The 72089-nt window shown below is 33.5% G+C and overlaps 1 protein-coding gene, 1 long non-coding RNA gene, 1 other non-coding gene and 1 pseudogene across 3 annotated transcripts; 2 read left to right on the top strand and 2 right to left on the bottom strand.

Annotated features, from left to right (window-relative positions):
* Nucleotides 1-28442: 28442 nt before the first annotated feature.
* On the top strand, nt 28443-28514 carry TRNAP-AGG. The gene has a single exon. It is a non-coding gene; the product is annotated as a tRNA-Pro (tRNA).
* Nucleotides 28515-29240: 726 nt separating this feature from the next.
* On the top strand, nt 29241-31186 carry LOC120202216. Its single transcript, XR_005523717.1, has 3 exons — nt 29241-29349; nt 29604-29680; nt 31086-31186. It is a non-coding gene; the product is annotated as an uncharacterized LOC120202216 (long non-coding RNA).
* Nucleotides 31187-34594: 3408 nt separating this feature from the next.
* LOC120202215 lies at nt 34595-36529 on the bottom strand. Its single transcript, XM_039202673.1, has 5 exons — nt 36454-36529; nt 36261-36340; nt 35534-35565; nt 34999-35052; nt 34595-34866 (listed from the first exon to the last, which is right to left on the bottom strand). Exons 2-5 carry the CDS (start codon nt 36281-36283, stop codon nt 34595-34597), a joined length of 381 nt encoding a protein of 126 aa, XP_039058604.1. The 5' UTR covers nt 36284-36340; nt 36454-36529.
* A 3151-nt stretch (nt 36530-39680) lies between these two features.
* LOC120202213 lies at nt 39681-61082 on the bottom strand (annotated as a pseudogene).
* Between the last annotated feature and the right edge of the window lie 11007 nt (nt 61083-72089).

The raw sequence follows: 72089 nt of genomic DNA, 5'->3' as shown, positions 1-72089 counted from the left end.
CTCTAATCCTCATACATATACTTTGGGCTATAAATCACATAATTTTTTTCTCATAGAGTTTGTTCACATTCACTGATTCCAAGTTCACATTTCCAAAACATATAATCTTGAAACATAGTTTGTATAATGTGAATTGAATAAAACATTGAAAAATAACATAAAATAAATATAAAGTTTTCGATCGAAAACACAGAGGTTAGCTTATCGCAAGACTTCCTCAATTCTATTACAAGAAAGAGAAGATGCACTCACCTTTGCCTCACAGAAGTTCTAATCCAATTCTTTAACACTTTTTGATTTGATACTTAATATGTCGAGTCGTCGGAAATTGAATACAATCAATCACTATACAAAACAATCGAATATCAATATCATTCTTTGAATCGATTATATCAAATCACAATAACTTAGAATGTAAGAAACCCTACATTTCCATTTCATGCTTGGAAGTATCGGTACTACCCTAATGGTACCGATACTACCCTTCAAGGGTATTGATACCTCCTCATGGTACCGATACCGAAATAACATTCGATGTTTCAAGGGTATCGATACCTCCTCAAGGTACTGATACCAATCTGGCATTCGATGTTTTAAGGGTATCGATATCATCCTTCAGGTATCGATACTACCCTTACAGTATCGATACCACTATCAACAGGTATCGATATAACCCTTACAAAATACTCATATTTAACTCAGGAAGTATTAGTACTATTCATAAGGGTACTGATACTCGAAACTCAGAATGTCCATTTTCCCTTCAAAAATCAACCCAAAAGCTTCCCAAATATCCTATATTCATCACCCTCAAGCTTTAAAAACTCACATTTATACTTGTACACCAATTTGTATTCATTTACCACTCTTAATTATCCAGATTCCCGGTTGAACACTTGAATCTTAAAATCATACCAAGATTTCAATCATGTTATTAACCAATTCTAACACTCCTAACTCTTAATTTAGAACATTGACAAGTCAAAAGTCTCATTCACACTTTAAAAACTAATCCATAACAAAATTTCATTTCAAAACCCATTTTACAAAATCCTTTCAATTTTACTTGTCTTGTTGTTTAATCCCATATAAGCTTAACTTAAGCTTATATAACACATCTACTTCCACTACCAAACCAAGAATTAAAGGAAACCATAAAAATTCATATTCTTACCTTGTGGTTGAAGCTCACGAAGAATAAGAAGAAATAAGAAAATAGCTTCCAGATTTCTCTTTATTTTCTTCCTATCCCACGTGCACATCTCCCTTAAAACGAAAGATAGAATCCCTCTAAGCAAAGACCATATTGCCCTCTTCATTAAACCAAAATTTCTATTAAGCCACACATAAATTCCACCATAAATCCTTAAATTTTTAAATTATTATTCAACCACTGAATTTACAATTCTTACATTTTGGTCACTGACCCGCTACTTGGGATGTTACAAATCTTCCCCTAAAGAAAATTCATCCTTGAATTTTCATTGCAGAAAAAAGTGGGGATATTTCTTCCTCATATCTTCCACAGGCTCCCACGTAGCTTCTTCTACTTTATGGTTTCTCCAAAGAACCTTCACTAGTGGAATCATTTTATTCCGCAACTGCTTGTTTTCAAAAGCTAGAATCTAAACCGATTCTTCCTAATATGTCAAATTAGATTGAACTTCTATTTCATCTGGATTTATGATGTGCGCAGGATCAAATCATATCGTCGAAGTATAGACACATGGAAGACATTGTGAATCTTTTCCATCTCTGGCGAAAACGCTAACTGATAGGCTACTGGTCCAACTATTTTCAGAATTTCATGAGGTCCAATGAACCTAGGACTTAGCTTTCCCTTACTCCCTAAGCGAAACACTTTCTTCCAAGGTGATACTTTCAAAAATACTTTATCACCTTCTTAGAATTCAATTTCTTTTCATTTCAAATTGGAGTATGACTTTTTTCTGTCTAAAGCCACTTTAAAATTGTGCTAAATCACCCGAACATTTTCTTCCATATCTTTAATCAAATCCGGACCATGAACTTCTCGATCCCTTAATTCATACCAATTGAGTGCCGTTCTGCAATTCCTTCCATATAATGCTTCATACGGTGCCATTTTTATACTGGATTGGTAGCTATTATTGTAATCAAATTCAACAAATGGTAAATACCTTTCCCATGATCTAGCAAAATCAATCACACACGCTCTCAACATATCTTCTAGAATTTGAATTATTCGCTCTGATTGACCATCAGTCTGAGGATGAAATAAGTGCTAAAATTCAATCGAGTACCCAAAGCTCCTTGCAAAGATTTCAAAATCTTGAAGTGAATCTGGGATCTCTATAAGAAACTATTGAGATTGGAATGCCATGAAGTCGCACTATCTCCTTAATATACAATTCTGCATGTTTCTCCATAGACAAATCCGTTCGCACAGGGATGAAATGTGCAAACATTATAAGGTGATCTACAATTACCCAAATCGAATACTTTTTCCCCGGGGATATAGGCAACCCTGATACAAAATCCATCGTAATGTTTTCCCATTTCCATTGAGGAATTGAGATGGGTTGCAATAATCCTGAAGGCACTTGATGCTCAGTTTTCACTTGTTGGTAATTTAAGAACTTTGCTACAAATTTTGTAATATCTTTCTTCATACCTAGCCACCAAAACCGCTCTTTCAAATCTTGATACATCTTGTTTCCTTCTGGGTGTATCGTTAAGGGACTACAATGTGCTTCATACAAAATATCTCATTTTAGCTCGAAATAATTAAGAACACACACTCAATTTTTAAAGTATAAACATCCATTTGACTTAACCTCAAAGTCCTTGAGTCCACATTTCTCTACTTGCTCGAACCAATTTAAACACTTACCATTTTTCCCTTGCAACCCTTAATCCGTTCTAACAATAATGGTTTCAACATTAACTAAGCCCTCAATGCACCATCTTCCTTTAGCACAATTCTAGCGTTCAAACTACGCAAAGCGGTAAAAGTCTTTCGACTAAGAACATCCGCTACAACGTTGGCTTTCCCGGGATAGTAATCAATGATCGCGTCATAATCTTTTAGCAACTCCATCCATCTTCTTTGCCTCAAATTTAATTCCTTTTGCATCAACAAATACTTCAAACTCTTGTGATCAGTAAAGATGTAGCAACTTTCGCCATACAAATAATGCCTCCAAATTTTCAAAGCAAAAACCACAGCTGCTAACTCCAGATCATGCGTCAGATAATTCTTTTCATGAGGCTTCATCTGTCTAGAAGAATAAGCAATTACCTTTCCATCTTGCATTAAGACACATCCCAAACCATTATGGGAAACATCGCTGAAATTTATGAAATCCTTGTTTGATTCCGGTTGCACCAGTACCGAAGCTTCTGTTAAAACCTTCTGTAATGCTTCAAATATCTTCTGGAAATCAGGAGTCCATTCAAAATGTACATCATTTCTTAATAATTTGGTTAAGGAAAAAGATATCATCGAAAAGTTTTTGACAAACCTTCAATAATATCCTACAAGACCCAAAAATCTTCTAACTTCCGATACACTCTTTGGAATTCCCTTAACAGAAACCATATGTCCCAGAAATGCCACTTCAGACAACCAAAACTCACATTTGGAGAACTTTCGTAAAGATTCTTATCTCGTAAGGTTTAGTTAACCGAACTCGCTTAAGTCGACAATCCAAGTTGGCATAATAATGATAAACCAATCCATCCCAAGAATAACCTCAAATTCATTAAAGGGTAATTCCATTATATTAGTAGGGAATTCAATTCCCTAAATCCTTATGGGACACCCTTTACAGATTTGTCTCACCCGAGCACTATTTCCTAATGGATTTGTCACAATCATCTCATTACAAATAGACTCTAACAGAAGACTCAAATCTTTAACCAGTTTACTACTGGCATAGGAATAATTCGATCCTGAATCAACCAAAACTAAAATAGATTTATCAGCTATCTGAAAAGTACTTGTAATGATTTTAGGATCATCACAATTTTCACTGGTCTTCAGGTTGTACACCTGAGCGGTAGAGTGTACTTCAGGTTGAGCAGTCGACTCAGATTGATTCTTTCCTCTTCCCCGACCTCTACCTCTCATAGGTGCAGCCGTAGATCTCTTTATTTGGGCAGGCTCTCCAGTCATCAATGGACAGTCTCGAATAAAATGCCCTGCCTCTCCATATTAAAACAAGCTCCGGAGACCCGTCTGCACACTCCACTATGGTTCTTCCCACAGTGCTGACATTATTTCAGCTTATCCACTCCGGATTCCACTGAATAAGCTTGTCTTGCTCTTCTCGGATTAGATCCTCTACCAGAGGATGCTACAGACTCTACTATGGTCTGAGGTCTAGAACTTGAACCTCTAATGTTCTTTGATTACGAAGAACCAGACGACGCACCATATATTTTATTTTATTGCATCCTTTGCTCTTCAAATCTTTCATTCTGAGCTCGTTCCAAAGCTTTAGCTCGGTTTACTACCTCTTGGAAGGAAGAGAGGTTAAGTGCCAACAATAACTCTTTCAATCGGGGTCGCAAACCCTCCACAAACCAATCACTGAGTCCTTCTCTGTAGGAACTAACTCTGAAGAAAATATACTCAACTTGTTGAATTCGCACTCGAACTCATACAAAGTATGATTCCCTTGCTTTAAATTCATAAATTCATACTTCATTTGCCGGATGAACTGATCCCCTATATATTTTTTTTCTTAAACTCCTCCAGGAAAAAGGGCCAAGTCACCTGATCTCTTGAAGCTCGCATCGTAACATTAGACCACCAAATTCTGGATTGACCTCTTGATAACGAAATGACACTATCCAATTTCTCCATTTTAGAACAACGGAGATTCTTAAGCATAACCTCTAAGTCATTAAGCTACATATCGGTAGCAACTGGACCTTATTTAGCTTCTCCTCTAAATTCAGACAATCCTAAACTTCTCAATTTTTAAGGACTTTCATTTTAGGGACTGAGGAGATAGACGGTTGGAAATGCGTCAGAATCGCGTCCAATGTCTCATATAAAGTCCCCTGATCTTGAACAGGCACTCTAGGTTATGCCTGCTCCTCACCCTATCTACTCAGGGCAGGTGAGTTACTACTATCCTCCATTCTATTTCCCGCATCACTTCGAGAGCCTTCAAAGTTCGACATATATTTAGATCAAATTACTAAGGGTATTAACAAGGATAACATATTAATCCCTTATCAGATCAGTACGACTTTATTAAAAGTTGGCATGTACTCTTTTTTAAAACCTAAACAACTTTATTTCGAACTTAAAACCACTTAAATCATGGCTTTGATACCATTAAATGTAACACCCCTGACCCGTACTCAACTCGGATACGAATCCGAGATGTCACATTTGAGTTTTCAAAACATGTTTAATTAGCAATCAAGAACAAAATTTAAAATTTTGTTTACATCAAAATAGAAATTAAATATAAACTTCTTAAATAAAATAACAATAACTTCACATATATACTTTCGTAAAATCTTGATAATTTTCAAAATACATGAGTTCACAAAATCGATCAGAGTATTTCCAAATTAAATGAGTAATACATGCCAACAGTTATAATATTATAAAACACCTACATTTAATTTGTTCTGATTTGATCTTCGAAGGTATAAGCTATCCACGCTAAGCTTCACTCTTCTGCTTCTTCAAACCCACATGTGAGGAAAACACACGCTAAATTGATGACTTAGTAAGGCAATAGGAATAGTGCTAAATTAGTAAACAAAAATCTTATTTGTTTTACTCAACATGATTTAGAAAGAACTCTTTTTATCTCTCATATTAAAAAGTATACTTATGAGTATTTTCACTTTATAGGTCTTTGTTCCAATGGCCCAAGTATACTACTGAGAACTCTAGGTATTTGAGTACATTGAGGTTCTACACTAATATTGTCACCACAGCTCGTAATTTGCACCGAAGTGCCACATATTTGTCCCGAATGACCACATATTTATCCCGAAGGACCACATAAGACCCTCGAATCTTGGCATGCCAACTATACCTCTAATCCTCATACATATACTTAGGGCTATAAATCACATAATTTCTTTCTCATAGAGTTTGTTCACATTTACTGATTCCAAGTTCATATTTCCAAAACATATAATCTTGAAACATTGTTTGTATAATGTAAATTGAATAAAACATTGAAATATAACATAAAATAAATATAAAGTTTTCGATCGAAAACACAGAGGTTGGCTTATCGCAAGCCTTCCTCAATTCTATTACAAGAAAGAGAAGATGCACTCACCTTTGCCTCACAGAAGCTCTAATCCAATTCTTTAACACTTTTTGATTTGATACTTAATATGTCAAGTCATCGGAAATTGAATACGAGCAATCACTATACAAAACAACCGAATATCAACATCATTCTTCGAATTGATTATATCAAAACATAATAACTTAGAATGGAAGAAACCCTACATTTCCATTTCATGCTTGGAAGTATCGGTAATACCATAATGGTATCGATACAACCCTTCAAGGGTATCGGTACCTCCTCATGGTACCGATACCGAAATAACATTCATGTTTCAAGGGTATTGATACCTCCTCAAGGTATTGATACCAATATGGTATTCGATGTTTTAAGGGTATTGGTACTACCCTTACAGTATCGATACCACTATCAACATGTATCAATAAACCCTTACAAAATACTCATATTTAACTAGGAAGTATCAGTACTATTAATAAGGGTATCAATACTCGAAACCCAAAATGTCCATTTTCCCTTCAAAAATCAACCCAAAAGCTTCCCAAAACTCCTATATTCATCACCCTCAACCTTTAAAAACTCACATTTACACTTCTACACCAATTTGCATTCATTTACACCAATTTGCATTCATTCGCACTAATTTGCATTCATTTACCACTCTTAATTATCCAAATTCCAGGTTGAACACTTGAATCTTAAAATCATACCAAGATTTTAAACATGTTATTAACCAATTCTAACACTCCTAAATCTTAATTTAGAACATTGACAAGTCAAAAATCTCTTTCACACTTTTCATTTCAAAACCCATTTTACAAAATCCTTTCAATTTCACTTGTCTTGTTGTTTTACTCCCATATAAGCTTACCTTAAGCTTATATAACACCTCTACTTCCACTACCAAACCAATAATAATGGAAACCACAAAAATTCATATTCTTACCTTGTGGTTGAAGCTCACGAAGAAGAAGAAGAAATAAGAAAATAGCTTCGAGATTTCTCTTTATTTTCTTTCTAGCCCACGTGCACATCTCCCTTAAAAAGAAAGATAGAATCCCTCTAAGCAAAGGCCATATTTCTCTCTTCATTAAACCAAAATTTCTAGTAAGCTCTACACATAAATTCCACCATAAATCCTTAAAATTTTAAATTATTCTAATTCAACCACTGAATTTACAATTCTTACATTTTGGTCACTGGCCCGCTACTTGGAATGTTACACTGTAGGTTCCCCAAATTTATCTTATATCTTCCCCTTCATCATTTCTTTTCCTCTTCTAGAAATCTCTCAAATATCATAACTTTGTGGTGCTATATGTTTAGTTTTATTTTTTCAAGTTTTAATTTATGCCCCCAACCTCAAGTTTTGATCATAAAAACCAGAAATGGAGTTTAGTGGAGTTTAAGAAACTAAGTGATTTCCAACCCATTTTTAGTGGATTTAAGTTCTAGGAAGTGTCCTTAACTTCAATCCAAGCTACTAGATAAGTTAGAAACTCATTTTCTTGCCCTTGATTAGTAAAAGAAGTGAGAGAGAGCTCCAAGGCTAGAGGGAGGAAAAATTGACCTTTGGTTAATTTGAGGGTATTCTTAATAGCTAAGAGACTAAGGTAACACATTCATAACTCTTTTATACCATTTTTGATTCTTTAGAATGCATTCTAGCTAGAGAGTTGAGTTATAAAGCATAATTGAGTATCCATGGTAGATTACATGTTTTGCCATTTTTGGCATGTTCTAAATCCCTTTTTATGACCCTTGTATAACACATAAGACTTTCATAATGTTTAAGGACCTTAGTAGGGCATCTTGGGTAACTTTGGGAGTCAAATTCGTGCTCAAACAAGGTATTTTTAGGTTTGGGTATTCGGTACTAGAAAAATAGTACTGATATTGTTCCTGCGAGGAAAAAAATAAGGGAAATTTAGTATAGGAGTATCGATACTCATTCATTGAGTATCGATTTCGTTGGTAGAGTATCGATACTGGGATTTTTTCAAAACATAAAAGCAAAATTTTGGTATTGGTACCTTAGAGAGTATCAATATTGGTCCAGCAATATCGATACTACTCACTATTTCTCAACTTGTTTTAACCCTATAGTATCAATACCTAGGGTGAGTATGGATACCATCAGACATTTTTAGGCAAGAATTCCAAGTGAATTAAAAGAAAGATTGAGGGATCACAGAACCTTAAGACACCATCAAACAAGATTAAAAGTGAAAACAACAATTGATATGCAAATACATATAGAAACAATATCAATTATGATGATATAAAACTAGTCTTGGTTGATGCTCAGGAAAACAGTCAAGATACTCATGTTACTTTAGCAGTTGAAAATAGCTTCAGAGTATAGATTGTCTGGATATCCTTAGGTAGTGCGTGAGACACTTTAAAATGACTAACTAGGGCGCGAGGCCCGAACACTCTCAAGTGTTGGGTTACCCGGGTGTTGTGTCCAATGTAGAGATTACGACCTCACCCTAGGTAAACTAGAGAGGTGTGTGTCCTGAGATGTGTAACCCTCCGACCACACCATAATGTCTACCCTAGAGCAGAGTGTGGTATTCGAGTATACTCACTATCCTTATTACACTCGATAGCATAAGTATTTAATGAACACTTTTAGTATGATTTAGTTGTTAGTGTGGCACTGAGCTAGTGAACACAGCTTTCAAAATTTGCATTCAAGGAGCATATCGCACAGTCGACATTCCAGACAGTCCAATCAGCAGACTACGTCTTGATATCATTTCTTTAGAGGATATGTATAATTCATAGACCTTCTTGTACTTGAGTCATAACTTTATTTTGAATATTGGGTTGTATTATTTTGATATACTTATTCTTAGGAGCTCCCAATGTAAACCTTATTTTAATTATGTTGATTTATTTATTCTTGAAATGGTATTACTTTTAATGTTACAATGGCTTTAAAGAAAAAAAATTGGGTTAGCCACTCAGGTGGTCCTGTGTGGCATTCTAATTGGGTGACTTTGTGTCGTATCAGATTTGGTTGTTACAAGAATAAAGAAGAAGAAGAGTCAAATGTGTTGAATCAGTTGGTTTAATGCACCACGTTAGCATTCTGTTACTGTCTTAACAGTTGTTAACGACGAGTGGCCAATTTGTTATAAATAGATAATGTTAGTTACTAATTTGTTACTTTTGAAACTTCAATGAGAAAACGAAAACATACTCAAACATTAATGACCATTTTTGTAGTTTATCCAAATTAAAAAATATAGAATGAAAAAATAAAAGAAAAATAAAAGAAAAATGAATTTGAAAATTATTTTATAAGATAAATTACAAGTGAATGATTTTATCTTTTGTTAATTTGTAAGTTATTCATAAATCATTTTCTATGAAATAAACACCTTAAATTTTAAGTTTCTAATTTATATCCAATCAAATGAAAGTCGAAATTAAATCTTGGATAGGATCTTCATTTATAATATCTTCTAGCTTTATTAATGCAATGTGTCTTACTAAGGGGGAAAGGAGTAAAAGAGCCTGCTAAAGCATCAAATGTTGTATTAAAATCTTCACCTTACCATATCATGTACATATATGATATATAACTATAGCTATAAATAATTTGCATTCATTTTTTTAGGTTTATCCAATGAATGTACACTTCTTTTATTGCTAGACATAAGTATTATAGTGTATACTTGAATTTGGATATTATTGTAACTTAACTTTAAATAAGGTTTTCTTTTAAATAAACATGTTGATGATGAGTTTGGTACAATATATATTATTATATTTAATCAATAATAAATACCCAAATAAACCTACTTAGATAAGGTCAACAGAGCTCATTCGTAAGGGTAAATTATAAGTTTAGTACCTAAATTATCAGTTTTGATCCGATTTAATATCTAAACTTTTAATTTTTTCAAATTTATACCCAAATTTTAGTTTTAATTTCATTTTAATACACATTCAAAATTGAATGTTAAGTTTTGGAAAAAAAATTGAAAGTTTAGGTACTAAAACGGGTCAAAACTGATAGTTGAGGTATTAAACGCATTAAATTTTTAATGACGAGTATTGAATGAAACAAAAACTAAACATTATGTATGATTTTAAAAAAATGAAAGTTTAGGTACTAAAATGGACATTTATTGTAAGTATCAATTTAGATTAAATAACTAAATTCAAGTACCGATCTGAAAATAAAAAAATTTAAATTTAGATACCAAGTTGGATAAAAAACATAAGTACCAAATTGAACCTTCAAACCAGTTTAAGTACCGAAATACATCTTTACCCTTGAAAGTTATTTTTATTTCAAATTAAAAAAAAAACTGTTTTTTAGTCAATTTGTATGGTTTTCAATTCTTTGTACCATTTATGATCTGTTTTCTAATATATTTATTCACTTTTAAAATTGAATTGCCAATCAGCTGATTTGGGTTGAATTGATTATACCGATTTATCCAATTGAATTTCAACAATGTTTTTTTTTTTTGAACTTGCAAATGGATTGACCCAAGAGACAATTACGAAACACATCGCATGTACCATCAAGAGTTACATCCTTATTTGAAGTGTACTTACAAAGTTGGGTCCTAAAAGGATTAGACATCTCCTTTTGGGATTAACTCACCATTACAAGTAGATTATCCAAATTCTCTTACATTTAAGCAATTCTAATATTAAAAACAAATATAAAAGGATGATGAATTTTGTTGGAAGGACATTGATACTTTTAATAATTAAATTAAAGTTAAATTTGAGTTGTGTCTGTCCTTTCTTGGATGGATTGAGTTTATTGAATTCATTTTTTTTTATTAATTTAGGATGATTATAAGTGGTAGTATTTGTTATAATGAATTTCAATAATTTGTTATTGAACACTCAAATATCTAGTAATTATTTATGCTCGAACTCAAGACATCTATAGATAATTTTGAATTTATTAAGTTAAATTTGAATGATTGAATTAAGGGACTTTTTATTATTAATAATTTTTAACTTATTAAGTAGCATCGGTGATTAAATAGAATGTTATTTTTTTAGAGATTTTAAGTTCGAAAAGTTATGCTTATTTACTGGGTGTATGGATCGTCAATGATCAAGAAAGATCTTGAACAAATAATATCTTATAATCACTTCATATTATTAAAAAAATATTAATAATTTTATACTCAAATCGAGTTAGATTGATTAAATCAAAATTTTAAATATAAATCAAAATTAACGAATCCAATTTCTAAAAAAGTTATCGTCACACTCAACACAACTTTAATGGGATAAAATTCAACCTGAAACGAGGCGATTTGATCAAACTGACACCCTTTAACCGAATATCTCCCTTTTTAGCACCGTTTGATCTATATTTCCGAAGTAGCACCCTTTCGGCTGAGGTGGCGAAAGATGCATCCCCGGGGACGCGCTTTACCTGGTTTTACGCCGAGTTGGATGCCATGTGTGAAAGAAGCATCCCCGGGGGCACACTTTCACAGGGTTTTGCTGATTCAGTTGCCACGTGGTATTTTTTTTAATAATAAAAATTTTATTTTTATTGTTATTATAAATTAGTAATATATTATGTAAATTGTTTCAGTTATAATTTAATAATTATCGAATGTATTTTTTTAATGTGTGTTAAAGGTGGAGTGTATTATCCACATTAATCGGATAGAACAACAGATGAAAACTAGTTTTTATTTTATTGTAGTTATATGAAAAATATATAAAATTATTATATTATTATTTTTTATTTTGATTATCGATCTATTAATTTTATCACTTAATTATTTAAATATTTTCAATCTAGTCATCTGTTATTATTATTTAACCAAAATATTGATGCATAAGTTAATAAAATTAGTATAATTACACATTTAATCTGTTATTATTATTATACATTGAGAAATTATAGAAAATGCAATTACATTTAAATATTAGAAACAAAAAAATTCATTTAAATAGAATATTAGGTTACATAAGTGGAGGGCTGGGCATGTACCATTGTGGCATCGGTGGATAAGGATGTTGTGGTGGGACTGATGCAGAACCGGTAGCACCTTCTCTCTGTCCATGCGTCGGGGGATGATGATATTGAGACGGTTGACGTCTTTCTCGGCGCCTAGGAATGCTAACCCCTAGTGTTTCCACCGAAAGTAGAAACGGCTTCCCATTTTCATTAAACCAGTCCATATAGTTATCCATAACCATATGACCAGTTTCAGCGTAATATTGTCGAGGGGCCAACTGTGCATACCGGTTCTCCCAAAGCGCAATCCAATCTCTGTGTCTCACCACCCAGTTAACATCTTTCTTTCCTTGTCTATCTATGTTATGCTCGTCGTCTAAATTCCTAGGTGCTCTAGGAATATATTGCGTATAACCATACTGACAGAGCACGCGATCAATTGGATGACACTCAATAATAGCATAAAATATAAGAGGTATAACCGATATCCAAACCTCTAATGACCCACCAAGGTGAGGTGGATGCAAGCCTTCACTTCAATGCTCGCATAAGGTATCCATTGAAACTGAAATATAAATATACAATTCAAATAAATAAAATATTCTAATTATATCTAGCATTTTAAATTAAAATATTAATATTTAAACAGGTGTAAAAACATACCTCATACCCAGCTTTTGTATCAATAAGTAGACGAATTTCCTCTAACCAGTATGTATACTTCTATGGTTCTTTCTTTTCATTGATCACCTATGAAATATAATATAAACTAAATATCACCCTATTTAATTAAAAATATTTAAATCAAAATTTAGTTCGATAATTACCTCATCAATAAGGGGAATACGTATGGTTCATTCACGATTGGGCATAAGAAAGGCATGCAGAACCACGCCCATGATTGCAGAAGCAGAAGACATCCACCGATAGCAGTTTTCTTATAATTTGTCGCCCGACACATTTCTCTAAAGAGAAATGCCAAAACTGCAGCACCCCAACTATATCTTCCAGCTTCATCAAAATCGATTAGATGCCGCAACCACATACAATGCACCTAGTTGCGAGATTTGTCGGGCATCAATATTCCTCCAATTATTCATAGAATATATGCCCAAGCACAAGCCCTTTTTTGATCCTCTGAAGCATTTTCATTTAAAACCTCAAAATTAGCTTTCAACCAAGATAAAGCTACTCTACCTCTATTAAACTCTGGCGGAACAGCTCCTAGATAATCAATGTACATTGACTGCCAATCACCACCGCCATACCACACATCATATTTCGTCGACGGAAGCCCCAGATACATAAAGACATCCTCCAATGTAATTGTAGCCTCTCCACATGGAAGGTGAAAAGTGTGTGTCTCGGACCTCCACCTCTCAATCAATGCAGAAATTAGGACAGGTTCGAGTTTGCAACCGCCAATAATTGTTGCAATATATCCGAACCAGGCAGAAGCCAAATATCGCAAAATACGTTCTGGTGTCGGTATACGTGGATTTTTAATAAATGTCTCTAAAATACGATCAGTATTCTAAATAATATGCATTATAAAAAATTAAAATTAATATAAATTCATAATAAATTTAAATTAAACATAACAATAAATATTAACATTAATTATAAAAAATATTACCATATCGCTAAAATGTCTGGAGATATGGTCAGCATCCAATCGCAGCACCATTTCACTTTCTATTATAACTGTAGAAAAAAAATAATTAGCACAAAAAATAATTAATTAATAAATTTAAATAAATAATAATTATATAAATATTATTTTAATAAAAATATAATATTTATATAATTATATTAATATAAAATATAATAACTATTTAAAAAAATAATAACTGAAAAATAAATTTCTTACCACTAATAAGAAATTTAAAACTCAAAGATTTGGAGAATTTGAGTTATATAAGAGAGGAGGAGATGATTTTGGTGTGAATAATGAGGGGGTTTATATAGGGAATGAGGAGGGGTAATTGGGAAAAATCGGATGGGCATTTAAGACATTTAATGAAAGGTGCGTCCCTGGGGATGCGTCTTTCACACGTGACATCCAACTCAGCGTAAAACCAGGTACAGCGCATCCCTGGGGATGCGCCTTTCGCCACCTCAGCCGAAAGGGTGCCACTTCGGAAAATATAGATCAAACGGTGCTAAAAAGGGAGATATTCGGTTAAAGGGTGTCAGTTTAATCAAATCACCCTGAAACGACGAGTGGGGTTCAACCCTAACCCAAAAAAGACAGACAAATGGGGTACTGAGTTTTGACTAAAGGAAAATAATACTTTTTATGACTAGATTACTTCATAACTTCCAAATGAAACCATTTATAGACTTGAGCTTCTATTATTCGTATTAAACGTATATGTGTATTGTAATTGTTTTATATTTATGTTCAAAAAAATGCTTTATACTGATATAAATGTTTGACATATATTCATTTATTTTAGATTTTTATATGATTATTATAAAATAAACTTAATTAATTTTGTTCAATACCCTATGTATTTACTCCATTGTTTTGGTACATCTATGCATTTACTCCTTTAATTATATTTAAGATTTATGATTTAAAATTATTTTATAAAAAATAAATTATTAAAAATAAATATAACATCATTAAATTTGACTTAAAATATTTCATTTTCATTGTCGTAAAAATAACAACCCTAAAATGTAACTATAATAATTTAAATAAACAAAAATATAAAATTTTATCTCATAGAAATATAAATCAATAAATCATCTAAAGGATGAGAAACTTTTTTTTCTTTTTCTTTTTTTAACATGGTAAATAACATTTTACTATGATTTAGTTTTTCTAAGTACTCATCATTCGTCACTCTGTTATTCCTTACCTCCAACGTCAAATGAATTGAAGTTTGAAGAAACACTCACGGCTTCCTTTATTTTATACTCTTTACTTTGCGTCGTTTTCCTCTATTTTGTTTTTATTACTTTGAGGAAGTGCCGCCGTGTAACTCCCTTAGACTAATAAGGGTGATCTAGTCCGATCTAAAGTGTTACATTAAGATCATCGGAGCGATCTACTTTGAAAATTAAATAAAACTTTAACCAATAAAAATTTAAATTCATGTAACAATTCCAACATATAAATAAATTCAAACATCGTTCAAACATTAAAACAAAATTCGATAATACACATTATAAAAACAAGTTTCAGACTTTAATATAAAAACAAATTGTAACCTACATGCCGCTAATTTCATGCATCATACTCCACAAGCAACGCTGGTGAAACTTTCATGGATGTAGGAAAAAGCTCAAGATTAATTCTTTTAACATGAAATAGTAAGTGATAGAGTAATTTTGAGAAAGCTCAATAATACATAACTACCAAATGATACTAAAGGTTAAGCAAATATATGGTAATACATAAAATTCCTTTGTAATGTAGGTATCTACTAGCTCCAGAGAATATGTGAAATTTTATTAATTGATCCTCATAGTAATAGTCGGGAAGTATATAGATCGAAAGAGTCGTATAAAGATAGATCGAAAGAGTCGTATAAAGATAGATCTCGGAGATTGAGTTGAAAAGTTTACCCTAAACTCGATTGGGTCTAAAGTGTCACATTGGACTGCTGAGGCAACCACTAAAATTTGAAACCTTTTCATTTCCCCTTAAAACACGATATATTTACTAAAATAGACATTTATAATAATTATAAAAATAATTTACAAACAGAAAGCTCCACGACACATAATTTCAATCAAATAATACAATTCGAGTCTACAAATTTAATTACATAAGGGTCCTATGAAAAACATGCCCACTACAAGAACCATATAGTACTCTGTAAGGAAAGTTGGAAATCCTGCTGTGATAGTGCTCCTCGAACGAATCGATATACAAACATGCAAACGAAAACATTCGAACATTGAGATTATGAAGCCTAATAGTATAATCGATAATCTATAGTAGTATATAAATATCATAAACATAAGCATGCTAAGAAACATGGTAATAAGAAGTATGTATATCCATGATCATAATCAAGTGATACCTACTTAAGGTTCAATAGTTCTACCTCTTTAGTGTAAGTCTCACGCTTCCCCTAGTCTCTGCTAAGGGCCTCGCCACGAGTAAACATATACTAGGTCTCTAACCTCAATATCATACTACAATACATCATCATGTCTTAGGCTAAGTTTGGGTTACACAACATCAATACCTTGCCTGGCTAGTTTATTCCTCTTAAGTATACGAGACGTGTCTGGGTAACAGCATAGAACGACATCCAACTAGCTTAAAGTGCTCTTGTAATAACTTAGATATATCTGAATATTTCTCAAACAATTGGATGATTGTCACATACACATACAAGTAATGCGAGTTTTCTCATCGTTTCCCAAGCGTCAAATAAATGCATAAGTCTTATGGAATCTTACCTCACAAGGTTCTTATGATTATCACGTATAATATTATTATCACATTTTTAACTTGTCTTTATTACCAGACTCTTCTATAAAGCAAACGTCTCAACATAAAGTCAATCAATGCCAAACAAAGGCAATCAAAGTAACTCGGGTACTTGGTATCAAACTTATCATAGTCAGGTGGGATCATCCCCTCACTTGACACTATCTCACTCGTTCTCTCATCTAAAACATTATGCAAGAGCTTATTAGTCTTTTAGTGTTTTATACCCTTAAGCTCATTAATATCCATCTGTTACTCACTTGGTATATTATTACTATGAAATACTTGATTCGAGGTTGGTTCATTACTAACGACTCCCTAGTCACTCTCATCAGACTTCCCATCAGTTGACCCTTGAACCAATAGGGCAACTTACTCACTTTTGATTCATAGGTGTTCACGTAGTACTAGTTCCTCTATCGCGTTATTCACATCATTCATTGTCTAATTCATTGACACTTCTTTTGCAATTATCCTTCGTTTGTGAATACTCAACACGTGCTCGATTGAATATGCTTGGAAGTACTACACATAATATGGTTACTTCGATTGTAAATCACTTCTAAAAGCATTTTTAAACATCATTTTCCATTTAAGTCCCTCGCGGACTAAGGTATATTACGGGACATCCTACTACAGGTCTTAATGAACTCAAATCTAACCATCCAATATGAGTAGTATCAATACCCTTCATGTAGTATTGATATCCCTAGGTCAAGTATCGATACCCCCATGAGTATCAGAACCAAAATTAACTTTTGTTTTTTCCAAAATTTCTCATAATATCGATATTGTTACCCTCAGTATCGATAACAGGGCTGCAGTATTGATACTTCTCCTTAGAGTATTGATACTCCTTACATAAAATGCCCAGAAATCATCCTAGTTTATATGTTCATCCCGTATTAATACCCTAACCATAAAACCCAGAAATAGGCTCGAGAAACACTAAAAAATCCTCCCAAGCACTCTAGTTTGGTCCCAAACAACTTCTAAAGCTTAGGGGATATATTTAGGGTCATTTACACTATAAAAACACTAGATTTACAAAAAAAAAATATCATTTAAGCATGAATCAAGCAAAACTCACAAATATGTTGAAATACCCAAATTCCTAACAAAGCATCATGTTTAAGGAATTTATAACACAACAAAGGATTAGAAATACACTACCTTAGTTTAGGAATCTGAAATGAATTTTTTTTCATCTACACTTGTTTTCTATTATCTAATTGCCTTTGAGCACTCTATACCCACTTTCTCTAGCCAACAAGAAAAACAAGGCTTTAAATCCTTAAACAATGTTGCTAGCATACATAAAGATTGATTTAAAGTTAGATAAAACACAGAAGAAGTCCTTATCACCACCATCTTTGATCTATGAAGCTTAAATAAGAAGATGAAAGAAGAAACAAAGATAATAGAAGAGAATGCAGAAAGTGCTCCTCCATTTCCCCCAAAAACCCACACCCAAATCTAATTTGAAAACCTAGATATCAACCTTATTTTCAAGAATTGTATAACTACACTTTTAGTCCCTCATATTTTACCTTATATACAAAACCCCCATTTTTATAACCTTTTAGGTTCATACTCGGCCCAATAACTACAAACCTTAAAATAGTAAAATAGTATATAAAAATCATGATCTAGATATATTTTGTATCGAAAAATAGAAATTAGAGATTGTGTTTTTATTTCAGATAACATAGTTATACTTTTAAAATCAGAGAAAACATTCTCAATTTTAAATAAAAAAAATAACTAAATGCGTATGGAACACACTAGAGGGCCCAATTTATTTCTCGAAAATATTTGATAATTATAAGAAGAAACGAAGGCAGAACTTCAAAAAATTTCAAATTGATTTCATAAAGGAGATCTCGATTAAAAAGGTGTTCGATAGCTAACAGATCAAATTAGAAATTTGAGATCTGATACATTAGGAACATTTAGGATTTAGATATATCATAAGGGTAATTAGGAACTGTGACCCCAGAGTTATTCTATATTCCAATATTTAGGTAAGATGACTTAATAAAGACCAACGATCAACTGTGATTTGAAGTATTCGAGATTTCAAACAACTCATTCGGCTTCCAAGTCTAATCAAACTAAACAGATCCCAAAATTATGGTACTTACTAAATATTCTAACAAGAACACCTAACAGATGTCGATTCCTTAATACCCACTACATTATGAAGTTGAATAATTCACCTTCACAAATCTTCCTTAAATGGATCCCAAGGAAACACAAATGTATTCATATGATATTTATCCTTATTCTCATATTGTAAGAGTATTAGCAAAGACCAACATGCTCGGGTTGTATTCCATAATCCTTATGGTCGTTACATCGTTTAAAACCTCTTCGATATTTTCAGAACTTATCCGAAGGCATTTGTTTAATCCAATACATAAGGGTATTTAGGTCATTCCAAAACTCGAGGGTATTTTGGTCATTTTAAAGCTCGAAGGTATTTTGGTTATTTTAGTCAATTCAGTCATATATGGTACTTTTGGTAAAATAGTCTTCAAGTGCTGCTCAGAAATTAGAAATTTTAGATCATGTGTCTCTTTGGAGATTAGAAACTGACTGTCAGAAGTTTTCCAAACAAATCAGGACTTTAACAGATAAATTGATAGTCTTATCAGACCAAATTTTAAATTCTTAGGATAATTCCACCATTAGAGGCAATTTGCATCCTTTTTAAACCATAAGGGTGTGTTTGGTTCACGGAATGTAAGATTACCAGTGGGAATGTAAGATTACTAGGGAATAGGATTACTGGGAATGTTGTATTTTGTGTTTGGTTGGTTTAGCAGGAATGTAAGATTACCGTGTTTGGTTAAAGGAATAAAAGATTATTGGAATGTATATTTGACCAAATTGTCATTATATATTTGTTTTTTTAACAAGTTCGAATATATATATATATATTTTCTTTAATAAAAATTTAAATTCATAAAATTATATATATATATATATATATATATTTTTACAAAATTGAAAATATAAAAAGGTTTAATGAAAGGGTAAAATTTTATTTTAACTCCTGAACTTCATATAAAATTTTAATTATAGAATTTTTTTGTAAATCTAAAATAGTTTAAGGATAAATTTGTAATTTAACATTCGTAGAATTTTTATTATTCAATTACAGAAGAAGGATATTTTTGAAAGAAAAAAATTTTAAGGGTATTTTAGTCCAAAACACCGGTAATCCAACAATACCTAAGGAAAGGGAGGTAATGACATTCCAGTAATATACCCCAAAAAATCTACTATTGGTAATAAAACATTACCGGGAATGAGATTCCCGGCCAAACAAACTAGGAATGTGGATTCCATTCCTATAGGAATCCCACATTCCTTGATCCAAATACCCCCTAAGGGTATTTTCATCTTACGGTATTAAAACTCTTAACAGGAAAAATCAGAATTTATGGTTCATAGGTTAACTTTCAACTTAGAAAATTTATACGGTCCTCTGGTTCATTAAACGGGTCATTCAAGTCTTTATCAATTTACTAACATTATACCGAAAGCAGAGTAGGTTTAAAATAATCAACAAGAACCCATATTGATTCATATTTAGTCATGCACTGACCAATTACCAATAGGTACCGTAAAACATGCATACGGTAATAAAGTATTACCTCATTTTTCGTGCTACATCGATCGATCATTGAACACCACTCAGTCACTTTTGAACTTGAATCTAACATATCATAATATCTCATATACATGGCAAAGAGAATTGAATTATAAATGTTTAAACGTGAAAATTGAATCGAATTGAAAAATAAAATATCAAAAAATAGCTTATCAAGTTCGAATTTTGCAAAATGAACCTCAAAGATTGACTCAAGACGTCAAAAAAATTAGGATAGGTGTTCTTGGAGAAACGTCAACATAGGTCAACACCGGTCAACTCAGGTTAACAGTCGGTCAACGATCAATCAAGATTAACGGTGGCTCAACTTGTCTTGGTTTGGCTTAACTTCGCTTTGCTCGACTCAAGTTGACTCAGTTCAGCTTGGGTAACGGCTTGGTCAACAGCTCAGTGAATGGCTCAAATGGGTCGACGATTCAGATCTGTCTAGTTGATTCTAGAAGATCCCTAACTAAAAAACAACCACCATGCTTACGATGGTCGGACAACCACAAAAAATTCTAGAATTCAACTTTAGGGGATTTTGAGTCACTAACCGATGTTGTTTCGCGATGGAGAAGACAGAGGGTTGGTTTTCTCCATAATTGAAACTTGTTCTCATTCACCCCTCTTCACACCACGATCATCGATGATGATTCAAAAACTAGTCGACTCGAAACAACCTCAGAAATACGGTGACATCGATGATGAAACAAATAGAGCATTGAATGGTGGCAAATCAGTAGTGGAAACTTTCTTGAAGAGAGAGAAAATAAAATTCTTAAGGAGAGAGAGGATAAGCTTTTCCAATTTTAGAAAGTGAAAAAGAGAGAAAAGTTTCCAAGACATAATTGCATAACAAGTCCTTGTTTCATAATTTGCCTTCAATTTGAAGTTCAGACTTTATACTCTTTTAATTTGGTCTCTTACAATTTAAAGAAGAATTTCATCCCAAATTTTGGGGTGTAACAACTCTCCCCTTAAGAAATTTTGTCCTCAAAATTTACCCCAGCCAAAGATTGAGCTTTCATTGATTATTCAGTCTCTTAAGAAGCTTTTAAACGACCATGATTCCTTTGTGGAACTTTAATCATCAAAATGTGTTTAATCGTTTGAACTCTTTCTTATCAGAAATCCTGAATCTGAACATACTTCTTCTAGAAAAATCAATCAGATTTTAATTAATATCCTAAATCGGAGGTCAGAACAATATCATCTCAATGCAGACACATTAAAGACATCCAAAACGCATTTAGATTTTTAGAATCAACTTAATTTGTTATACAACAGATCTTATTATCTTAAGTATCCAATATAGTTTAGAAAATCCATTACTCAAATTGTCCTTTATGCCTAGCCTCAATACTTTCCTCCATGAGGATTGTTGGATAATACATAACCTTCAACACTGAACTCGGTGTCACAATCATTCAGATCAACATAAGGCCTTTCTTTTTCAGAAGCCTCACTTAGATAATCACTGATAATTCTTAATCCATTGGATAATAAGGAATGACTTACTCATCCACACTTAATTACCTTTATAGACCCTGTATTTTACACATCACTTTGTGAGGCGAATTTCACGTTCATGAGTATCGGAAAACATAATCGAAGGTTTGAGCAGGTGACACTTTCTTACCTTCAATGCAACTACAGACATAATTATGTCTTTCAGACATAATAGAACAACCTTGAGATTTAAACTTTTAATATGTACATGAATATTTTTCCTTTAATCTCATATTGATCATATTACTGAGGTATGACGCTCAACAATTATCGGTATTCAAACTTATAAAAAATGGAGTAAGAATGATTTGAGAGATTCTCTAATTCAGTTTATCAAAGAAAAACTTAAGAAGGATATCATTTTATTTGAGCTTTAAACAAGGTACTTTGCTTTATAAGACTTCCAAAATTAAATTAGATTCAACTTGAAATCTTTCTAGAATCCGTTAGCTTCCTCTTCTCACACAACCAAACATTTATTTTGAATCTAAATCAAATTTTAAATTTCATAAGCTTCAACCAATTTGAATACTTTATTCGAATTCAAATCCAACACGATAATCCAAAACTTTTAATCGGTTCACTACCCTTACGCTTATTATTGATTCACGACAACCAATATATCCCTGAAACCTAAACCACTATAGATTCAATTCAAGGATACTTCTACAATAATTGTACCCAATTGGTAGGAAACTGTATCTCTAAAAAAATCTCACTTGACTATACTTTATTATTACTAGAATCCTTTTAAGACCGACTTAGATATTTTCAAATGTTACACTGTGTCCCAAAAGGAAACTTCGAAATTCCATTTGTTATGCTTGAGTACGGACTTATTATTATAAAACGTTTAGGATAACCTAACTCAGATGCATATTGGAAGTCGTGTCAAATTTCTTAAACAAGTAATCTATATGCTACTTAGGAGGTAGTTTTCAGAATCAGGATGAATGTTATCTACATTATTTTCCTTCATAGAGTTAACTTTAACGGTCATAATACCGAGATACACTTATTATAGGAGGACTTGACATTAGAGTTCTGACTTAGAAGAGTACAATAATAATCTAGGGCCATGTACTAACTAACACCCACGATAGAAACTTTCTTAAAGTGAGAGAAAATAAATCTTAAGAAGAGAGAGGATAAGCTTCCCAATTTTGGAAAGTGGAGAGAGAGAGAAGAGTTTCCGGACATGGGGGTTTTAAATTCCTTCTAAAAATGGCATAATTGCACAACAAGTTCCATGTTTCATAATTTCCCTTCAATTTGAATTTCAGACTTTAAACTCTTGCAATTTAAAGAAGAATTTTAACCCAAATTTTGGGGTGTGACACACCGTCTGCGACTCCTTTCTGGTCCAAAACCAATGCCGATAATTGGTAACTTGCCACATATGAGCATTATGCCTCACCAAGGTTTAGCCGTCATTGCCAAAGTCTGTGGCCCTCTCAGGAACCTCAGGTTGGGGTTCGTGACAATGACAGATCTTAAAATAAAAAAATAGAGTCTAAAATTTTAATACCCTATTCTAAAATTTTTTAGGTATGCAAATTTTCTTATTTTTTTCTATTTCTAATAATAAATTAAACTAAATTTAACATTTTTATCAAAATAATGGTGTGCAATGGCTCCACTAGGGAGCCATGTACATCCTCCCCTGGTTCGTGAATGTTGTGGTGATGGCGTCGGCCTCCGTGACTGCTCAGTTCTTGAAAGACCATAACTCTAATTTCTCGAGCCAACCGCCGAATTCTGGCGCCAAGTATGTGTTGTATAACTATCAGGACCTTTTGTTTGCACTTTGCATCGTATGGTCCGGGGTGGCGGTTATTACGTAAAATTTGCTTCGTTCATTTATTCTCTGACAAGGCTTTGGATGACTTTAGACACATTCTCCAGTTTTACTTGAGCAAATTACATTTAATCCGGAATGCAAATGGAAGAAAACTCTCCTAGAATCTATCGTATATTCACTATATTCAAAATCGAAACCTATACTCTCTTAGGTTGGTTTGGTCATGATGTCTAAAAGTATTTTTGGTTAAAAAGTTTGTTTTAACACAAAATCAATGTCAAATAAATAAAAATTAAAAAAATACGGTGGAAAAAGTGATTTTAAACCAATAGCAAAAACTATGATTTCTAGCATTTTTATTTCCGACTTTGTGTTTAGAAGCAAATCTATATTTTACCCTTACCATTGCATCGGTCTCCACTGGTTTGCCCTGAAAAAAATACTTTGAAATTCAATTTCTTTTATTAATTATATATTTACATTTTATTTCAATAATTTAATACTAACATCCTTAAAAAGTAATCTATTTCTTAATAATCAATTTTGATTACTTAAAAGAAAAGAAAATTTATGATTTATATATTAAAATATTAATAGTGAGTTATCATAAAATATATTTTTATTATAATTATATTTATATTTTTTATTACAGTTAAATTAATATATTTCATATATAATAATAATTTTGTTTAAATTTAATTATAATATATATAATTTTATTTTTTACTTTTGAATGATTAAAATAATAAATATATCATTTAAATTATTTTATTTTAAATTTGAAATGAGTAATTGTGGTCAAATTAAAATAACTAAAATATTATTTTAAAATTTAAATATTAAAAAAGTATCGATGATATATTTTTTAATAAAATATTTCATATATAAAAATATTATTAATGGATTATCTTAAAATATTTTTATTATATAAATTGATATATTTTATATATTATAGTATTAGTAAATATAAATATTATTTAAATAATATATTTTTAATTTTACATAATATCTAAAAGTAACATTTTATATTTTTTAAAATCAATTTTTAAGAGCAATTCTAAGATAAGAGTGCTTGCTTGTACGAGCGTGCAAAAACAAAGATGGATTTAGGTCAACTTTTACACGTATGCAATGTGAACGCTCTGGGGTCGAGTCATGATGGGGCAAAGGTTATTCGGAGACGGAAGCGGCGACGCCGATCCACTGGCGCACGAGTTCAAGTCGATGGTGGAAGAGCTGATGGAATTGTCTGGGGTTTTCAACATCGGCGACTTTATCCCGACGTTTGAATGGCTGGATTTACAAGGTGTGTAAGGAAAATTGAAGAAAATCCATAACAGATTCAACAGGTTCCTGAGTGAAATTCTGGAAGAACACTAAATCAAGGCCGGAGAAAGTGATGGGAAAGCTAAACACAGATTTTTTAAGTACGTTGATTTCGTTAGAGGATGCTGATGTTGAAGGTGGAAAGCTCAACAATCATTCAGTATATTTAACATCATCTTACTTCTAACATAAATCCAGATTTCAACACTGATAATCCATGATGAATAGGATCACCAAGCTTGCAAAGAAAAGGGCTATTATAGGAACATGTAATTTTGTGTACAATTCCTGCTAAAAACTAATAATTCTCTTGTATGCATCTCTATAAACAACGATGAAGCAATATACTATGAATTCCACAAGCAGAAAAAAGCTCACAAACCATCCATTTCTGATCAGAGACTTCATCAACAAATGCTGCATTATTTCTTCAAACTTTATTAATTATATATGTCGTGCTAACCAAAACTGGCATTTGGTCTAGTGGTTTGATTCTCGCTTAGGGTGCGAGAGTATCAAGTTCAATTCTCGGAATGCCCCTCACCTTTTTGCCTTTTTTACTGTGAGTAAAAAATAAACAGTTTATTGTTTTGCCCTTAATCTTATAACCGTTCAGAAATTTAAAAAAAAAAAGACTAAACAAATAAACAGATAAATGTTTTACTGAAGACACAGCAAAAAACATAGAACTAAAGCCAAAGTATTTTGACTGCGTTTCCATATTCTCCATCTGCTAAAACTGCTTTTATTTCTTTCTTTTTTCCCCTTACCCTTTGGTGATGGTGGGATTTAGACCTACATCCTTCTTCAATAACCAAACAACTTTACCAGCTAAATTAAGTTCTGCAGACTTTAGCTGCCGAGTTGTTCAGTAATTTCATTTTTTAAATAATTACAAGTATAAATCAAACAATTACAATGTCCATGTAAAATAACTAGCAAAGTACTGATTCAGCAGTCATACTCTTCATGGTTACAAAAATTTTACAAAATTTGGGAGATTCATAACATATAATATTTTGGCCCATAGGGGATCCGTACTCTAAACTGAAACAGTATACAGGGATTAAAATGCAGATGAAAGCTGTAACCTGGTGGAAATGCGATCTCTAACGCCCTTAGCATCCAATTATAGTATGTGAATGATACATTGAACCGCATCAAAAATGAGAGATTGGAAAACTTTGGTCTTCCAAGAATGAGTCCATTGAAAGTTAATAGGAGTTCTAAGAGAAAATATCTAATAGGAGTTCCAAGAATGGGCATTTCATCTAGTGGTATGCACCATTTATCGAAAACTTCTACCTGCAAATGTAATAACAATAAATTAAAGACAACAGACGACTATTTGTTCTAGTCCGGCGAGAGAAGTCCTGATTCAATTCACAGAATGCACATCTGCTTTTCTTCACTACCTTCTATCCCTTTGTAGGTTTACACAAGAAATTTCAAACAATCTAGTTCTGATCCAGTGGTATTATTCTGGCTTAGAGTGTGAGAAAAGGCTATTAGGACATGTAGTTTTGTGAACAATTCAAGCAAAACTGTGAATTGTGCTGTATGCTCCTCTATAAACAACTCAGAAGCGCCTTACTATGTACTCCACTTCAAACTTAGTAACAATCCAGATCTCAGGAGACTTCAACAACAATTAAAGATGTGTCATTTCTTCGACATTTACTACCCTATTGATGATATAATATCGATAACCCAACTTTACCAGCTAAATTAAGATCTAGGACTATGATAACCAGCTTGAAAAGTTTATCAGGACAATAAATAGTAATTTGATTTCTACTAGATGCCATTTGTTCAATAATTTCATTTTCTAAATTATTTTGAAGTATAGATCAAAATATTCTAATTTCTACTAACAAAAAATAACTAAAAGGCCTATTGATTTAGTAGTCACACTCTTCACAGTTAAAATAAATTTATAAAATTTGGAAGATTCATAACATGTACTTGTTTTGGCCTGTAGGAGATCCACATTCTGGATTGATAACAATAAATTGGGATTAAAATGTAGATAAAAGCTATAACCCGGTGGCATTATGATTTTTGAATGCACTTAGCAGCCAAATTGTAGCGGGCGAATGATACATTGAACCACATAAAAAGTGAGATTAGAAATGTTTGGTCTTCCAAGAATGAGGCCATAGCAGGCATTTTTGCAGGTATATCGGAATGCAACGCTACCGCTATCGCGGTTGCAGACCGTTATTTAAAACTCTGGTCCCTAGTTCGATTCTCAAAATGGCCCAATATATTTTGATATTTCTTTTGATTTCCTTAATTATTATCCTAAATTAATTTATTAGAGGAATATGTACCGAAATCAACTTTTAAGAACAAATACAGCTCTATATAAATATATCGACTTCACCTTCAGTTAACATGTGGGAAGAAATCAATATAAAGTAGCCGATAGCTTTGCAGGAGCCAGCCGTGGTGAATCGATTGGGGAGATGGGACTTGAGTCACCTCCAAGCTTTTTACTGGACCATGTTTAGTTGAAACCTTATTCTGTATTACCCAAAAAAAATGACTTGCTAAAATATAAGGGAAGGGAAGAAAGAACCTCATTGTTTCTCTGCCATAATATCAGGAAACTTCAGATCTGCTATAGCCTCTCAAAAAAAATATGAACACGCATTTGGGGAGCAGCAGGTCAAAATACAAGGGAAGCCTCACCTGCATTTGGTATGCAGGCCCGGCAAACAAAACAGCATTTTGTGTTATGGAATCAATGTTTAAGCATCAAATTGCATATTTGTTTTATGGAATCAATGTTTAATAAGTTGCTAAATGCATATAACCACGTGTTATTTGCATGTTAGCATGTGAATAATTGGATCTGCCATAAACTGTCAAAGAAACCCATCAAATTGCGAAGTTAGTAGGCTTTAAATATTGGTCCTACAAAATGGAAATCTAACGTAAACCTGCAAAATAAAGGCAGAGCAGTTCATCATCAACAACCGATTCAGCTAAAAGGGCAAAACAAAAGGCTAACAGAAAGGAGAACAGTCCTCCATTTAGCCCCTTCTCTTGCACAATAACCCTTCAACAAAAGGTCAAAACGAGATTCAAGCCTAGCTCATCCAACTTACACAAAGGCTTTACATTGTACAGCCAAAGAAGTTAGCATCCCTTGCAGGACTAAGTATTTATCCTTGAGAACCTTGCAGAGGAAAGGGCTAGTAGGACAAATAATTTTGTGAACAATTCCTGCAAAAACTGCCAATTCTCCTGTATTCCACAATACAAGTAATTTTGTCAACAATTCCCGCATATCTATAAAAAACTATGAAGCAATTTACTATGTATTCCAGAAGCACAAGAAAGCTCAGAAACAACCCATTTCTGATCAGAGATTTCATCAACAAACGCTGCACCGTTTCTTGAAAATTTACCACCGATCGATGTTATAATACTAATAAGACATCACATACAATACCGTTGGGCATTTGGTCTAGTGGCATGATTCTTGCTTAGGGTGCAAGAGGTCCCGAGTTCAATTCTCGGAATGCCCCTTCCATTTTTTCCTCTTTTGCCCTTAATCTTATATAATCATCCAAAACATTGACTAACAAATAGACATTCAACTGAATACACAGCAAAAACCATAAAACTAAAGCCAAAGTATTTTTCCTCTCTTTTGACTGCATTTCCAGATTCTCCATCTGCTTTTCTTTCTTTCTTTTTTTCCTGATCCAACTACCAGCCTATACTAAGTGGACTAGCTCTCCACATTCCCTAAATCCCCACTTCCTTACCCTTTAGGTGGGATTTAGACTTACATACCTGATTTGTTTTCTAACTTCAGTCAGCAATTACTTGCTCAAATATAATGGAAAAGCCACATTGTTAATCTGCCGTAATATCAGGAAAAGCTGGATCTGCTATAACACCTCTTACACATGGAATGAACCCACCTTAAAGGAGCAGGTTAAAATACAAGAGAAGCATATCTTGCATTTGGCCGGCAGGGCCAACAAACAAACAACATTTCGAGATGGACTTTCTGCGAAATAGCCAAATTTTCCGGTAAGCTCACTTTATGGTATTATTCTATGTATCCAGCTATTAACCAAGCATTTACCAAATAAATTATCAAAATTCAATGTCCGTAATCTTGCCTTTTAATTGAATCAAATCAGAAATTAAGTAAAAACTATCATTTCTATGCTACGGAAAGATCAAAGCCAAATAGAGGGTCCAGGTTTTAAGATGCAATGGAGGCATTGAACTCTGACAGGGAAACAATAACAATATCACAACAAAAGCAAGAGACTAAAATCACCATAGCAAGGAAATTCTACTAGGAGCACATCAAAAGCAAGAGAAGAAACAATGGGCAGCTCATGCGTTATTACCTATCAAGAGTTAATAAGACTGGATAACCAGATAAATTAAGATCTAAGACTATGATAACCAGCTTGAAAAGTTTATTAGGACAATAAATAGTGATTAGGTTTCTACCAACTTCCAGTTGTTCAATAATTTCATTTTCTAAATTTATTTTGAAGTATAAATCCAAATATTCTAAATTCTATGAACAAAATATAACTAAAAAGCCTATTGACTTTGTAGTCAGACTCTTCAAGGTTAAAAAAATTTAGGAGATTCATAACATATACATGTTTTGGTCTCTAGGGGATCCACACTCTGAACTGATAATATTATATTGGGATTAAATGTAGATAAAAGCTATAATATGGTGGTAATGTGATTTCGAATTCCCTTCGCAGCTAATTGTAGCAAGCGAATGGTTCATTGAACCACATCAAAAGTGAAATTGGAAATTTTTGGTCTTCCAAGAATGATTCCAACGAAAGTCAATAAGAGTTCTAGGAGAAAATATCTAACAAATCTAAACTAGACATGTAGTATGCTAAATAATGGGCATTTGGTTTAGTGGTATGATTCTCACTTTGGGTGCAAGTGGTCCTGAGTTCAATTCTTGAAATGCCCCACTATTTCCTCATGGTTCCCTACATTATTATCCTAAACTTCTAAGAAAAAATACAGAACGATATAAAATATATCGACTTCACCTTCAGTCAACAATGACTTGCTAAAATATATGGAAAGGGAAGAAAGAGCCTCATTGTTTCTCTGTCATAACATCAGGAAACTTCAGATCTGCTATAACCTCTCCAAGAAAAGGAATGAATATACATTTGAGGAGCACAGATCAGAATGAATATACATTTGAGGAGCACAGATCAAAATACAAGGGAAGCCTCTCTTGCATTTGGCTTGCAGGTCCGACAAACAAAACAGCATTTTAAGATAAACTTCCTGCATAATGGGCAAATTGTCCGGTAAGCTCATCTTTATATTACTTTGTGGGTACCATAAGTTTGTGACAGAGGGCGCTAGCCATCTAACTATCAATCAAGTATTTACCAACTAAAGAAAGAATGTACGACTAAAATATCCAAATTCATTGTCCATAAAACTTGCATTTTAGTTGACTCAAATCTGAAACAAAATTAAGAAGTATAGACTAACATCATTTCTATGAAACAAAATTATCCAAAACAAATCTAAGTTTTAAGGGCAATGGAGGCATGGAACTCTTAACAGGGAAACTATAACAGAATTACAACAAAAGCAAAGACTAAAATCGCTGTCGCAATCAAACTATACAAGTAGCACATCAAAAGCAAACAATTGGCAGTTCATGTGGTGTTTACCCTTTGAGAGTTAATAGGACCCTAGAAACTGCTAGAAATACTAAAATTAATGACAACAACATCAGGCATACAGTCTAGTGGTATGATTCTTGCTTAGGGTGCAAGAGGTCCCAAATTCAATTCTCGGAATGCCTCAGCTTGTTTTCCTATGCTTCCCCTATTTTCAAATTTAAGATAATAGAATCAGCTTTTATGTCAATGCTAAAAGTAAAACATCATACTGATTCTTTTGCACTGAGTAAAATATAAATAGATTGTTGCCATTTTCCAAATTTAAAAACAATTTCTTTTTTTTCTGAGACAACTGCTGGGATTAAAATATAGATATAGATGGTTTGGCCTCTAGAGGGATCAATATTCTGAATTGATAACAATATGATGGGATTAAAATATAGATAAAAGCTGTATCCTGGTTCTGATGCAATTTCAAAAGTCCTGAGCATCCTATGCAGCAGGCCAATGATGAATTGAACCACATCAAAAGTGAAAGATCGGGAAACTTTGGTCCCCCAAGAAAGAGACCATTGAAAATTAATAGGAGTTCTAGGAGAAACAGCCTGAGATATATAAACCAGGCATGATGAATATCAAAACAAGGGCATTTGGTCTAGTGGTAAGATTATTGCTTACGGTGCAAGAGGTCTTGAGTTCAATTCTCAGAATACCCCTGGTAATTTTCTTCCTTTTTATCTGGTAAGAATAGATCCAACTACCAGGCTACACTATGTGGGCTAGGCCTAGCTCTCCCCCTTCCTTCAACCCTCACTCACGTGCACTTTGTTGAAGGTGGTTTGACTTACATCCTTATGCAATAACCGAACAGCTTTACCAGCAGCATTAAGATCTAAAGGGTCCTACAACCAGCTTGAAATGTTTATTAGGGCATAAAATATTGATTTTATTTCTACTAATTGCAGTTTTTCAGTAATTTCATTTTTTTTTTGGATTTCATCATTTTTAAAATTACTCTGAAGTATAAATCAAAATATTCTAATTTCCATGAACGATACCTACAAAACTATTGATTTGTTAGTCAGACTCTTCAAGGTTAAAAGAAAGTTATAAAATCTGGGAGACTCGTGACATATAGTGGTTTGGCCTCTAGAGGGATGCATAATCTGACTTGATAACAGTATGCTGGGATTAAAATATAGATAAAAGCTGCAACCGGGTGCTAATGCAGTTCCAAAAGCCCTCAGCATCCAATGCAGCAGGCCAATGATACATTAAACCACATCAAAAGTGAGAGATCAGGAAACTTTGGTCCCCAAGAATTTGGGGGATTCATGACTTATAGATGTTTCGACTTCCAAGGGAACCATATTCCGAATTAAAAACAATAAAAATGGATTAAAATATAGATGAAAGTTGTAACTTGGTGCTGATGCTGTTTAAAAATCCCATAGCATCCAATTGTAGAAGGTCAATAATTAATTGAACCGCATCAAAAGTTAGAGATTCGTAAATTTTGGTGTACACTAAAAATTAAAAGGAGTTCAAGGGGGAAAGATAAAATATCTAAGAACCGGCCACAACTAATATAAAAAATTGGCATTTAGTCTAGTGTATGATTCTTGCTTTGGGTGCAAGAGGTCACGAGTTCGATTCTTGGAATGCCCCAAGTTTTTATTTTCCTCTCCATTCGGTTCCCGATATTATATCCTAAAAAATTTTATGAGAAGAATCTGTATTGAAATCAACTCTAAAAGCAGAGCAAAGAACTTATTGATCCATTTTCTAATAAGCCATAAGAAATAAATGCCGCATCCTTTTTTTCTTTTCATTTGGTTCCCTATAGTATATCCTAAAACATTTTATTAGAAGAATCTGTATTGAAGTCAACTATAAAAGCAAAGTAAAGAATTGATTGATCCACTTTCTAACAAGTACTGAGAAATAAATGGAAAACAAATAAATTAGGCTGTATGAAATATCTTTGCATGTGGAAAAGCTAGTCTCATACCTGGAATAACAGTCGGTAGAAAAAGGAATGCTACATAACCCTATGAAAATAAAGGAATAAACCGGTTAATTGACAATAACCAGTTCAGCCCAAAAAACATGATAGAGAGAGGAAAGGCCAATAGAAAAACAATATGCCTTTTTCTTCCGAGTAAGAAGTCCATATGTCATTCTGACCAATAATCATGCTATGGGCCTCCTCCATTAGCTTTCTCCTTTAGTATTCTTGCATAACTGTTAATCCCAATCGCAAAAAAGATCACAAGCAATATGGTTCTGATCAGAGTCTCAAATATTTCATCAATGAATAAATAAAGGTATGAACCATTTCTTCTTTTTTTTTGATAGGAATGGTAGGCCTCGTTAAAACCCCCTTCTTGATTAATGGATCACAATGTGCTCCTTAATCAGCGGAAGGAGGAAAGAGTGCCTAAAAACTTCATTAATAACCTCCAGTTACATAATACTTAAAAACTACCACACAGACTCCTTTAACAAAGGTATGAACCATTTCTTAAAAACTACTAGCAGTAAATGTAATAAAAACAAATTATAGACAACAAGTGAGCACATGGTCTTGTGGTATGATTCTAACCGTGGGTGTCAAAGGCAACGATTCAATTCTCGGAACGCCCAACTGCTTTTTTTTAACTATCTTCTATCCATCAGAAACTTTACAAGAGAAGAATGTGGCCCAAAATCATCTTTCAAAGTATTAATTGTTTACTGACAAGATTTTACTGAAGATACGTACCCTACCTATATTCCAGTAAAAAAGCATGGAACTAAAATGGCAAAGTATTTTCCGTCCTCTCTAAGAGAATCTCCATCTTTTTATCTGCTGAGGCAGCTTTTAATTAACATCTAAAAACTTTCATAACCAGCTTAATAATTTTATTAGGACACTATAAACTAGGTTTCTATTAGCTGCATAGTTGTTCTATAATTTCATTTTTAAAACTATTTTCATGTATAAATCAAATATTCTAATTTCTAAGAACAATAACTAGAAAACTATTGATTTAAAGGCCTGAATCTTCATGGTTAAAAAAATATATAGAATTTGGGAGATTCATGACCTATAGATGTTTCAGCTTCCAAGGGAACCATATTCCGAATTAATAACAACAAATATGGATTAAAATATAGATGAAAGTTGTAACTTGGTGCTAATGCTATTTCAAAATCCCTTATCATCCTAGAAGGTCAATAGTTAATTGAACCACATCAAACGCAAGAGATTGGTAAATTTTGATTTACACTGAAAATTAAAAGTTGTTCCAGGGGAAAATATCTAATAACAGAAAACCAGCCACAATTAATATGAAAAATTGGGCATTTGGTCTAGTGGTATGATTCCTGCTTTAGGTGCAAGAGGTCCCCGAGTTCAATCTTGGAATGCACCTAGTCCTTTTTTTATTAGAGCTGATTGATCCATTTTTTAGCAAGTCCCGAGATATAAATGGAGAATAAATACCACAATCACTTTTTTTTTTCTTTTCATTTGGTTCCCTATATTTTATCCTAAAATATTTTATTAGAAGATTCTGATTTGAAGTCAACTCTAAGAGCAGAGTATAGAACTGATTGACCCATTTTATAAAAAGTACTGAGAAATAAATGGAAAACAAATAGATTAGGCTGTATGGATTATTTTTGCATGTGGGAAAGCTAATCTCATACCTGGAATAACAGTCCGTAGAGAAAGGAATGCTACATAACCCTATGAAAATAAAGGAATAAACCGGTTAATTGACAATAACCAGTTCAGCCCAAAAAAAAACGAGAGGAAAGGCCAATAGAAAAGCAATATGCCTTTATGTTCCTCTTGTAATAAGTACATATGTCATTTTGACCAATAACCATGGCATAGGCCTCCTCCATTAGCTTTCTCCTTTTGCACCATATGTCATTTATTAGAGCTGATTGATCCATTTTCTAGCAAGTCCTTAGATATATAAATGGATTATAAATGCCACAATAACTCTTTTTTTTTTTTCATTTGGTTTCCTATACTGTATCCTAAAACATTTTATTAGAAGAATCTGTATTGAAGTCAACTCTAAGAGCAGAGTATAGAACTGATTGACACACTTTCTAACAAGCACTGAGAAATAAATGGAAAACAAATAGATTAGACTGTATGAATTATCTTTGCATGTGGGAAAGCTAGTCTCATACCTGGAATAACAGTCAGTAGAGAAAGGAATGCTACATAACCCTATGAAAATATAGGAATAAACCAGTTAATTGACAATAACCAGTTCACCCCCAAAAATGCGAGAGGAAAGGCCAATAGAAAAGCAATATGCCTTTTTCTTTCTCTAGAAAGAAGTACATATGTCATTTTTACCAATAACCATGCCATGGGCCTCCTCCATTAGCTTTCTCCTTTTGCACCACATGCCTTCAACCAAAGGTTAAATTAGGATTCAAACTCAGGTGACCAGGTCAACATAATTTAAAAAAATGACTTTACAGCTAAAGTAGTAAGCATTCTTGTGAAAATAGATGACTTTAGTATTCTTGCATAATTGTTAATCCCAATAGCAAAAAAGATCACAAGCAATCTGGCTCTGATCAGAGAGTCAAATATTTCATCAATAAATAAAGGCAAGCACCATTTCTCAAAAACTACTAGCAGTAAATGGAATAACAACAAATTATAGGCAACAAATGAGTATTTAGTCTTGTGGTATGATTCTAACTGTGGGTTTGAAAGGTATCGATTCAATATTCAGAACGCCCAACTGCTGTTTTTTTCCACTATCTTCTAACCATTAGAACAAAGTATTAATTGTTTACTGACAAGATTTTTCAAAAAGAGATGCAAAAATAAATAAAATAATATGCAATATTTTTAATAGTGAGTAACCTAATATACATACCAAAGCCCTTCGATATTAGATATTGGTCATCCCTGCCAAAAGAAAAGGGATCAATTTGCATGAAATGAACCTACATATGAGAAGCAGGCTTAAATACTTGTTGACCAAAATGTTCATGGAAAGACAAACTAGTAGTGAATGAGAAAGCCGAATATCCAGTTTGAAATCAATTCAAAACCTCTTCTTTCTCTATTTTCCTGGAAGAAACTAATGATCCAAAAGAATTGATGTTAAACATCAAACACTGGGCATTTCATCTAGTGGTATAATTCTATCCGCGTTCAACTCGCACACAAGATAGCAGAGAGAAATCCAAATTCACAGGGTCTTGAAGAAAAAAGAGAACTAAAAACGAATTCTATTAAACATCAATAATAAAACATGTAATCTAGTTGTATGATTCTCACGTCGTATACAAGACGTCCCAAGTTCAATTCTCTGAATGCCCCAAACCCTTTCTTCTTCTTTTTCCATTTCCGAAATTTACAACAGGAAATAATTGACCATCCTAATCCAGCTTCAAGCCAACTTTGAATTAAGAGTATACTGATATAGAAATTTATGCCCGGGTGGGCGGGACTCCTTTTCTATCATAATATATAAATTCCAAGAGTTATCCTAACCCTAGGCTCCAAAATATTAAAAAAATAAAAGAATTCTCGTGAAACTCTAGATATATATACATACATAGAAATCGAGAAATCATCAGTCGAAAACTGTCACTTACCTCGAACAAAAATCACCAGACATTAGCGAACACCAAATAACAAGAGAAGTCGTCAAGCTCCATAGCAGCTATTTAAATGACTGAAAATGGAGGGAAAGAGAAAGGAAATATATTAGCGGTTAATTTCCACGGCCTTTCGCCGACAAGAAAAGGGATCAAGTTGAAAGAAGGAAGACTCGGGTCAAAACTACACCCTCAAAATGGAGTCGACAGCAGAAATCAATCAGGTTTTCGTTTGGGCTTTTGGGTTCAAACAAACTTAATTAAAGTATGGGTAAAGTATAGTAATGGTCACTTAACATTTCTGAAGCTTGTATTTAGGTCCCCCAACTTTTAAAACTTGCAATACAGTCCCCCAACATTTATTCCGTTTGCAATATGGTCCCCAACTTAAATCACTGTTAGAAAATTAGGGTAAATTATATAAACGGTCATTGAACTTTTTAGGCACTTGAATTTAGGTCTCCAACTTTTAAAACTTGCAAAAAAGTCCCCCAATAATTTTATTTTCTTATTAAATATAGATGTATAGAAAATATAAATGATTCAATTTATATTTAAATGTATGAATCATTTATATTTTTGATATATTTTATTTTTCTTGTATAAACTAGTATTTAAAATATGTTTATATTTTAATCAAAATATTTCAATATACGAATAAAAATATATTTATATAAATGTATATTTATATTTAGATGTATAAATAAAAAATATATTCATATATTAATGTATGAATCATTTATATTTTTTGAATATTTTATTTTAATAAGAAATTAAAATTATTAATTATATTAGAAATACTCAACTTAAGATTATATATATAATCATGAATTATAAATATGAAAAATATAATTATTAAATTTAGTTTAAAAATATATAAATCTTAAATTTATTCTTTTAAAATATTGTATCAACTAATATTTAAAATATATATTAAATCTATCAAACAATTTATCAAATATAATATTTTTTTATTGTAAACAAATATAATATTTTCCCATCATTTATTGCTTTCAAATTTTTTGCCGAAGTTCAAATCTCATTATTTCCATTTTCCATTATATTCTTTTTTTCCTGGCATTGGTCATACTATTAGTATATGTATTATTGTATATCTCTTAACACAAACGATGGTGTTAGCTTAGTGGCTCCACCCTGTATCTTTCATTTGCGTGACTCAGGTTTGAGTTTGCCCAAGACCCAAATTTTACTTCTTTGTAACTTAATTTTCTTCTAATTAGGTGGTGACATGTGTCACCAATAACATATATCATGATCATGTGTTAACACATGTCAGATCCTGGTTAAATGATTAATTTATTAAATTTTATTTAATTTAGGACCAAATTGATAGCATATATAAATAATTAGGCGGTGACATGTGTCACCAATGACACGTGTCATGATCATGTGCTAACACATGTCAGATCCTAATTAAATGATTAATTTATTAAATTCTATTTAATTTAGGACCAAATTGATTATATAAAGACTGAATGTATAATAATGTCAATTCCTTTTAACTGCCACTTCATCATTTGTATCAATTGGTAACGACTAGTGGCTTAGTTGAAACAGTTAAATAATTATGTTGTATGATTGATAAATTTAAAAAATCGATGACAAAAGTAAAAATGGCTAGATAGTTAAGTTGTCAACCTAGTAGTTTACACTTTTATTTATACATCAAAATAACATTTTATAAATTTAAAATTCGAATTATTTTCAACCTCTTCTATATCCTAACTACTTTTTTTAATTAAAAAATTTCTTCAACAGATAAGAATTATACTATTATATTTATATAAAAATACGTATCACATGAAATAAGATGAAATTAAATAATAATAAATCTGACATAATTGAATTGAATTGAATTATTTTGGAATTTAGGGTTTAGAATGAAATTGAATTACATTGGAAATTGGGGTTTAGAATGAAATTGAGGACTGTTTTGCAAGTTTTAAAAATTGGGGGATCTAAATTCAAGTGTCTAAAAAGTTCAATAACCTTTTATATAATTTACCCTAATTTCTAACGGTGGTTTAAGTTGGGGGACCATATTGCAAACGGAATAAATGTTGGGGGACTGTATTGCAAGTTTTAAAAGTTGAGGGACCTAAATGTAAGCTTCAGAAATGTTCAGTGACCATTACTATACTTTACCCTTAAAGTATTCACAAACATTCCTTTTAGCAGTGGAAGCCAACGTACAAGTCAACAACTTCGCCGTCATGCTCCTACAAATTAATTGTAAACGAAGGGGGAATGTTTTGGTTGGCCGAAATGTTATTTCCAGTAATCTTATAGTATTAATAGTGGATTTTTTAAGATATATTACCGGGAATGTCACTACTTCCCTTTCTTTAGGTATTGTTGTATTACCGACGTTTTAGACTAAAATGCCCTTAAAAAAATTTCTTTTAAAAAATATCATTATTTTGTCATTGAATAATAAAAATTCTACAAATGTTAAATTACAAATTTATCTTTAAATTATTTTAAATTTATAAAAAAATCTATAATTAAAATTTTATATGAAGTGAGTTAAAACAAAATTTTACCTTTTCATTAAACCTTTTTATATTTTTCAATTTTGTAAAAAAAATTATATAAATTTTATGAATTTAAATTTTTAAAGAAAATATGTAAATATTTTCTAACCTTTTTAAAAAACAAATATATAATAAGAACAATTTGATCAAATATGCATTCCAATAATCTTTTATTCCTTTAACCAAACACAATAATCTTACATTCCTACTAAACTAACCAAACACAAAATACAACATTTCCAGTAATCCTATTCCATGGTAATCTTTTATTCCCACTGGTAATCTTACATTCCGTGAACTAAACACACCCTTAGGGATAATATCTTTGATATTTATAATTTGAAATTTTATTTAATGAGATATTTATACATTGTTAAATACTATATATATACATATTATGAAATATCTAATATAATATTTAAATTATCCTTTCATACATTATTATAGTACTTATGGTTAATACCGGTAAAGAGTGCATATGCCAATATTTAGTCCAAGAAAATTTAGTATTTGGCTGATTTTACATTTTGAACAGTGTTAATTGTATGCATTATAGTTATACGTAGAATAACTCTTGCATTATATTAGACATTTTGTTAAATTACAAGCATCCGACTTTTTTGCTATACATGTATTTTACTAAGATCACAAAATGGCTGATCGCATGATCATTTATACACTTGAATAGGCATGTAAAACCCAAATGTACTATAATGGAATTCATACAGTTATATATTACTCAGGAACAAGCTGTATTACTGGCCATAAATTGTTTATAAATATTATAATACATACAGAAGTCAATAACAAGATGATGCAAGGAGACGATGATGATGACGAACACTTTTTGGCATCATCGTCTCTAACCTTTCGACACTCAGTTAGGGTAAGGTAACCTGCAATAAACAAGCATTCCAACATGAACTCGGACAAAGCTATGGCAGAAATCACTACACCAAAAAGGGTTTTTCATGTAATTAGGAACAAAAATTTAAATTACGATTTGTATTATAGCGGTAACGATATTGACCAAAACCGTTATTAGATGACCGTGATATCAGAGTGACCACAACATCTATTATATCCACAATCGTGAGCAACGCAAGTAATTGAAATTTAAATCCCTGATTATGAATGCTGTTAAATTGAGTTTTACCCCAATCTGAGAGAGAAGTCAGAGCTAAAGGTTCTCCATGCATGGTCGGTGGTCTCTGATGTTGGGCCTTCACATGAGATGAATTCTCCATCTACCAAAAATCAACTTTTTCCATCAAATGAAATGAAAGCAGCAAGAAACTAAGACAAGTTTTTTTTTCTTCCACATGATATACACTCACTTTCTGTTTCAATTGATGGTTTTCTTCTATCAGTTCTGCTCCCTTCACATTCAACAAGAGAACAAGTAATTTATCATTTGACGAAGAAAGAGAGAGAGAATAATGGGAATAAAAAAAGTGTGTATATATATATAATTCGTTAATGTTTGTTTAAATAGTGATTTTGACATTTTATTTTGAAGTATTTTGATTCTAATATTTCATTTTTAGGTAAAAAGGTCACTCAATAGATAGAAGTTGTTAGTCAACAAACTGTTGATGCTCTAAAGTAAGATCATTTTTCCTAAAATGAAATTTTATGGGTTAAAATACTCTAAAAAAATAAGGATTAAAATGATTATTTTATCAAATGTTATGGAATTCTTTTACTTAAAATAAAACATTATGAGCCAAATTGACTATTTAGTGAAACAATTAAGACAATTTTTTTACATTATTCCTAATATAGTATTTACTTTTATATTTATATAGAGTATCAACAACTATTGCAAGGTAGCTATTTTATTACCTTCATTTTGAGGGTGTTGATTTCTTTGAAAAACCTTTCATCCTGAAACATAAAAAAGTAATCACCATTTAAATCACAATCAAAAACTTCACATAAAAACCTAGCTTACTGAGAAAGAGAGGGTGAGTTGAAACCTTTGTTTGCGAGACTCGGTTAAGGCCTCCTTCAAGTAATTTCTCTAGCTCTTTTAATTCTTCTAAATCTAACCCATGGAGCTCCTCTCCTCTCAGCCGTCTATTAATGAAAGGATGAGCACAACATCACATGCATGGCATAAGCTTATACATTGCAACAACAGAAACAGCAATAACATTCAGGTTTACCTCAGTTCACTGGTCTTTTCTGCTATTTCCTTGCTCAACATGGCACATGTGCTGCTTTGAAGCTTAAACAAGAAGAAGCAAAAAAAGATCAGATTCTTAGAATGAAATGGTTTTCATCTTCCCTGGAAATGGAGATTAGAGAATGTGGTTTTATGCATATCAAGCATTTGCAAGGGACACCAACTTTGAATTGGAATGTGAAGTTGCATTTTTCAAGGTCTTAAATTCTTAGTATTGGAGCTGTTATTCCTAGAATAACTAGTTTACATGTGGCTTTATTCTAGCTATGCAGTTAGCTAGATTGGAGAGTTGTTAGTAGGTGGTTAGTTAGTCTGTCAGGGTTAAGAGACTGAGGTTAGTTTCGTGAGCTGTATATAAGCATTAATCTTTGTACACAAGTAAATTCAATATAATCTTTCTATATTTTCTATCATTCTCAACATGGTATCTTTCGCTTCTGGTCTTGGGGTTTCTTCTTTTATTTCCGTTGCTTAATTCTTTTTGGGGGTTCTCGTTGTTCGGGGCTCCGATGGATAGCTCGTTCAGTAGTGTGAAAGACTTCTCAACAAGAAGGTTAACGTTGTTTTAAACGAAATGAATTTCCTGTTGGGGAAGCAGCAGGTTTTTCTCACGATCCGCAGTCACCGTCTTGAATGACTCTTAACTGGTGCAATTCAAGCTCCTCCTCCGATGGTCAGTGGTGAGAACGGTGAAGAATAGCCGAACGATGTTTATGAGGATTTTATCACACAAGACAGTGCCCTGGCATGGTTGTTGTCCACGACTAGCCCTCAACTTCTTCCCCAGTTTATTGGAGCCGAAACTGCAATGGCTGTATGGAAAACAATTCTTCAATTTTTTGAGAATCTGTGGTGATGAGCTTGCATTATAAGTTTCAGTCGTTGAAGAAGGGTATGGATAGCATGCGCGTTTATCTTTCTCGTGTGAAAGAGGTGTGTCACTCTCTCATCCCGTGGAAACACGATTCCACATGTTGAACACGCTGTAAGCATTTTGAAAGGGTTACCCAAGAGAATATCAATCCTTCATTGCAGTTATCACTACGTTGAAAGAAACTCTCTCGTCGGAAAGCATCTATTTTATGCTTATAAATGTTGAAACGCAACTGGAAGGGTTTGATGAGCAGTTGGATTCCGTACCGATGAGTGCCAATTTTGTTCAGAAGGCTAATGGGCATTCAAATACTTCGCATGGGAGAAATGATCATAAAGCAGCTCATTCTTCGAATGCTTTTGATGCTAGAAGTGCTGGTAGGGGTCATGGTCGAGACCAAGTGCAGTGTCAGCTTTGCGGAAAAAATAGGTCATTTGGTTAATCGGTGTTGGCACCGTTATGATGAGGATTTCTCGTGTTTTTCCTATAATAGTCGAGAAGAATACAAGGATCATTCTGGGTTTGTAAGTGCTCAATATTCCACCTCGGACAATAATACTTCGAGTTGTAAGTGTTGTTCCAAAAACGATCTAGCAGTCGGTTATAATCCAATGACGTGACAACCGGTGTTGATCATTGGGTAATCGACTCCGGAGCTACCCACCATGTCACACCTGATGCCGCTAATATCTCAAGTTCAATAGAGTTTCGAGGACAAGGTAAACTTATTATCGGTAATAATGAATCTCTTTTTCTTTTTTTTTCTCAGTAAGAGAAAAATTTATTATAAAATAAAATTTACTTAGACTGAAAGCCTCATTACAGACTTCTATAATCTTAAGTGGGGGAAAAGAATACTTACAACTAGAGAAAATAGACTTATAACCGCACAAGAAAGCTATTGTCAATATAACGAGACTACACTAGCACTAATCTGACAAACTTACAGCACCAACAAAAACAACTCAATATGACACAAAGTTAAATAGAACTTCAACGAGACCTATTACCCCCAAGCCTTAAAGATTGATTCGCTCTATATCCATATTTCGCCGACCAAGCAGCCATCCCATTACATTTTCTCTCCACAAGTGATAATTTAATCTTACCGATGAATTGACAAAGCATCTAATTCCAACATCCAGGCCACAAAATCCAAGGACACTATAATAGAATATCGATCCAAATTAAGACCAAACAAGACTCGATCTCCACTAAAATGATGCCATGCCCACCCACTTGCCTCCTTGTACAGATCCAATGTTGTTTTATACAAAACTCATGCCCACCCACAAGCCAAACGGCTTCCATCTCTCGCATCGCCTTGCTATCCCAACATCAACCTGCCAACCCAGGACCAATCTGCCAAGGTACGAGGCAATCTCGAATAAGTAAATTTCAACCAGATTCAACTATAAGACAAAAAACAACACAACTACCACCGGACTTTAAATTTGATGATCAAGATAACCATCTACTACCAACCAAACAACCAGCCCACTGCGATTTCTCTCTACAAAACAATTTGAGCTTTTCTTACGTGCACCAATTAGAAAATGAAGCAGCAAGTCCTGTCTTTTCTGGTTCAGCTCCTATCACTCCAGAAAGTACACCTGGCACGACTGAAAGTGTGCTTGTTGAGGTTGATGCAGTGTCTCGAGTGTTGAGCATATTCTGGAAGGTGCCAGCTTAGCACGGTTGTTATCCAGCTCAGCATAGTTAGTTAGTAGACTAACAACTTTAGTTAGTTAGTAGACTAACAACTTTAGTTAGTTTGTTATGACGCGTATGTTGTATAAATAACCAGAGCAATGTAATCTTCAACAATAATGAAAACCATCATTCTTGATATATTTCTGCACTGCTTTCTCAACATGGTATCTTTCGCCATTGGTCTTGGAGACATCATCTTTCCGTTGCTTCTCTGATAGCTGCTGGTTTGGATGCTTCTCGTGATTTTTCTCTTTCGGTCATGGAAGCTGAGGATGTTGAGCATAGTCTAGTCCTTGGAGACTCCTCGAGAAGCAATCATCTATTCACAAACAAGAAAATCAACATTGTCCTTGATGAAATGAACTTTCTGCTGTGGAAACAGCAAGTTCTCTTAACAGTGAGTAGTCATTGCTTGGAACGATTACTCACTGGAGAACTTAACCCTCCACCAGCTCAGATTCAGTCTTGTGATGGCGATTTTGAAGTCAATGAAGATTATGAAATCTTTGTTGCACAGGACAATGCTTTAGCTTCATGGTTATTGGCCACAATTAGTGATCATATACTTCCACAATTTGTTGGTGCAATAACTGTTGCGGATGTATGGTCAACTGTTCTCAAGTTCTTTGCCAATCGATCAACAATGACTGTAATGAGCCTTCATTGTAAGCTACGATCGATTAAGAAAGGTGACGAGAGTATGAGGTCATACCTTACTCAAATCAAAGAAGTACGCGATGCGTTGGCTGCGTGTGGAAGTGCAATCTCAGATCTTGAGTAAATAGTAACCATATTGAATGGTTTACCATTTGAGTATCAACCGTTTATGGAGGTTATCACGGCGAGTAAGAAGCCTTCTCGCTTGATGGGGTAAAATCTGTGCTGGTTGATGCTGAGGCGCAACTCAAGAGTTTTCAGATTCAAAATCAAGCGACAATGAGTGCAAATGTTGTTCACATGCATAATGGTAATCAAGATTCTAGGCGTGCTAGTCAGTACAATCGGCCTTATTGTTCGAATGGAAGGACTGGAGCTAGATCAGGTGCTCATGGTCGTGGACGCTCTAGACTTCAATGCCAGCTATGTGGTAAAACTGGCCATTCAGTGGATAGATGCTGACATCGGTTTGATTAGAGTTTTCCAGGAGTATTAGCATGCAAAGATGAGTACAACGATGAGTTTACTACTGTACACATTAATTCATGCGAGGTGGCGAATGGTTGTCTCTCGTGCAACAATACTCGGGCTTAGGCTCATGTGCCCTCGTCAACCTCAGATAGGTGGATAGTAGACTCGGGAGCTACGCATCATGTCACACCTGAAGCTTCTAAGGTGGTTGATGGCTCGAATATTCTGGTCCAGGTAAGCTGGTCGTGGGCAATGGCCATTCTTTAGACATATGCAAGGCTGGAACTGTTATGCTTAGTACTAAGAATCGAACTTTGTTTCTTCATAATCTTCATGTCATTTCTGTAACTAAAAACCTTCTTTCTATCTCAAAGTTTGTTAGAGACAATGATACTACTTTGAGTTTCATGCGAAGAGTTATCTGGTTAAAGATAAAGCTATTGGTGCGATGTTGTTGCAAGGGCGAAAGAGTGGAGGTTTATATCAATTTGATGCTACAGTAGGAGATCAACATATCAATGCAGGTGGATGTTTAGAAATAAATGTAGCTCATAAAATGCATAATGATATGGAAAATGCCTATGCCTTGTGGCACATGAGACTTGGGCATCATGCACATGCTTCTCTTGTAAAGGCTTGTAAGAATGTTGGCCTTGAGTTTCCCACTGATGCAAGTGCAGTTGATAATGGTGTTTGTGTTGCTTGTAAGATGGGAAAAAGTCATAAGATTCCTTTCAATGAATCTTTTACAGTGTATACAAATCCATTCCAGCTTGTTTTTTTAGATTTATGGGGATCCTCTCACATTGCTTCAAATAATTTTTTTTTGATAAGAATTGAAGGCCTCGTTAAAAACTCCCTTCGTAATTAATGGAGCTTGGAGAAAGCTCCTTAATCATTGAAAGGAGGAAAAGAGCGCATTAGGATTTTATTCAACAACATAAAATATATAAGAAACAACCAGACCACACCCCCATCAAACCATAAACAACATAAAGCGCTCGAAACCCAAAGCAAACCAAAACTATAACAGAAACCTACTCAAAATCAACACAGCAGTACCCTAGATCAGAGGGTGAGTCCTAATTCCCAAACTAGCAATACTATTACAAAGGATCAACCACAACAAACCCATCGAAAAAGCACAAAACATTACAAGAAGCCTGTTACACTTAACCGATCCCCTGTTTAGCTAACCTGTCAGCCTCCAAATTACAGCTCCTAGGAATCCATCTAAGAACGACCCCCTTAGCAATAATAAGAGCTTCAATATCCTCCACCAGATCACTGAAAAATGAAGGGGCAGTTTGCAGCTTTAAAATCCAATCCACTGCACATTTGCAGTCGCTCTCAATAATAAGTCTTCCCTTCTTAGCCTAATTTGAAGAATAGAAAAAACCAATCCTTCCTTAATAGCTTTCAGTTCAGTCAAAATAGGCAAACCAGGCCCTACTGCAGAAGAGAAGGAAGCTAAAGAGCCGCTGAAAGAGTCTCTCAAGACACCACCAATACCCCCTTGCATCCCATCGCCAGTCACTGCTCCATCAACATTGAGTTTAAACATATCCGATGGAGGAGGAGACCAACCAATAACCTTCTTAGGACCAGAAGTAATGAGAAAAGAATCTGCCCTCGTAGGATCCCCTACTAAAAGGTCTGTCTGAATCCGAACCGAAGGATGTTTAGCTAAGAACCATTTCGCCAATCTAAATCTAGTGATAAAATTCAGAACTGAACTGTCACATTTTCCATTTTCAAAAACAACCAGATTTCTTGCCTTCCAGATTGACCAGAAAATAACAGTCGGAATAAACCTCCAAATGATAGAATTATGCCTAAGATTAGACCATGAGCAGAGAATAGAGGAAGTATCTTGATGCAGAGCAGTAGAAATATCCCATAACCTTAGAAATTTACACCACAATCCCGAAGCAACAGAACACGTTAAGAACATGTGAGCTATAGTTTCATCCTGGGAATTACATAATGGACACAGTACTTCCGTTAGAGGGATCCCTCTTTTCTTTAATTCCACTATAACTGCTATTTTCTGATGGCAAATCTGCCATAAGAAGGTTTGAACTCTAGGCGAAGCCAAACCATCCCAAACCCACTTCTTCCACTCAAAACTCTCTTCAGAACTATCATATAACGACAGTCTACAAGCTTTGTCCGAGAACATGCCATCCCCCTTACCCGACCACCCCAGGAAATCATCAACAGAACATGACAGTTTAGTCTTGTCAATCAACAACATTAGATCGATCCACTGGTCCAATTCCCAATCACACAAATTCCTTCTAAGCTGGATGTTCCAAACCCAAACATTATCTACATACCCACCAAACTCAGAGACCTTCCCCCATTTATTTGTAAACAAAGCAAAAATTCTGGGAAATTGATGATTTAAAGGCAGACTAGTGATCCAAACATCAGTCCAGAAAGCAATCGACTGACCATTTCCCACTTGGATCTTTGAATTATCTCTCAAACAGTCACCGATCTGATCATTCTTCGAAAAGTTACTTAGGATGCCTTTCCAAATCCAAGAATCAAAAGGAGAAGCCGCATCTGAAATAGAAAGGGACAGGACATCAACATTGTTTTTGCAGCAGATCAACTCCTTCCGCAAGCTTCTTTTTTCATTTGCAAATTTCCAAATCCATTTCCCAAGTAGGACTCTATTTATCACCCTTAAATCAAGGATTCCCAAGCCACCCTCTTCAATAGGTTGACAAACCAACTTCTAACTCACCCAATGAATTCGTTCTTATCAAGGTCTTCACCCCAAAGGAAGTTAGCCATCAAGAATTCAACTTCTTAGTCACTTTGAGAGGAATCTTGAAAATAGATAAAAAAAAGATCGGCAAGGATGAAAGCACAGATTTAACTAGAACAAGTCTACCCGCCAACAACAATGATTTTGCTTTCCAACCTGCTAGTCTTTTATTAAAATTCTGGAAAACAGGATCCCATATACTCTCTGAATTCTTCCTAGTGGCAATCGGTAGACCAAGATAAGACATAGAAAAGGACCCCACTCCACAGCTCGCTTTCGTAGCCCATTCTTTAACCAGGTCAACATCCATATTAACTCCAAATAAAAAACTCTTAGACAAATTTAAATGTAACCCAGACATGACCCCGAAAATCCTCAATACTCTTCTAATATTTAAAATCTGCATTGGAGAATCTCTGCAGAAAAGGATTAAATCATTTGCGAACTGTAAATGAGTCAAATGAAATGAGTTACCAACCCTACCAATGCTGAACCCTTGAAAAAGACCTAAATCAGCAGCTTTAATCATCATAAGATGTAACATTTCCCCCACTAGATTGAACAGGAGTGGTGAAAGACTGCACCCTTGTCTCAACCCTTTACTAATATGGAATTCGTCAGTAAGACAGCCATTAACTAACACCGAGATAGAAGCTGAAGAAACACAACGTTTAATCCATGAGATCCATTTTCCCCAAAACCCATAACCTTCAATATTCTGAATAGGATAGGCCACTCAACCGAATCATATGCCCTACTAAAATCCGCTTTGAAAACAACTCCTTTTCTCCCTAGTTTTCTCCAATATTCAATGCCTTTATTTGCCAGAAGCGCACAATCAATCAGTTGTCTACCCGGAATAAAAGCGAATTGTGAAGGGCTTACCAAGCTATTAACAACAGAGACAAGCCTTTTCGATAGCACCTTAGAAATGATCTTATAAAGGCTGCCAACAAGACTAATAGGCCTGAAATCTTCAATTCCCTCTGGATTCGCTTTCTTAGGGATTAGAGTAATAAAAAAATGATTCACTCCCTTTTCCCATTCTTTACCTCTATGAAAATCTTGGACAAATTGCATGATATGCTCCTTCAAAATGGACCAATTTTTTTTTAAAAAAAACCCATAGAAAACCCATCCGGACCAAGTGCCTTAGCACTATACGAATAAAAGATAGCTTCCCACACTTCCTGTTCAGAAAAGTCCACCTCTAACCCAGCCTTTTGTTCCTCTGTCAATTTGTTGAAATTCAGATTACATTCATCCACTTCCAGAGCTGAATTCGAATTGTAGTTGACTTTAAAAAACTCGGAGATAATTGATCTAATCTGATTAGGAGTAGTAATATCTTCCCCATCCACTTTCAAAGACGAAATGGCATTCACTCTACTCCTATTAAGAGCACATAAATGATAAAACTTGGTATTTCTATCCCCATCCTTGATCCATTTAAGTCTTGATTTTTGGAACCAGATGCTCTCCTCCTTCCTATGCAAACCCCACAATTCATTCCTCCAAGTCAATAAATGACCCCAATCTTGTGCAGAAATCCTCCCACCCTAACACCTCAATTCCAAATCATTTATCCTATTCTCCAGATCTGAAATCTGTTTAGAGAACCCCATATTATTACTGTTAGGCCACTTTTTAATCACTTTCTTAGTTCCTTGAAGAATACTCAGCATACCCCTACGAGCATTCTGCATCTTTAAATCATACACAACATTCTTTACCACCCCATCAAACCCATCCTCCTCTAGTAAGTAATTAAAAAACCGGAAAGGTTTAGGACCCCAATTTTTGAAATCATCCTCAAGTACTATAGGGTTATGATCAGATAAAGATTTCGGCAACACTTTTTGAATAACTTTTGGAAATACCTGAAAAAAGCACCACTTAACAGAAAACGATCTAATCTAATCCACGTGGAAGCGTCTCTATTATTGCACCATGTAAATCTCCCTCCGACTAACGGTAATTCCATAAGATTTAAATTTAAGATAAAGTTGGAGAATAAGTCCACCGAATGCCAATTTTGAGCCACTCCATTTTCTCCTCGGGACCTAGATAGGCGTTGAAGTCCCCCCTAGGCATACAGGCAAATCCTGGTTGTGCATAAAACTCATCAACTCTCCAAAGAACTCATCTTTATCAGCCTCAACCGATGGACCATACACATTAACAACAACACATTCAAAGTTAACCAACTTAAACTTTCCTGATAACGCAATGAATCTATTCTGTTTAAATTCCCTACTAACTTCAAACAATTTTCATCCCACAAGCATATTAACCCCCCTGCCGAACCAGTAGCTGGCTGAAAGCTAATACCTTTCATGCAATTAACCCCCAACTTCCTCAATAAACCCTTTCGACATTTATTCAATTTAGATTCCTAAATAAACATAATTACCGGTTTGACTTTTGATACTAATCTTGCAACTGCTCTTATTTTTTCTTTTTTTCAAGCCCCCTAACATTCCATGAAATCAATCTGATTTGTGACATAATTATCAATATCAGCAAAACCTGACCATCCTGAAAACAACAATTAAAGACCTCCTAATAGGCCCATTCAGCTCCATCTTCAAGATCTCCTCTTCCAAGACATGATTTCCCCCTTTGAAAGAGATCCCCAACATATCACAGACTTCCCTAGTAGCAGCAACTTCCAATCTTGCTTCCACAAATTTGTTAGGTTACTCAGAAGTAGCACTATTTTGATCCAATATTGCTTCAAATAATTTTTATTATTATGTTTCTTTTTTCGATGCTTGCACAAGATATTGTTGGTTGTATTTGTTGAAAACAAAAGACCAAGTGTTATAGACATATTAGTCGTTCCATGAAATGGTTAAGACTCAGTTTAATACTGTGGTTAAAGAAGTACAAATAGATTGGGGGTGAGTATCGATCCATATCACCTCTGTTGACAAAGCTAGGTGTTCATCATCGATTGTCCTGCCCATACACTTTTGAGCAGAATGGAGTGGTTGAAAGGAAACATCGCCATATCATTGAATCAGCTCTTGTGTTGATGGCTCAAGTATCGTTACCGTTTAAATTCTGGTCATATGCAGTAAGCACTGCAGTTCACCTAATAAATCGAATTCCCACACGTGTTTTACAAGGAAAATCTCCTTTTGAGGTACTACATAATAAGCTACCTGAGTATGAATTCTTGAAAGTGTTCAGTTATAGATGTTTTCCTCATCTTCGACCCTATCAAAGTCACAAACTAAGCTATCGCTCACAACCATGCACGTTTCTTGGATATAGCTCACAACACAAGGGATACCAATGCATGGCTTCTGATGGGAGAATCTACATATCGAGGCATGTCGTTTTTGATGAACTATTTTTTCCTTTTGCAGGAAACAAGATGCTTGTGTTCAAAGTAATAGACAAAATGTTGTAAAATCGCCCATGCAACTACCTGTGGTTGATGGTGCTGAAAGGGTCTGCGCGCAACCGGGTGTGCTACATGAAAACCAACAGGGTCAGCCACCTTGTGTATGGATTTTGTCATGGGGTCTCAAATGAGGAACAACAAGTGTACAGTTCTAGTTCCTCTTCAAGCTCAGCTAGGGGAAGCATAGGACACTCGAATGCGAGTGAGAGAAGCACTCTAAATCAACTGCCTAATGATGTTGGTCTGACTCAAAGTGAGACATAAGAGATGCAACACGGTTGTACACAAGAGATGCAACACGGTTGTAATGAAGTGCAGTCAGTGGTTGTTCTGTCATTGGACATTCGATAATGACCAAAGCAAATGTGGCATTTTTAAGCCAAAACTCTACTCCATGGTTCATACAGAAGCTGAGAAAGAACCGTGTTCAATATATGAAGCATTGCAATCTCCTCAATGGAAGGAAGCAGTCCATGCAGAATATGAACCACTGGAACGAAATAACATGTGGTCACTAGTCACTTTACCTGAAGGGAGATCAGTAGTGGGTTGCAAGTGGATTTTTCGAATAAAAAGGAACGTTGATGGGTCTGTCTAGAGGTATAAGGCCAGGCTTGTGGCCAAAGGTTTTACTCAAATTCCTGGGCAAGATTTTCAAGAAACCTTCATCCCAGTTGTCAAGTCTTCCACCATTAATGTCATACTATCACTTGCAGTTCAAAACAAATGGCAACTAAGGAAAGTGGATGTAAATAATGCCTTTTTAAATAGAGATCTTCATGAGGATGTCTTTATGCAACAACCTCAAGGCTTTGAGAAGAAAGCATCAGATGGCTCTCGAATAGTGTGCAAATTACATAAAGCATTGTATGGACTTAGATAAGCCCCGAGAAACTGGATTGCTAAGTTGAGAAGTTATGTGCTTAGCATTGGATTCAAAAGTACACAGGCTGATAGTTCGCTTTTTATCAAGCGAGAAAGTGGGAGAGTGTTGTATGTCTTGGTTTATGTTGATGATATAATCATCACATGTTGCTCAAATGATGAGGTCGAAAAAGTGGTTGAACTTTTGAACAAAAAATTCTTCCTAAAAGACCTTGGAATTTAGTTATTTTCTTGGTATTGAGGTTAAGCATGCAGGAGGTGTTGCTTTTCTAAGTCAGAAGAAATAAATAATGGAACTGTTAACCAAGACAAGTATGGAAAGTGTTGCCTCAACACCAACACCCATGATATCTTCTCTTAAGCTCTTCAAAGAGTCGGGTGATCAGCTGAATGATGCAAAAGAATATCGAAGTCTAGAGGGATCTCTCTTGTATGCTTGTCATACAAGGCCAGATATTGAGTTTAGTGTAAACAAGCTGGCTCAATTTATGCATGCTCCCCGAGAATAGCACTTTGCTGCAGTAAAACGGGTCTTGCGTTATCTTCAAGGGACGGTTGACTATGGACTGGTTTTTTCTCCGAGTGATGAACCGATTCAACTAACAGTATTTGCAGATGCTGATTGGGGGTAGTGTAGATGAAAGGCGCTCTATATCAGGGTGATGTGTGTATCTAAGAGGCAATTTGGTTATGTGGAGTTCAAGGAAACAGAAGATGTGTCCAAGTCTACTACTGAGGCGTTAATAACTGACATAGGAATTCAAATGCAAGCTTCACCAGTCATTTGGTGTGATAACTCAAGTGCAATTGCAATGAGTGAAAATCTTGTGTATCATTCGAAAACTAGAACTGATGTTCATTTTGTTAGGGAGAAAGTAGCAGCAAGAAGTTGAAGATCAATTATGTACCTACGAAACATCAGGTGGCTGATGGATTAACTAAAGCATTAACAAAGGATAGTTTTGCTGCATTTCGACAGAAGCTGGATTATGGTCATTTGAAGAGCTGAACCAGCAGGGAGGTGCTGAGCATCGTTCTAAAGAGCTGAAGCAGTAGGGAAGATGTTGAGGATATTCTGGAAGGTGTCAACTCAGCACGGTTGTTATCCAGCTCAGCATAGTTAGTTAGTAGACTAACAACTTTAGTTAGTTTGTTATGACGTGTATGTTGTATAAATAACCAGAGCTATGTAATCTTCAACAATAATGAAAACCACCATTCTTGATATATTTCTGCACTACTTTCTCAACACGCAGTACTTTTGTTCACACTTCCGCTGAAGCATGACCTAGTGAGCAGGGTTCAAATCGCAGTCGCGGTCGCGTTTTCGGTTATTTCGGATTTACTGTGATTGAGGCCGTTGCAGGCGCTATTACGACCGTAGCGGGTAACTTGGACGGCGGCGAAACCGCTATATCACGGCCGAAATCGCGGTCGCGGACCGTTTTTTAAAACCTGCTAGTAAGAACTCTAGTAATAGTTAGCCTACAAGTGATGTTAGTCTACATGTTAATCCTGTCATATCACAAAGCCACCACCCAATATAAACAAGAGTAAATTGAGGTGCCAAAAACCTACACAAGTTATTTTAAAGATGAGGTGCCAACAAGTGTGCATGAAGCCATGCAATCGGCTAAATTGAGGGATACGGTACATACTGAGTTCGATGCTCTTCAAAAGAACAAGACATTGTCCTTGTGAGATTACCTGAAGGTAAAGTAGCAGTTGGTTGCAAAATGGTTGTTTAAGTTAAAGCGTAATCCCGATGGAAACAGTGCACATGTATAAAATCCGTCTGGTCGCCAAAGGTTTTTCACAAGTTCCCGATTATGACTTCGTTGAAACGTTCAGCCCTGTAGTGAAGTTCTCTTTAAATACAGTTTTGGAATTGGCAGTGACAAACAAATGGGAGCTTAAACATGTGGACGTTAACAATGCACTTCTCAATAGAGATTTGGGCGAGGATATTTACATACAACAGCCACCATGGTTCGAGCAATTTGTTTAAGATAGTGCTCGACTCGTTTGTAAGCTAAAGAAGGCTCTATATGGGTTATGAAAAACACCCTGAAACTGGCATACTAAGCTTAGAAACACTTTGTTTAAAATTGGGTTTAAGCTCACTCGGGCAGATTCTTCTCTCTTTGTTAATGGTGAAGGCAGTAAGTGTACGTATGTTCTCGTCTACGTGGACGATATTGTCATAACAGGCCACTCTTCTCAATGGATCAATAAGGTGGTAAAGATGCTAGGTGATAGGTTCTCGTTAAAAGATCTAGGCGAGCTAAGTTTTTTCCTAGGGATCGAGGTTAAACGGTGTAAGGAGTCGGTCACACTAAGCCAAAAGAAGTTTGTGTTGAGTTGCTTGAGAAGACTAGGATGAAGAATGTTGCCCATGTTCTACGCCTATGATTTTGTCACCAAAATTACCCCTATATGAAGGTGAGTTACTTAACTATGCTAGTGAATACCAAGGAATAATAGGTTCTTTACCGTATGTTTTTCATATGAGGCCTGACCTTGCATATAGTGTTGGAAATGTGGCTCAGTTCATGCATGCACCCCGAGTGCCACATCTCACTGCTGTGAAGAGACTATTATCTATCAGACACAATTAACTATGGACCTCATTTCATAAACCATTTGAGACCGACGTGACAATTGCAACATTTACAAATGTAGATTAAGGATCAGACATAGATGATCGACGATAAACATCTGGATATGGAGTGTTCGTTAGTAAATGCCTTGCGGCATAGTGCTCAAAGAAACAAAAATCAGTCTCAAGATCTACCATGGAAGCTGAGTATAAGAGTATAGTCAATGCAGTTGCTGAAATCAGGTGAGTGAAAGCCTTATTGACTGATCTTGGTTTGCCCTAACCCGAGGAGCTCGTTGTTTGGTGCGATAACATAGACATGGATATACACTTTGGGAGAGAAAAGGTAGTTTCCAAACAACCTCAAGTGAACTACGTTCCAACTTCCTATCAAATTGCTTATGGGTTTATCAAACCGTTGTCCAAAACTTTCTTTGAAGACTTCCACGTGTGTGTGCAAGTTGTCTAAAGGAAGAAGACATAAAGAAGCAAAGGGAATATCGGAGCTATTATTCCTAGAATACATAGTTTACATGTGGCTTTATTCTAGCTTTGCAGTTAGCTAAACTGGAGAGTTGTTATTAGGTGGTTAGCTAGTCTATTAGGGTTAACCAACTGAGGTTAGTTTCATGAGCTGTATATAAGAATGTGATCTCTGTACACTCGAGTCAAGTAAATTCAATATAATATTTATGTATTTTTTATCATTCTCAACACTTAGTCACTCAACTTTCATAAGGTGTTGCATATGCAACAAAATATCTATGCTATTTGGACACAAAATTAAGTGTTATTCATAAGTATGTATTTTTAATGAAGAATTTTGATGCATTTGATTGCAGGAATGAAAGGAGAGGAAATGTATTAAAACAAGTTATATGTGTACTTGTTTTGTTTATTGTGTTAGTATATTATATGTTTAGATTAGAGCTGTTAAGTACGGTTAGGGTTCGAATCCTGGCACTATAACTGAAAAAATGAATTTAGAAGGTTGTTTACATATCATACATATCTAGTACTTGATCTAGGTTGATCGATTAATAGATCGAATATTAATAGTTAAACTATGTATATTATGTTTCAGTTTTCATTGATATAAAAACATATAAGCAATTACTATGTTAATAAAAATAAAAACTTACAAAACTATATCTTTTATCAATAAATATAAAAATAAAAACTTACAAAACTATAACTTTTATCAATAAATATAATTTTTTATGTTGCACAGGTTTTTAGTAGTTTAGAAAATATTTTTTTAAATAGTCTGAGTGATTATAAAATGATATTGATTCAGAATATTTTTTAATTATTGATAAAAATATATATACTTTGCAAACACAACTACTCGAACATATGTAATGTTCGAACTCAAAATTTCAGAAAATAACAATCTTCTAACCAACAACAAACAATAAAAAAGAATATAAAACATGGAAATATTATGTAACAAACTTTCTTCTAAACTTTCAGTTAAAGTTGTGAAGTTGGAATTTGAATTAGAAGAAAACAAGTATAAACGCACAATAATACAGATGCTTACACATAATTTTTAAGAGTTTTTCAAAGAAGGGCACAATCTTTTAAACAGTCAAATAAAACCTAATATTTTATAATATGTCCAAATAAGGGTATGACCTTTTAAAACAATCAGTTAAGGACCTCCCATTTTCAAATATGCTCAAATAGAGAGTAAACATCTTTTTACAACATTTTTTCTTTTTAATTTACTATTTTAGTCAATTAATTTAGGATAAACTACCTATTTGGTCACCACCTATTCATTTATTTATATTTTGGTCACCCAACTATTTTTTTCAAAAGAATACCTAATGTCATGTTTAATTTCTATTTTGGTCATCTGTCGTTAGGTTTAAATGTTATATTAAGAAATAGTGATGTGTCGTGGTATAATAATAGTTTTAGTTCTTAAAACCTACACATTTGATCAAATTAGTTATAATTTAAGTTAATTTAATAAATCTCCAATATTTAAAAATCCTATCAATTTGGTCCAATATAAAATCTCAAAATCTCTCTTCTAAATTCGATCTTCCCTAGCAATATTTCCTCAATGTCATCATTACCCGTTTGCTTAATCGTCACCATGGTGTCTCCACTCCGACTACACACCCCTCACCGACATCTTATAACATCATTCAGGCCTTATAACCACTGAACTTAGGCGCACCCTTCTTTAATTATTTTTACTCAATTTTCGAAAACTAGGTTTAAAATAAACGATTGGAATGTGGGACTAGTGAGCATCAGGCGGTTATAAAAGTAATAAATGTGGGAGAGAGAATCGATGAGAACGATGAAAAGATGGTATTCGCAGGGTGTGTGATTTGTAGAAGAGCGATAATGACAATGGATGGATGGAGGATGTAAGGTTGTGGTGAGCAAAGCTACTATAAGAGTCCGAGAAAATCATCAATGAGTGGTGAGGTTGTTCTGAACAAAGGGTTGATGAAAAGTGAAAAGTGAAAATCATCAGAAGAGCGATAATGACAAAGGTTGTTCTGATATCTGATGAGTGGTGAGGTTGTTCTGATTATCATGTGAAGATTGAGATTGAGAGATAAGTGATAAAAAATTTGTGTCCAAGTGAGAACATGGATAAATGTTAAAAGTTGAATTTGTTATTATACAAAACAACAATAACAATACCACATCATCAATTTAATCAAATTGGTGAATATTTGAGCAGATTCAAATATGTCAGGCCCTTGTTTGAAAATATAAGACCACTCTTTCAATCAAGGTAAAGGAATACCCTTATTTGAGTATATTTAAAAATATTAGTCCCTTATTTGATTATTTTGAAAGGTTAAGCCCTTATATGAGAAATCCTAATAGGTTAGGCCCTTATGTAGGTAATTTACCCAAAAAATAATATTTCAATCACTATTGGTTGAAGACATAAGTGAGAAAACTAATATTTAGAAATAGTTTTAAGTTTAGATGATTATGACTTTTATGATAATTACTTTTAAAGTATTTTTCAAGACGTTTTGCCCCATAAAATATAAAATGTTACCTCATTTTGTTAACTCCGTTAAAAATATAGGAGTAAATTACACATTTAGTCACTATTATTCTTGTGATTATATTTTGGTCACCAAACCCTTTTTCTTCAAAACCATCAATAAACTTAAGTATTTATTCCATTTTGGTCACCCAATTCAATTTGATTTATTTTTAAATTTTATAATATATAAGAATTCATTTATATCATATATTTTTACTCGATATATACATTTAATCAAGATTCTGCAACATTTCGGTCGTAACGTATGCATACAAACTATCTTCCTTAATAACGCCTGTATTCTTTTACCTTTGCACTTAAGCTGGTCTCTCATAAATTTAGGATTAGGTCTCGGCAGAATGTTATCAAATAGAGTGGTTACAGAAGCACTATCCTGGAGTTTTCCAGGGGATTCGCTTCGGCAACCATTTTGCTCTTGATGACAAGTTTAGACCTAACTCAAAAATAAGCTGGTTGTGGTATGTACATAAGCTGTTTCTGGATTCTTTTAATAGTCAGCTTTCCTTTCATCGATGATTTCCTTTTAATAATCTCAAGCACACTTGTTTCTATATCATTTTTATAATGCAAGTATACCAGCATCCTTTCACGATAGTTGCCTCGATGAGCTTATTAATTCCCCAAAAAAGTTATTTCAGAAGTATTTTTTTTCTTTCCAAGATAATTTCTCTTGCAGGTCATAGGAGTCGGAAGTAATTTTACCAAACCCATATTTATAAATGAATAATAACCCGTTTATATTTTTATTTCTTAAATTATTTATTATATTTTAATTTAATATTTCTTTTATTTAAATTTCAAGTATAAATGAATTCTTATATATTACAATGTTTAAAAATAAATCAAATTGAATTGGTGACCAAAATAGAATAAAGATTTAAGTTTAGTCATGATTTTGAAAAAAATGTTGAGTGGTCAATATAGAACCTCAAGAATAATATAATGACTAAATGTGTATTTCAATCATGTGTTTTTCAACGGAATTAACGATTTTGAGCAAACGAGGTAACGATTTACACTTTAGGGGAAAACTCGGTATAAATTATATACTTTAGGGACAATATAATGGTGCATTTAAGCCTAAAGTTAACTTTGTTGGCTTCATACACCATTTATGCCTGCATTGATTATTTTGTGTATTAAAGAAAATAGTAATTATACATAAATATTAAAATAATTTAGCATAAATGTAAATAAAAGATAATATTATAAACTTAAACTTAAACTTAAAATAATAAGAAAAATAATCTATTATAATAAACATCTTCAAATTAAGTTAAAAAATCTTCTCTTGGGTCAATTATTATAGATTTAAAACCGTTGTATGAGTGAAAATAGATGAGTGAGATTAACTCATTATTTTTCTTTCGGTGAATATCTTAACATTTTCTTTTGTTAATCTCAATCATCTATTTTCACTCGTCCAATAGTCTTAAATCTATATAAAAGTAAAATTATTTTAGATTATGAAATTCAATCTTATCCTATTTATATATATATATATATATATGATTGAAACTTAAAAAAATAAGTTGAAATATCCTTAATAAAAAAAAAGCAAGAAGAAAATGATAAAAAGATGTTCAGAGTTCTAACCTGCAGCTCAAGGGATGGAATTGAATTCAATCTGTCAATCCTTTCTGACTGCAGATTTCGCCTTTCAATCACCTGCCTCGTACTTATGATAGAGAGCAGTTTCTCAGTATTTGTAACTCATTATATATTATACCCTAAGAGATGGGGTTTCATGCCACTAATAAATATAAACCTAAGCAAACACACAGAAATTCATACCGAGTAATTGCTTAGTTTATGTAGATGCTAACACTCATTTTTATACAAAAGCAACTGATTTGCAGGTATTGGTTGTGATGAAATATATTTAGTTAAGACTATATATGCACATTAGCAAAGATATGCTCGTTCTCCAGCAAAATTTAATCATTTTTTTTATTATGTAGATGCTATGCTTAGGGTTAAATAAGTATTAAACTCTTATATCAATGACTTACATTATCAAATCAAAAGCATAATCACTTTCAAATCAGAAACTTTTCTTACTCCACCTATTTCTCCACAGTTTTGGAGTACCATGTTTTAGAAAGACCTCCAAAACTAAACCTTCTTCTTCATTGTACAAGTCTACCTACCTATGTTCCATATTTTATGAGCTGAGAAGATATTGACAATGGGATTTCATGCTGCAGAATAAAATATCAAACTTTCACGTGAAAGATATCATCTTCCATAAGGATCTCTTGGGATTCAATTTACAGTAGTACTGCCTATGTTATTATTGAACGAAGAAAGTTTTCTAATACAAATATATACGAATCCAGTACATTTCAGTCATTACGAATTATACTATTAACACACTTCTCTTGATTCTAAAGATCTTCATTCAATGCGATAATATCTTCCTCTCTCACGCTCTAAAATCTACAAGCAACGGCAAGCATAGTTTCCTATGCAAAAAAGCAGACTGAGATACAAGGTATTTAATTTTATCGCTATTGCGGACATAAAATGTATTATTACTTGCCGATATCGCAATCATTTAATAATAATTTTGGAAACTTATATGACTGTCACTGTTCCGATGATGTATCGCTGTTTAAATCACTGGTAAAGCAAGAATCAAGGCAAAACCATATAATATTGAGAGAAAAGGGAAGAAAAAGAGCCATATTTACCTGGTGCTGGAGTACTCGAAGAGCTTGCCGGTGTTTGAAAACACTAAAAGGGCAATCTCGGCGTCGCAGAGAGTGGAAAGCTCGAGAGATTTCTTGAAAAGCCCTCTTCTCCTCTTGGAGAAAGTCACCTGCCTCGCCGCTATGTTGTCGATCTTCTTGATCTGGATTTTCTGCCTCGTCATCCTCCAATTTATCCAAACCTTTTCATACAAAATCAAAACAAAGTACAATTAAAGAAAGAAAAAAACAGCAATATTACCATAAAGTGTGTTCAAAGAAGATTAAAATTTCATCAAAACACAAAAATACAATCGAAAAGCTAATAAAATATGAAAACCCACCAAGATGATTTACTTTATTAACAAGAAATCAAACTGAGGAAGAGACCCCAGAAACGAGGAAAAATTAGTTTTCACCACAGATCGAGCAAAATACAAGGAAAGTAGCAAGTTTGAGACCTGAGAAAACGTTTCCAGATATGGGAAACTGCATAAAAAAGGAATCAGTGATATAAAAAGCAAAGAGATTAATCTCTTTACAGTTTTTCTTTCCAAATTAAGCTCAGCATAAACAATACTTAAAAAAAACAATAAAATAGCAAAAGAAACCCAGACTACCTCATCATCAAAAGCTAAAGAATACAGAAAACCCTAGATGGGGGTTAGAAACTAGTTGGAAAGGATAAAAATATAGTAGCCAAAGGGGGGAAAAGGACATGAAAAACCTACCAAGCCAAGCTCATTTAGCAAGGAAAATCGAAGCAAGAACTAGTGGATGGATTGAACAGAATTTTTTTTCTGGTTTTCACATAATATATCTGCTTTTTATGAGTGGTGACACTTTACAATGGACCAGGTACAAAGCCACCAATTGTTTTCAGAGAGAGAATTTGGAAAGAAAAGAAAAAGAAAGAAGTAAATATATGGAAAGATGCCTTTTATGTACCAAACAAGGATTGAGGGACTAACTTGCAAATCAAAAAATCACCTAGTTTTAGAGAGACAGAAATAAATTTAGATTTCAATGGCCTTGTTTTGGTTAAATTCTGTGAGTCATCCTTGTATTTTTATGTTGGTGAATTTAGCTCATTCACTGTAATTATTTGGTCGTTTTTAATGTATTTATTTTCTGGAATGTGTAATTATTATGTGATTATTTTCTTAGCCAAAGTTTATACATCCTATAGATACAACTGTTAGAATTTAATTCTTCTAAAAAATAATATCTTCGGTTACCATTAAAATCACTTAATAAATTCTCCTTAGATTACGTTTTAAATATATCTTGACATGATATATATGTATACAACTTAATATTTTTATATATTTGGAGTATTTTTACATATTTAAAAAACAAAATATATCATATTTATTCAATCATAAAAGAGTATAAATGTATAGAAAATTCTACAACGCATGTCGTATACCGTAACACATTATTAAAGCGATATACTAAAACACACTACTAGTTAAATTGTTTTTATTAAGTAAATATTAAAAGGATAAATTCTACATTTTGTACCTAAGTTATCACTTTTGTTTCTTTTTAATGTCTAAATTTTAATTTTCTTAAAATCGTTAACGATAATGCTTATGTAGCATGGTATGCCAATTTTTTATTTTTAATTACCACATCATCCTTTTCTTTATTCACATATTTTTAATTAATTTTATTCAATCAATTCGGGGGTGACACATGTCAAAACCATATCACCACTTATGGGATAAAAAATTAGAAATCACTCTTATTCCTAGTATGAATTAAACTTGGGTCTCTTATGTTAGCAGCAATTCAACCATTAAGCTAAGCTAGTCATTTAGTTAAAATCCAACACATTTGGTATTTAACTTATATAATAATATCACCACAAAATCCATTTTTTTATGATTATAAGATTCAAATATGAGACACTTTAAATTAATCACCAAAAGCTTAGCCACTCAATTATAGTGTGAATTTTTTACTATACTGAACTTAATACTTACTTATTCATTATTAAATTAAAAGACTATTTTTATGTTATTTAAAAATAAAATATAATTAAATAATTTATAAATTTTTATAAAAGTTATATGAAACTATTATAAAAATATATTTATAATATTATAAAAATATTTATTTAATTTTTAAAATCAAATTAATTATTTATTTGAAATAATATTATTTTTAAATTATATATTTATTTTTAAATAATTTTAAATTTAAGATAAATTATACGTTTAGTATCCATCTATTACTTTGGTTCTGTATAATATTATTTCAAATAAATAATTAATATTATTTCAAATAAATAAATAATATGATTTTAAAAATTAAATAAATATTTTAATATAATTCCATAATATTATAAATATAATTTTTAGAATAATTTAATATATATTTTATAAATATATATAAATAATTATTTAATTATTTTTGTTTCCAAATAAAGTGAAAATTATTATTTAATTTAATAATGATATAAGTAAGTATTAAGTTTGATATAATAAAAATAGAATTGCATTATAGTTGAATGACTAAGTTTTAGATCATTAATTTAAAGTGTCACATATTCAAATTTTATAATTATCTGAAAATATTAATTTTATGATGATACTATTATATAAGTTAAATACAAAATGTGATTAAATTATCTTAAATAACTAGTTTAACACAATGGTTGAGTGCTATGCATTTCATGTAAGAGTCCTAGGTTTAATTAATGCTAAGAGCAAGAATATTTCTTTTATTTTATCCGTTCGTGACACGTGTCACCATTTAATTGGTTGAATAAAATTATTAAAAAATACTAAAAGGGAAATAGAAAGGTGATATGGAAATTAAAAAAAAGAAAAAAATTGATATGTCATGCCACATCAGCATTGTCGTTAATGATTTTGAAAAACAATTAAAGTTTAGGGTAACAAAACGAAAAAAAAATGATAGAGTAGGTATTAAATATATAATTTACCCTTTAATATTTACTTAATAAGGACAATTTAATTAGTGATATGTTTTGGTACGCCATTTTAGTGGTATATTACGGTATATGACGTGCGTCGTAAACTCATCCGTAAATGCATACATTAATACATACTACATCCTTATATTTTTTAAAAATGAATCACACCAAAATTATTTGACAAATTAAAAGAAAAAATAGTCTTAGAATTGAAAATATATTCTAAAAAAGGCTTAATTTACAATTTAAACCATAAAATATATTATTTTTTCTCAGTGCATTCTAATTTTTTGTCTCGTATTATCTCTTAAACTATTATTTTCCTCATAATTTATCTTGACATGAAAATGTGAGTTGACACATTATTATTGGATGTAGATAATCTTTTGGGCAAATATGACAAAAATGTAAGTTAAAGGGGGAAATTGGGAAAGAAAAATAGTTGAAGGTATAAATGAGAAAACATGTATACTTTAAGGACTATATTGTGAATCAAGTCTTTTGAAAAAGTTGAGAAATTATAAATAAATCATATTATACGAAAAAGAGTAAATTCGTAAAAAGAGAGTATGGAAACCTTATAAATTAGACCTTTGGGTGGAGGTTTGGGACCTTGGGATCTTGGGTATTTCCGTGCAGATAGACCATGGTCGATAGCGGTCAGAAAATTATAACTCCTTTGTACCCATGTACCCGTTTACTTCTTCGAGGCTTTAACTTGGCTCTCTCCTCCTAATATTTATATATCTATCAATATATTATAAAATTTTAATCTTATATCAATTTTATCATGATATTTTCCTATCACATTCTATGATTTCGTCTTGATAAAATCGTCATTATTTTCGATCTTCACCAAAGTTAAGAGAGATTTACCCATTTTTAGCTATATTCGTGGATCGTCATTTTTTAAATATTTTTTTTCAAACGCCGTAAGTCTCCTTTTTTTGAAACATTTACGGTTGTTTTGGTAGACGGAGACGGAATTATTAGAGCGGATGTCCCTTTTATATAAACTCATTTTATCACTACTCATTTTTTTTGTTGCAAAATCACTTTAATTCATAAAATTAAAGATAAAATTTATTATTTTTAGGCTTTAAGGAGTTTCTCAGATTGGGAGATTTGTGTTACACATCGATTCTATAGTTTGAGAAAAAATTTCATTAGTTCAAATGGAATTTATACTCAATTTCTTAATGTGGTATATTTTCTTCTTAATTTAATATATAAATTTTACATCATCGACTATTTTTTTACTAATCTAAGGTGATTACGAGTGGTAGTATCTGTTTTAGAGACTTGCAATCATTTAATAACGAACGCTCAAATATCTTAGTCGTTGGTGCTCGAACCTGGAATTTTTACGGATATCAATCCAGGCTCGTTCTTGAGATTTTAGTAGCATGGGGTAACATAAAAATTAGGCCCCTAATAACAAATATCAAAAATGAATCATAATAACAAGTAAAACTAAATAAATTTTCTTGTAATTTTTTTTACATTTAGTAAACTATCTAATACATACATCAAATTTTAAATAGAAAACATTAAGAAATTTTATTAAACGCCAAATTACTTACACAAAACAAACATGGTCCTCTTTTAAGTGGGTACATGTTAGATTTTAATATTTTCCATCATGTCAAAAAATAATATAAAAATAATTAAGTGAAAACATAATTTAAAAATACCACATTAGCATCGTCGTTAATTTTTTAAATGGTAGGTAACAAAAAAAGAAACAAATTGTAATGTTAAGTATGATTTAAAAAAATAATTGAATAGCTAAAATAGAAATAAAATAATATGTAGGTGACTAAATAGATCATTTATCCTTTTTAATTATATTCAAATTTATAATTTTGGTTCTGGATAAGTGCCCCTTTTGTCTAGACTCAAGGACGAGCATGTATCAATGATCCTTTTAATCATTGAAGTAGCTTACTTCATGCATATCATCAATTATTTAAGGGTAAACTAAGAAAACGATCATTAATATTTGAATAAGTTTTTATTTTCATCACTGATGTTTCAAAAGTCTCAAATCGATTACTAACATTATAGTTCGTTACAAATCGATCACTGATGTTCCACTTTGTAATTATGGACAAACAACTAAGGAGATCATGACTTGGATGAATGAAAATTGTGAGAGGAGGTTCTTTGTTGTCGAAATTCTAAAAAAAATGACTAAAAATGTCATTTTTTATGGATCGTCCAATGGCGTCTCGAGCAAAAATTGTTTGCTTATGGTTCCTAAAGAAACTGAAAAATTGAAAAGAGAAAGGAGAGGATTTTTTTGGCTTTCTGTCTTGATTTTATTTCTCTATAATATTTGGGTTAGCAAATGAAGAATGCTTTGATTTTCTGTCTCTGTGAGTGGAATGATGCTTGGAATGATTGAAGGTTTTTGTTGAAGAATGGTGGATGAAAACTTTTTCTAATCGCAGTTTGTATGGATTTCCAAATGAATTCTTAGGGTGTTATTTTGTAATGGTGGGTATTATGTTGAAAACATTTTTGTGTTTCGATATAACAAATTAAGTTTAAATGAATTTTAAGATTTTACAAATGATTTTCTAAGTATATTCGATTTAATTAATCGAATATCAAATTATTACTCCAAGTCTTTCAAGTTCAAATTCAAACCTTACTAAATGTGTAAAATTGTGTTTTATACTTAATATTTTTTTGAAACAATTTTCACAAAGTATTTTGAACCAAAATCAAGCCTAAAATCAATTTTTCAGAGTGATGCACCGATGCACCAATCCATGCATCGATGCACCATGAATTAAATTGAACATCGAATGCATTTCATGCATCGATGCTCATACCATGCATCGATGCACTGAGTATTTTATGAAAACATCGAATGCATTTGATTCATCGATGCACTCTGGCTATTTTGAAACATCGAATGCACTTGATGCATCGGTGCACTCTTAGTGCACCGATGCACTAAGGGTCCAACGGTCAAAATATTTGAATTTTACACTGATGCACCGATGCACCTAGGGTATGCATCAATGCACTGACGCTCCCAACTGAATTTATTAATTGTTTTCACACTTAAACGACTCTATTGACTCCACTAAGCATCCCCAACGTTCAGAATCATTTGAAGGTGTATTTAAACAAGCTTAGAAGCCATTGATCAAAAACAAGAAACAACAATCAACTAGAATCAAGAGAGAATCAAAGAGAAAGCATCAAACCTCAAGTTTGAGCATTTCAAGCCTATTTTTCATTCAATATTCATTTTGCTTTCAAGAACACTACTTGTACTCAATTGTATTCATTTTTTAGTGTTATTTTCTTTGTTCTAGAATTGTGCAAACATTCTACCTTGTGAGGATTTCCTTTAAGTTTGCAAATTTGTAATCTTTTCTTTGAGAAAGAGTGTTCTCAAGAATTGGGGTATATTCTTGAAGGAGTTGTAAGGTTATCTCTTTGGCCTCAAAAGAAAGTACAAATTAGTGAATTTGTTGGAAAATCCTTATTGTGGATAGCTAAGGTAGTGGACGTAGACTTTGATTGAGAAAGTCGAACCACTCTAAATCGCTGTGCAATTACTTTCAATTTTCTGCAAAAGCTTCCACCAAAATTTTAATTGCCAATTCACCCCCTCTTGGCCGATTCCGTCGATCGATTAACTCAACAATTGGTATCAGAGCCTAACTCATTTGAAGGTTTAATCGCCTCTTGAGTCGATTCAGGAAGAGTTACATCGATAATCAAAGTCATCAATGGCCTCCACTTTAAACGTCGACTCCGGTCTCGATTCGATGCCCGTCAACAACCCTCCTTTCTTCAATGGGGCTAACTATGCCTATTGGAAGAATAGGATGATGTATTTCATTCAAGCTATTGACATGGGAGCATGGAATGTTGTAGAAGACGAATATATCAAGCCTCTCACTCATCCAAGATTGTGGAGTAAAGGAGAGACAAGAATGTTCCAGCTCAACTCCAAAGCCATCCATATCATATTTTATGCTCTTGGACCAGATGAATATGGAAGAGTTTCATCTTTTACAACCGCCAAAGAAATATGAGATAAACTACAAGTCACTCATGAAGGCACCGATGAGGTAAAAGAATCTAAAATTAGTCTTCTAACACATAGCTATGAAAATTTCAGGATGAAACCAAATGAAGATATCAAAGCTATGACGGATAGATTCTCAACGATTGTCAATGGTCTCAAATCATATGGAGAGATCATACCAAATGAAAAGCTTGTGAGGAAGTTAGTTTACTCACTTCCAAAATCATGGCAATCCAAGAAGACTGCAATCATCGAGGCTAAGAACCTAAAGTCCTTAACTTTTGAAGAGCTAATCGGTTCCCTCCTCACTCATGAAATGATGCTTGAAGATGAGGTGGACCTCGATAAGATTGACGAGACACCAAAGGAGAAGGAGAAGAAGAAAAACATTGGAGTTGCTCTCAAATCCACAAAAGATGAGAGTGATTCGGATGAAGATGACGATGACGAGGAAATGACATTGTTTGCCAAACGGTTCAGAAAAATGATGAGACCTTACCGAGGAAGAAAATTCAAACGAAATGAAGGTCTCAAAAATGAACCAAAAGAGAAGGACCCTATCATTTGCTATGAATACAAAAAGTCAAGGGCATGTCAAATATGATTGCCCACAATTGAAGAGAAAGGGTCAATCAAAGAATAAACACAAGTCTTATGTTTTTACATGGAGCGATGAAGAAGGTTCCGATGAAGAGGAACAAGAAGTAGCAAACTTGTGCTTGATGGCATTCAGGGAAGATTCTAAGGTAACCTCTAACTCATCTGAATTTGATGATTTATCTTATGATGAGCTATTAGAGGAATATAATGGGTTGGCTTCAGATTATGAGAAATTATTTTTAAAATATAAAAATGATGTTTCAAAATTGAAAAATGAAAATAAACTCATATCTAAAACCAACAACGATCTTGAAAGTAAAATCAAAGATTTGCAAATCAAACTAGAAGAGTTTGAAAAGAAAATTTTGGATTTGTAAAATTTACTTTCAAAGGTCAATGATGATCATCAAAAGAAAATTGATTATCTTAAAACTTCTTTTGATAAAGTTGGAACAAAACGTTTTGAAAATGGAGAAAATTCAAAATCCAACTTTGTTAAAAAAGTTTTAAAAACTACAATCATAGAGGTCCCCGAAGAACCTCTAATGGAAAAATCGTTAGAAGTATATGGGTTCCTAAATAGCTCATTACTACTAAAGATAAGGATATCCTACACAAATGGATACCTAAGGGGACTAGGATTTTGGAAACTACTGAATATGAACCCAAAAGAATTTGGGTACCAAAAATTATAAATTAATCTATGTTTGTAGGGAAAGGAGCATTGCTACAAGGCACGGGAAACAAATTCAAACTCATGGTACCTTGATAGTGGATACTCAAGACACATGACCGGAGACAAAAACTGGTTCATAGAACTTAATGCCAAAAATGGAGGAGAAGTGATGATATGATAGCCAATAGCAAAGACCCGGAGAAGTACCCAAGTGGCCCCATCACACGAGCAAGGGCTAAGGAATTTCAAGCAGCTATGGAGAGTATGTTTACATCACGTTTGGAACGTGATGAAAAAGGAATAATAAGGGAGGAATACTTTACTTTGCTTATGCATGAATTTGCATGAGAATTTAAAGTTTGCATAACATTCATTGCATTTAATAAGTGTGTTGTTCATTCAAGCATGCATTGCATTTAAATCATCTAGTTCATTCATCAAATTAGTTCTTTTATTATATTAACTCTTAATTGTTTCATGCATGTTTTCAATTAAATATTGAATAAAGTTCACCTTTGTTTCTAGGTGCATGAAAGAAGTTAAATGGTTTCATCATATGCAAGAATGTCAGTCAGAATGTCTTCCAATTCTGGATGCGATACAGATGTGTTTGGTTCTAGAAATCAATTGGACATTATTCCTATATCTCTTAGCTTTCCAACGCCTTTTGAATCACCTTAATCCGATATCGGGTGCTTGAGATATGATCGATTTATTGAAGACAGTGCAGGCTGGAATTTTGTTACGGGAATTTTATGCATGGATGATTTGGATGAGTTTGAGCCAAGGGAGAGTCTTTTCAACTTCAGCCAAGTGATAAGCCATTGAAGGACTCTTAATTCACCTATTAAAGGCATTCAAAACTGATTGTTATCATCTAAGTTCAAGGGCTATTCATAATCTTCAAGGGAGCATGCAATGAAGGGTGATTTAATTCACTTATCAAGACAATTTTCAGCATGGAATAGCAAGAGTCTTCCACCCCTTGGACGAAATTAAGGCCAAATTCAGCTTCAAATTTTCTAGATTCATCCCCAAAATGATCTAGAATATTCATCCAACTTTGAAGATAAGAAGACAAAGCATTCAAGTGCATTTTATTGCTAAATTGATGAGAATGTTTTCATCTTTTGAGTCTTTTCATATGCTTCTTAGAAATACTATAAATAGACACCTTTGGGATCATTTGTAGGACACATTTTGAATATATAAAACATCTTTGAGAGGTTGCTTTCATTCTTGTTCTCTTGTAGAACTTTATCGGCTTCAAGATAGTCTTGTAGTCTTCATCCATTTCCTTTTGTTATAGCGTTGGTTCCTAGCTCATATATAGCTAGTGGGTCACATTCCATACCCTACCATTTCGATTCCAATTTTTTTATATTGTTGGTTCTTAGCTCCAAATAGATAACGGGTCACAATCCGCTTTATCCTTACACACTTTGCCACAACAACACCATTTGCCACGACAACGCCATTCATACTTCACCATCTATTTTCATTATCATCAAACCACAACAACCATCACTCTTCCATCACCTTCAAATAACTTCCTCATTCTTTTCATTCAATCATTTCAATTATTATTTCATATCATTTCCTTCTTATGTTTATATTTATGTAATTTCAGAGTTCAAGCTATCATTACGGGGTTTTTTACTAGAATCACGATCAGACATTCACATATATGACTCGAAAAAAAATATATATTTACTTCATCTTTATATTCAATTGTTCAATTTTTGTTACCTTTGCTTACCATCTCTTTTCCTTGTAGCCAATTTCTTTTCACTATCGTTACTACCAAACCATAATTGTTTCAGCCGAAGTCCACTAGACCTTTTAAGCCTTGAGAAAGTTCCCAAAAGGACTTGAAATCAAAGCACGAGTGGTAAAAGGCAAGAGTGATCATTAAGGGTAAAAGCCATCCCGAGTGAAACACGAATGGGAGTGACTTTTCTTGGAGTGTTTGGTGAGGTTTTTTTGTTGTTGTCTGAGGTTATTATTTTATTACTAATTATGTCTCATCATTCGGGAGACAATTCTCAAGTTACAGGTACCGTTGAACCAAACCTACAAATGCAAGCCATGGTACGTGAATTGACTAGGATTTTGAGGGAAGAGTTGGAACCTCTCCATGAACGTATTGACCTTATTGAAGAAGAGCGTACTCAAGGATTTCGAGAGCAAGAAGATGTCAATCAACGAGGAAATAAAGAAGTGGAAAGGCCAGAAGAAGATCGTGCATCACAACAAAGAATGGGAAATCGAGGTATAAGGCCCCAAAGGTTTCGTCCATTAATGGATGATAATCTTGTTAATATCAAGATTTTCATTCCACCATTCCAAGGCAAGACGGATCTTGAGGCTTACTTAGCATGGGAAAAGAAGGTAGAGCACATCTTCGGGTGCCATGATTATTTCGAACTCAAGAAGGTAAAACTCACTGCCCTTGAGTTTATGGATTATGCACTAATATGGTGGGATCAATTGACATCAAGTAGGAGACGCAATGGAGAACATCCTATCACTACATGGGATGAAATGAAAGCAGTGATACGAAGGCGATTCATTCCAAGCCACTACCATCAGGAGTTATTCAACCGTCTTCAAAACCTTTCACAAGGTAACCGAAGTATTGAAGATTATCACAAAGAGATGGAGGTGGCCATGATTCGAGCCAATATCGATGAGGATCAAGAAGCCACAATGGCAAGATTCCTAGCGGGACTTAATCTGGATATTGCGGACGTGGTTGAGTTGCAACATTATGTGGAGATGGAAGACATGGTGCATATGGCCAAAAAGGTGGAAAAACAACTCAAAAGAAAGGGTGCCACACGATCTTATGGGAGTGTAACTTCAAAATGGGGGCAAAGTTCATACAAGAAGACTCCTCCATTGCCATCCCACGAAAGAAGAGGACCGCCCAAAGGAAGTAAGCCCATTGCCGAAACCAGCAAGGGTAAGACTGCCGCCACTCCAAATCATTCTCGTGACATACAATGTTTTAAGTGTTTGGGGCGTGGACACATTGCAAGCCAATGTCCAAATCGCAACACCATGCTTCTTCGATGATGGAGAAGTTGAATCAAAACAAGAAGAAGATGAGAATGAAAATGCTACCATTGATATGGAAGAATTAGAGCATGCCGTGGAAGGAGAGGTCCTTGTTGTCAAAAGGAGTCTAAACGTGCAATCCAATGGAGGAGATGAACAATGTGAAAATATCTTCCATACTCGCTGCCACGTTGGAGGAAATATATGCTTTGTTATTATTGATGGAGGTAGTTGCACTAATGTTGCTAGTACCTTAATGGTAGATACACTTGGCTTGGAAACAACAAAGCATCCACAACCTTATAAACTGCAATGGCTCAACGATGGAGGAGAACTCAAGGTGACCAAGCAAGTTCGAATTGCTTTCTCCATAGGGAAGTACAAAGACAAAGTGTTATGTGATGTTGTACCAATGCACGCAAGCCATTTACTACTTGGAAGGCCTTGGCAATTTGATAGGCGAGTGATCCATGACGGTTATACCAACCGGTATACATTCACCTATGAGGCAAGGAAGATCACTTTAGCTCCACTTTCACCAAAGCAAATACATGAAGACCAAATTCAATTGAGAGGAAAATTTGAAAAAGCCAAAGAGAGAGAGACCAAAATGGAGG

This window comes from Hibiscus syriacus, unplaced genomic scaffold, assembly GCF_006381635.1.
Source record: "Hibiscus syriacus cultivar Baekdansim isolate YM2019G1 unplaced genomic scaffold, ASM638163v2 tig00008289_pilon, whole genome shotgun sequence".
Taxonomy (NCBI): Eukaryota; Viridiplantae; Streptophyta; class Magnoliopsida; order Malvales; family Malvaceae; genus Hibiscus; species Hibiscus syriacus.
Note: the sequence above shows the minus strand (reverse complement) of the source record. Positions and strands in the feature narration are given on the sequence as shown.

What these genes read in the sequence shown, in the direction of transcription:
- LOC120202215 (XM_039202673.1), bottom strand. Translation starts at nt 36,283, where the DNA reads ATGTCTGGTGATTTTTGTTCGAG. An exon ending in TCTGGTGATTTTTGTTCGAG is followed by an intron (nt 35,566 to 36,260) that starts GTAAGTGACAGT and finishes TTCTTTTGGCAG; the next exon opens with GGATGACCAATATCTAATAT. An exon ending in TCTAATATCGAAGGGCTTTG is followed by an intron (nt 35,053 to 35,533) that starts GTATGTATATTA and finishes CTTTGGTTGAAG; the next exon opens with GCATGTGGTGCAAAAGGAGA.